The sequence below is a fragment of the Heterodontus francisci genome, chromosome 18, assembly GCF_036365525.1.
Source record: "Heterodontus francisci isolate sHetFra1 chromosome 18, sHetFra1.hap1, whole genome shotgun sequence".
Taxonomy (NCBI): domain Eukaryota; kingdom Metazoa; phylum Chordata; class Chondrichthyes; order Heterodontiformes; family Heterodontidae; genus Heterodontus; species Heterodontus francisci.
Genome location: NC_090388.1, coordinates 94,372,235 through 94,444,323, shown reverse-complemented (window position 1 = coordinate 94,444,323; position 72,089 = coordinate 94,372,235).

The following is a 72,089-nucleotide window of genomic DNA, read 5'->3' as shown; positions in this document are numbered from 1 at the left end:
ACACACTCAGACACTCTGTGACTCTCTCTGACACTCTCTATCACTCTATGACACTCTCTGATGCTCTATATCACTCTTTGACACTCTCCATCACCCTCTGACAGTCTCTATCACTCTCTATCGCTCTCTGACACTCTCAAACACTCTGACACTCACTGACACTCGTAGACACTCTATATCACTCTCTATCACTCTCTGACACTCTCTGACACTCTCAGAAACTCTCTGTCACTCTCTGACACTCTCAGAAACTCCCTATAGCACTCTGACACTCTCTATCACTCTCTGACATTCTGAGACACTCACTATCAATCTCTGACACTCTCTGTCACTCTCTGTCACTCTCTGACACTCACTGACACTCTCAGACACTCTCTGTCACTCTCAGACCCTCACAATCACTCTCGATCACACTTGAACGCTCTTTGACACTCTCTGACACTCTCTGATGCTCTCAGACACTCTCTGACACTCTCTGACGCTCTCAGACACTCTCAGACACTCTTTGACGCTCTCAGACAATCTCAGACACTCTCCATCACTCTCAGAAACTCTCTATCACTCTCTGACACTCTCTGAAAATCTCTATCACTCTTTATCACTCTCAGACACACTCAATCACTCTCTATCACTCTCTGACACTCTCTGACACTCTCTAACACTCTCTATCACTCTCTGACACACTCTGACACTCTCTGACCTCTCAGACAATCTCGATCACTCTCTATCACTCTCTGACACTCTCTATCACTCAATGACACACTCTGAAAATCTCTATCACTCGTTATCACTCTCTGACACTCTCTGACACTCTCTATCACTCAATGACACTCTCTGAAAATCTCTATCACTCTTTATCACTCTCTGACAATCTCTGACTCTCTCTGACACTCTCTATCACTCTCTGACACTCTCTGACACTCTCTATCACTCTCTGACACTCTCTGACACTCTCTATCACTCTCTATCACTCTCTGACACTCTCTGAAACTCTCTATCACTCTCTATCACTCTCTGATACTCTCTGACACACTCAGACACTCTGTGACTCACTCTGACACTCTCTATCACTCTATGACACTCTCTGATGCTCTCCGTCACTCTCTGACACTCTCTGTCACCCTCTGACAGTCTCTATCACTCTCTATAACTCTCTATCACTCTCTGACAATATCTGAAACTCTCTATCACTCTCTATCACTCTCTTACACTCTCTGACACTCTCTATCACTCTTTATCACTCCCTGACACTCTCTGACACTCTCAGACATTCTGTGACACACTCTGACACTCTCTATCACTCTATGACACTCTCTGATGCTCTCGATCACTCTCGATCACTCTCTCACAAACTCTGACACTCTCTATCACTCTCTATCACTCTCTGACACTCTCTGACACTCTCAGACACTCTCTATCACTCGCTGAAACTCTCTGACACTCTCTGACACGCAATGACACTCTCTGACACTCCCTATCACTCTCTACCATTCTCTGACACTCTCTGACACTCTCTGACACTTTCAGACACTCTCTATCACTCTCTATCACTTTCTGACACTCTCGATCACTCTCTGACACTCTCTGACACTCAATCACTCTCCATCACTCTCTGATACTCTCTGACACTCTCTGACACTCTCTGACACTCTCAGACACTCTCAGACACTCTCTATCAGTCGCTATCACTCTCTGACACTCTCTGACACTCTTAATCACTCTCTGACACTCTGTATCACTCCCTATCACTCTCTGACACTCTCTATCATTCTCTGACACTCTCTATCACTCTCTGACACTCTCGATCACTCTCTGACGCTCTCTGACACTCTCTATCACTCAATGACACTCTATGACACTCTCTATCACTCTCTATCACTCTCTGATACTCTCTGACACACTCTGACACTCTCAGACGTTCTGTGACACACTCTGACACTCTCTGTCACTCTATGACACTCTGTGACGCCCTCTATCACTCTCTATCCCTCTCTGACACTCTCTGACACACTCTGACACTCTCTATCACACTCTATCACTCTCTGACATTCTCTGGAACTCTCTGACACTCGCTATCACTCTATGACTCTCTCTGACAATCTCTATTACTCTCTGACACTCTCTGACACTCTCTGGCACTCTCTGACACAATCTATCACTCTCTATCACTCTTTGACACTCTCAGAAACTCTCTAACACTCTCTATCACTCTCTGACACTCTCTGGCACTCTCTGACACAATCTATCACTCTCTATCACTCTTTGACACTCTCAGAAACTCTCTAACACTCTCTATCACTCTCTGACACTCTCAGACATTCTCTATCACTCACTGACACTCACTGACACTCTCAGACACTTTCTGTCACTCTCAGACACTCTCAGACACTCTCCATCACTCTCTGACACTCTCTATCACTCTCTGACATTCTCTATCGCTCTCTGACACTCTCACACACTCTGACACTCACTGAAACTGTCAGACACTCTATATCACTCTCTATCACTCTCTGACACTCTCTGACACTCTCAGAAACTCTCTATCACACTCGAATGCTCTTTGACGCTCTCTGACACTCTCTGACGCTCTCAGACACTCTCTATCACTCTCTGACACTCTCTGACACTCTCTGAAACTCTCTATCACTCTCTATCACTCTCTGATACTCTCTGACACACTCAGACACTCTGTGACTCACTCTGACACTCTCTATCACTCTATGACACTCTCTGATGCTCTATATCACTCTTTGACACTCTCCATCAGCCTCTGACAGTCTCTATCACTCTCTATCGCTCTCTGACACTCTCAAACACTCTGACACTCACTGACACTCGTAGACACTCTATATCACTCTCTATCACTCTCTGACACTCTCTGACACTCTCAGAAACTCTCTGTCACTCTCTGACACTCTCAGAAACTCCCTATAGCACTCTGACACTCTCTATCACTCTCTGACATTCTGAGACACTCACTATCAATCTCTGACACTCTCTGTCACTCTCTGACACTCACTGACACTCTCAGACACTCTCAGACACTCTCTGTCACTCTCAGACCCTCACAATCACTCTCGATCACACTCGAACGCTCTTTGACACTCTCTGACACTCTCTGATGCTCTCAGACACTCTCTGACACTCTCTGACGCTCTCAGACACTCTCTGACACTCTTTGACGCTCTCAGACAATCTCAGACACTCTCCATCACTCTCAGAAACTCTCTATCACTCTCTGACACTCTCTGAAAATCTCTATCACTCTTTATCACTCTCAGACACACTCAATCACTCTCTATCACTCTCTGACACTCTCTGACACTCTCTAACACTCTCTATCACTCTCTGACACACTCTGACACTCTCTGACCTCTCAGACAATCTCTATCACTCTCTATCACTCTCTGACACTCTCTATCACTCAATGACACACTCTGAAAATCTCTATCACTCTTTATCACTCTCTGACACTCTCTGACTCTCTCTGACACTCTCTATCACTCTCCATCACTCTCTGACACTCTCTATCACTCTCTGACACTCTCTGACACTCTCTATCACTCTCTATCACTCTCTGACACTCTCTGAAACTCTCTATCACTCTCTATCACTCTCTGATACTCTCTGACACACTCAGACACTCTGTGACTCACTCTGACACTCTCTATCACTCTATGACACTCTCTGATACTCTCCGTCACTCTCTGACACTCTCTGTCACCCTCTGACAGTCTCTATCACTCTCTATAACTCTCTATCACTCTCTGACAATATCTGAAACTCTATATCACTCTCTATCACTCTCTTACACTCTCTGACACTCTCTATCACTCTTTATCACTCCCTGACACTCTCTGACACTCTCAGACATTCTGTGACACACTCTGACACTCTCTATCACTCTATGACACTCTCTGATGCTCTCGATCACTCTCGATCACTCTCTCACAAACTCTGACACTCTCTATCACTCTCTATCACTCTCTGACACTCTCTGACACTCTCAGACACTCTCTATCACTCTCTGAAACTCTCTATCACTCGCTGAAACTCTCTGACACTCTCTGACACTCAATGACACTCTCTGACACTCCCTATCACTCTCTACCATTCTCTGACACTCTCTGACACTCTCTGACACTTTCAGACACTCTCTATCACTCTCTATCACTCTCTATCACTTTCTGAGACTCTCGATCACTCTCTGACACTCTCTGACACTCAATCACTCTCCATCACTCTCTGACACTCTCTGACACTCTCTGACACTCTCTGACACTCTCAGACACTCTCAGACACTCTCTATCAGTCGCTATCACTCTCTGACACTCTCTGACACTCTTAATCACTCTCTGACACTCTGTATCACTCCCTATCACTCTCTGACACTCTCTATCATTCTCTGACACTCTCTATCACTCTCTGACACTCTCGATCACTCTCTGACGCTCTCTGACACTCTCTATCACTCAATGACACTCTATGACACTCTCTATCACTCTCTGATACTCTCTGACACACTCTGACACTCTCAGACGTTCTGTGACACACTCTGACACTCTCTGTCACTCTATGACACTCTGTGACGCCCTCTATCACTCTCTATCCCTCTCTGACACTCTCTGACACACTCTGACACTCTCTATCACACTCTATCACTCTCTGACATTCTCTGGAACTCTCTGACACTCGCTATCACTCTATGACTCTCTCTGACACTCTCTGACACTCTCTGGCACTCTCTGACACAATCTATCACTCTCTATCACTCTTTGACACTCTCAGAAACTCTCTAACACTCTCTATAACTCTCTGACACTCTCAGACACTCTCTATCACTCACTGACACTCACTGACACTCTCAGACACTCTCTGTCACTCTCAGACACTCTCAGACACTCTCCATCACTCTCTGACACTCTCTATCACTCTCTGACATTCTCTATCGCTCTCTGACACTCTCACACACTCTGACACTCACTGAAACTGTCAGACACTCTATATCACTCTCTACCACTCTCTGACACTCTCTGACACTCTCAGAAACTCTCTATCACACTCGAATGCTCTTTGACGCTCTCTGACACTCTCTGACGCTCTCAGACACTCTCTATCACTCTCTGACACTCTCTGACACTCTCTGAAACTCTCTATCACTCTCTATCACTCTCTGATACTCTCTGACACACTCAGACACTCTGTGACTCACTCTGACACTCTCTATCACTCTATGACACTCTCTGATGCTCTATATCACTCTTTGACACTCTCCATCACCCTCTGACAGTCTCTATCACTCTCTATCGCTCTCTGACACTCTCAAACACACTGACACTCACTGACACTCGTAGACACTCTATATCACTCTCTATCACTCTCCGACACTCTCTGACACTCTCAGAAACTCTCTGTCACTCTCTGACACTCTCAGAAACTCCCTATAGCACTCTGACACTCTCTATCACTCTCTGACATTCTGAGACACTCACTATCAATCTCTGACACTCTCTGTCACTCTCTGACACTCACTGACACTCTCAGACACTCTCAGACACTCTCTGTCACTCTCAGACCCTCACAATAACTCTCGATCACACTCGAACGCTCTTTGACTCTCTGTGACACTCTCTGATGCTCTCAGACACTCTCGGACACTCTCTGACGCTCTCAGACACTCTCTGACTCTCTTTGACGCTCTCAGACAATCTCAGACACTCTCCATCACTCTCAGAAACTCTCTATCACTCTCTGACACTCTCTGAAAATCTCTATCACTCTTTATCACTCTCAGACACACTCAATCACTCTCTATCACTCTCTGACACACTCTGACACTCTCTGACCTCTCAGACAATCTCTATCACTCTCTATCACTCTCTGACACTCTCTATCACTCAATGACACACTCTGAAAATCTCTATCACTCTTTATCACTCTCTGACACTCTCTGACTCTCTCTGACACTCTCTATCACTCTCCATCACTCTCTGACACTCTCTATCACTCTCTGACACTCTCTGACACTCTCTATCACTCTCTATCACTCTCTGACACTCTCTGAAACTCTCTATCACTCTCTATCACTCTCTGATACTCTCTGACACACTCAGACACTCTGTGACTCACTCTGACACTCTCTATCACTCTATGACACTCTCTGATACTCTCCGTCACTCTCTGACACTCTCTGTCACCCTTTGACAGTCTCTATCACTCTCTATAACTCTCTATCACTCTCTGACTATATCTGAAACTCTATATCACTCTCTATCACTCTCTTACACTCTCTGACACTCTCTATCACTCTTTATCACTCCCTGACACTCTCTGACACTCTCAGACATTCTGTGACACACTCTGACACTCTCTATCACTCTATGACACTCTCTGATGCTCTCGATCACTCTCGATCACTCTCTCACAAACTCTGACACTCTCTATCACTCTCTATCACTCTCTGACACTCTCTGACACTCTCAGACACTCTCTATCACTCTCTGAAACTCTCTATCACTCGCTGAAACTCTCTGACACTCTCTGACACGCAATGACACTCTCTGACACTCCCTATCACTCTCTACCATTCTCTGACACTCTCTGACACTCTCTGACACTTTCAGACACTCTCTATCACTCTCTATCACTCTCTATCACTTTCTGAGACTCTCGATCACTCTCTGACACTCTCTGACACTCAATCACTCTCCATCACTCTCTGACACTCTCTGACACTCTCTGACACTCTCAGACACTCTCAGACACTCTCTATCAGTCGCTATCACTCTCTGACACTCTCTGACACTCTTAATCACTCTCTGACACTCTGTATCACTCCCTATCACTCTCTGACACTCTCTATCATTCTCTGACACTCTCTATCACTCTGTGACACTCTCGATCACTCTCTGACGCTCTCTGACACTCTCTATCACTCAATGACACTCTATGACACTCTCTATCACTCTCTATCACTCTCTGATACTCTCTGACACACTCTGACACTCTCAGACGTTCTGTGACACACTCTGACACTCTCTGTCACTCTATGACACTCTGTGACGCCCTCTATCACTCTCTATCCCTCTCTGACACTCTCTGACACACTCTGACACTCTCTATCACACTCTATCACTCTCTGACATTCTCTGGAACTCTCTGACACTCGCTATCACTCTATGACTCTCTCTGACAATCTCTATCACTCTCTGACACTCTCTGACACTCTCTGACACTCTCTGGCACTCTCTGACACAATCTATCACTCTCTATCACTCTTTGACACTCTCAGAAACTCTCTAACACTCTCTATCACTCTCTGACACTCTCAGACACTCTCTATCACTCACTGACACTCACTGACACTCTCAGACACTCTCTGTCACTCTCAGACACTCTCAGACACTCTGACACTCACTGAAACTGTCAGACACTCTATATCACTCTCTATCACTCTCTGACACTCTCTGACACTCTCAGAAACTCTCTATCACACTCGAATGCTCTTTGACGCTCTCTGACACTCTCCGACGCTCTCAGACACTCTCTGACAATCTTTGACGCTCTCAGACAATCTCAGACATTCTCCATCACTCTCACACACTCTCTATCACTCTCTGACACTCTCTGACACACTCAGACACACTCAATCACTCTCTATCACTCTCTGACACTCTCTGACACTCTCTAACACTCTATATCACTCTCTGACACACTCTGACACTCTCTGACACTCTCTGACACTCTCTATCACTCTCTGACACTCTCTGACACTCTCTATCACTCTCTATCACTCTCTGACACTCTCTGACACTCTCTGAAACTCTCTATCACTCTCTATCACTCTCTGATACTCTCTGACACACTCAGACACTCTGTGACTCACTCTGACACTCTCTATCACTCTATGCCACTCTCTGATGCTCTACATCACTCTCTGACTCTCTCTGTCACCCTCTGACAGTCTCTATCACTCTCTGACACTCTCTGAAACTCTCTATCACTCTCTATCACTCTCTATCACTCTCTATCACTCTCTTACACTCTCAGACACTCTCCATCACTCTCAGAAACTCTCTATCACTCTCTGAAAATCTCTATCACTCTTTATCACTCTCAGACACACTCAATCACTCTCTATCACTCTCTGACACTCTCTGACACTCTCTAACACTCTCTAACACTCTCTATCACTCTCTGACACACTCTGACACTCTCTGACCTCTCAGACAATCTCTATCACTCTCTATCACTCTCTGACACTCTCTATCACTCAATGACACACTCTGAAAATCTCTATCACTCTTTATCACTCTCTGACACTCTCTTCCACTCTCTATCACTCAATGACACTCTCTGAAAATCTCTATCACTCTTTATCACTCTCTGACAATCTCTGACTCTCTCTGAGACTCTCTATCAATCTCCATCACTCTCTGACACTCTCTATCACTCTCTGACACTCTCTGACACTCTCTATCACTCTCTATCACTCTCTGACACTCTCTGAAACTCTCTATCACTCTCTATCACTCTCTGATACTCTCTGACACACTCAGACACTCTGTGACTCACTCTGACACTCTCTATCACTCTATGACACTCTCTGATGCTCTCCGTCACTCTCTGACACTCTCTGTCACCCTCTGACAGTCTCTATCACTCTCTATCACCCTCTATCACTCTCTTACACTCTCTGACACTCTCTATCACTCTTTATCACTCCCTGACACTCTCTGACACTCTCAGACATTCTGTGACACACTCTGACACTCTCTATCACTCTATGACACTCTCTGATGCTCTCGATCACTCTCGATCACTCTCTCACAAACTCTGACACTCTCTATCACTCTCGATCACTCTCTGACACTCTCTGACACTCTCAGACACTCTCTATCACTCTCTGACACTCTCTATCACTCGCTGAAACTCTCTGACACTCTCTGACACGCAATGACACTCTCTGACACTCCCTATCACTCTCTACCATTCTCTGACACTCTCTGACACTCTCTGACACTTTCAGACACTCTCTATCACTCTCTATCACTCTCTATCACTTTCTGACACTCTCGATCACTCTCTGACACTCTCTGACACTCAATCACTCTCCATCACTCTCTGACACTCTCTGACACTCTCTGACACTCTCAGATATTCTCTATCACTCTTTATCAATCTTTGTCACTCTCTGACACACTCTGACATTCTCTGACACTCTCTGACACTCTCAGACACTCTCAGACACTCTTAATCACTCTCTGACACTCTGTATCACTCCCTATCACTCTCTGACACTCTCTATCATTCTCTGACACTCTCTATCACTCTCTGACACTCTCGATCACTCTCTGACGCTCTCTGACACTCTCTATCACTCAATGACACTCTATGACACTCTCTATCACTCTCTATCACTCTGTGATACTCTCTGACACACTCTGACACTCTCAGACCTTCTGTGACACACTCTGACACTCTCTGTCACTCTATGACACTCTCTGACGCCCTCTATCACACTCTATCACTCTCTGACATTCTCTGGAACTCTCTGACACTCGCTATCACTCTATGACTCTCTCTGACAATCTCTATCACTCTCTATCACTCTCTGACACTCTCTGACACTCTCTGGCACTCTCTGACACAATCTATCACTCTCTATCACTCTTTGACACTCTCAGAAACTCTCTAACACTCTCTATCACTCTCTGACACTCTCAGGCACTCTCTATCACTCACTGACACTCACTGACACTCTCAGACACTCTCTGTCACTCTCAGACACTCTCAGACACTCTCCATCACTCTCTGACACTCTCTATCACTCTCTGACATTATCTATCGCTCTCTGACACTCTCACACACTCTGACACTCTCAGGCACTCTCTATCACTCACTGACACTCACTGACACTCTCAGACACTCTCTGTCACTCTCAGACACTCTCAGACACTCTCCATCACTCTCAGACACTCTATATCACTCTCTGACACTCTCTGACACACTCTGACACTCTCAGAAACTCTCTATCACACTCTGACACTCTCTATCACTCTTTGACACTCTCTGACACTCTCTATCACACTCGAATGCTCTTTGACGCTCTCTGACACTCTCTGACGCTCTCAGACACTCTCTGACACTCTCCGACGCTCTCAGACACTCTCTGACAATCTTTGACGCTCTCAGACAATCTCAGACATTCTCCATCACTCTCACACACTCTCTATCACTCTCTGACACTCTCTGACACACTCAGACACACTCAATCACTCTCTATCACTCTCTGACACTCTCTGACACTCTCTAACACTCTCTATCACTCTCTGACACACTCTGACACTCTCTGACACTCTCTGACACTCTCTGACACTCTCTATCACTCTCTGACACTCTCTGACACTCATTATCACTCTCTATCACTCTCTGACACTCTCTGACACTCTCTGAAACTCTCTATCACTCTCTATCACTCTCTGATACTCTCTGACACACTCAGACACTCTGTGACTCACTCTGACACTCTCTATCACTCTATGCCACTTTCTGATGCTCTACATCACTCTCTGACACTCTCTGTCACCCTCTGACAGTCTCTATCACTCTCTATCACTCTCTGACACTCTCTGAAACTCTCTATCACTCTCTATCACTCTCTTACACTCTCTGACACTCTCTATCACTCTTTATCACTCTCTGACTCTCTCTGACACTCTCAGACATTCTGTGACACGCTCTGACACTCTCTATCACTCTATGACACTCTCTGACACTCTCTATCACTCTCGATCACTCTCTCACACACTCTGACACTCTCTATCACTCTCTATCACTCTCTGACACGCTCTGACACTCTCAGACACTCTCTATCACTCTCTGACACTCTCTATCACTCTCTGAAACTCTCTGACACTCTCTGACACGCAATGACACTCTCTGACACTCACTATCACTCTCTACCATTCTCTGACACTCTCTGACACTCTCTGTCACTTTCAGACACTCTCTATCACTCTCCAACACTCTCTGACACTCTCTATCACTCTCTGACACTCTCTGACACTCTCTATCACTCTCTATCACTCTCTGACACTCTCTGAAACTCTCTATCACTCTCTATCACTCTCTGATACTCTCTGACACACTCAGACACTCTGTGACTAACTCTGACACTCTCTATCACTCTATGACACTCTCTGATGCTCTCCGTCGCTCTCTGACACTCTCTGTCACCCTCTGACAGTCTCTATCACTCTCTATCACTCTCTATCACTCTCTGACAATATCTGAAACTCTCTATCACTCTCTATCACTCTCTATCACTCTCTGACACTCTCTATCACTCGCTGAAACTCTCTGACACTCTCTGACACGCAATGACACTCTCTGACACTCCCTATCACTCTCTACCATTCTCTGACACTCTCTGACACTCTCTGACACTTTCAGACACTCTATCACTCTCTATCACTCTCTATCACTTTCTGACACTCTCGATCACTCTCTGACACTCTCTGACACTCAATCACTCTCTATCACTCTCTGACACTCTCTGACACTCTCTGACACTCTCAGATATTCTCTATCACTCTTTATCAATCTTTATCACTCTCTGACACATTCTGACACTCTCTGACACTCTCTGACACTCTCAGACACTCTCAGACACTCTCTATCAGTCGCTATCACTCTCTGACACTCTCTGACACTCTCTGACACTCTTAATCACCCTCTGACACTCTGTATCACTCCCTATCACTCTCTGACACTCTCTATCATTCTCTGACACTCTTGATCACTCTCTGACGCTCTCTGACACTCTCTATCACTCTCTGACACTCTCTGACACTCTCTATCACACTCTATCACTCTCTGACATTCTCTGGAACTCTCTGACACTCGCTATCACTCTATGACTCTCTCTGACAATCTCTATCACTCTCTATCACTCTCTGACACTCTCTGACACTCTCTGGCACTCTCTGACACAATCTATCACTCTCTATCACTCTTTGACACTCTCAGAAACTCTCTAACACTCTCTATCACTCTCTGACACTCTCAGACACTCTCTATCACTCACTGACACTCACTGACACTCTCAGACACTCTCTGTCACTCTCAGACACTCTCAAACACTCTCCATCACTCTCTGACACTCTCTATCACTCTCTGACATTCTCTATCGCTCTCTGACACTCTCACACACTCTGACACTCACTGAAACTGTCAGACACTCTATATCACTCTCTATCACTCTCTGACACTCTCTGACACTCTCAGAAACTCTCTATCACACTCTGACACTCTCTATCACTCTTTGACACTCTCTGACACTCTCTATCACACTCGAATGCTCTTTGACGCTCTCTGACACTCTCTGACGCTCTCAGACACTCTCTGACACTCTCTGACGCTCTCTATCACTCTCTGACACTCTCTATCACTCGCTGAAACTCTCTGACACTCTCTGACACGCAATGACACTCTCTGACACTCCCTATCACTCTCTACCATTCTCTGACACTCTCTGACACTCTCTGACACTATCAGACACTCTCTATCACTCTCTATCACTCTCTATCACTTTCTGACACTCTCGATCACTCTCGATCACTCTCTGACACTCTCTGACACTCAATCACTCTCTATCACTCTCTGACACTCTCTGACTCTCTCTGACACTCTCAGATATTCTCTATCACTCTTTATCAATCTTTATCACTCTCTGACACATTCTGACACTCTCTGACACTCTCAGACACTCTCAGACACTCTCTATCAGTCGCTATCACTCTCTGACACTCTCTGACACTCTCTGACACTCTTAATCACCCTCTGACACTCTGTATCACTCCCTATCACTCTCTGACACTCCCTATCACTCTCTGACACTCTCGATCACTCTCTGACGCTCTCTGACACACTCTATCACTCTCTGACACTCAGTGACATTCTCAGACACTCTCTGTCACTCTCAGACACTCTCTATCACTCGCTATTACTCTCTGACACTCTCTGACACTCTCTGACACTCTTAATCACTCTCTGACACTCTGTATCACTCCCTATCACTCTCTGACACTCTCTATCATTCTCTGACACTCTCTATCACTCTCTGACACTCTCGATCACTCTCTGACGCTCTCTGACACTCTCTATCACTCAATGACACTCTATGACACTCTCTATCACTCTCTATCACTCTCTGATACTCTCTGACACACTCTGACACTCTCAGACGTTCTGTGACACACTCTGACACTCTCTGTCACTCTATGACACTCTCTGACGCCCTCTATCACTCTCTATCACTCTCTGACACTCTCTGACACACTCTGACACTCTCTATCACACTCTATCACTCTCTGACATTCTCTGGAACTCTCTGACACTCGCTATCACTCTATGACTCTCTCTGACAATCTCTATCACTCTCTATCACTCTCTGACACTCTCTGACACTCTCTGGCACTCTCTGACACAATCTATCACTCTCTATCACTCTTTGACACTCTCAGAAACTCTCTAACACTCTCTATCACTCTCTGACACTCTCAGACACTCTCTATCACTCACTGACACTCACTGACACTCTCAGACACTCTCTGTCACTCTCTGTCACTCTCTGTCACTCTCTGTCACTCTCAGACACTCTCAGACACTCTCTATCACTCTCTATCACTCTCTGACACTCTCTATCACTCTCTGACATTCTCTATCGCTCTCTGACACTCTCACACACTCTGACACTCACTGAAACTGTGAGACACTCTATATCACTCTCTATCACTCTCTGACACTCTCTGACACTCTCAGAAACTCTCTATCACACTCTGACACTCTCTATCACTCTTTGACACTCTCTGACACTCTCTATCACACTCGAATGCTCTTTGACGCTATCTGACACTCTCTGACTCTCTCAGACACTCTCTGACACTCTCCGACGCTCTCAGACACTCTCTGACAATCTTTGACGCTCTCAGACAATCTCAGACATTCTCCATCACTCTCACACACTCTCTATCACTCTCTGACACTCTCTGACACACTCAGACACACTCAATCACTCTCTATCACTCTCTGACACTCTCTGACACTCTCTAACACTCTCTATCACTCTCTGACACACTCTGACACTCTCTGACACTCTCTATCACTCTCTGACACTCTCTATCACTCTCTATCACTCTCTGACATTCTCTGACACACTCAGACACTCTGTGACTCACTCTGACACTCTCTATCACTCTATGCCACTCTCTGATGCTCTACATCACTCTCTGACACTCTCTGTCACCCTCTGACAGTCTCTATCACTCTCTATCACTCTCTGACACTCTCTGAAACTCTCTACCACTCTCTATCACTCTCTTACACTCTCTGACACTCTCTCTCACTCTTTATCACTCTCTGACACACTCTGACACTCTCTATCACTCTATGACACTCTCTGACGCTCTCTATCACTCTCGATCACTCTCTCAAACACTCAGACACTCTCCACCACTCTCTTTCACACTCGAGCGCTCTTTGACGCTCTCTGACACTCTCTGACACTCTCAGACACTCTCTATCACTCTCTGACACTCTCTATCACTCTCTGAAACTCTCTGACACTCTCTGACACGCAATGATACTCTCTGACACTCACTATCACTCTCTACCATTCTCTGACACTCTCTGACACTCTCTGACACTTTCAGACAATCTCTATCACTCTCTATCACTTTGCGACACTCTCGATCACTCTCTGACACACTCTGACACTCTCTGACTCTCTCTGACACTCTCAGACACTCTCAGACACTCTCTATCACTCGCTATCACTCTCTGACACTCTCTGACACTCTCTGACACTCTTAATCACTCTCTGACACTCTTAATCACTCTCTATCACTCTCTGACACTCTCTATCATTCTCTGACACTCTCTATCACTCTCTGACACTCTCGAACACTCTATGACACTCTCTATCACTCTCTATCACTCTCTATCACTCTCTGATACTCTCTGACACACTCTGACACTCTCAGACGTTCTGTGACACACTCTGACACTCTCTGTCACTCTATGACACTCTCTGACGCCCTCTATCACTCTCTATCACTCTCTGACACACTCTGACACTCTCTATCACACGCTATCACTCTCTGACACTCTCTGGCACTCTCTGACACTCGCTATCACTCTGTGATTCTCTCTGACAATCTCTATCACTCTCTATCACTCTCTGACACTCTCTGACACACTCTGACACTCTCTGACACAATCTATCACTCTCTATCACTCTTTGACACTCTCAGAAACTCTCTAACACTCTCTATCACTCTCTGACACTCTCAGACACTCTCCATCACTCACTGACACTCACTGACACTCTCAGACACTCTCTGTCACTCTCTGTCACTCTCAGACACTCTCAGACACTCTCTATCACTCTCTGACACTCTCTATCACTCTCTGACACTCTCTATCGCTCTCTGACACTCTCAGATGCACTCTATCACTCTCTGACTCTCTCAGACACTCTCAATCACTCTCTGACGCTCTCTGACACTCTCAGAAACTCTCTATAACACTCTGACACTCTCTATCACTCTCTGACATTCTGAGACACTCTCTATCACTCTCTGACACTCACTATCACTCTTTGACACTCTCTGTCACTCTCTATCACTCTCTGACACTCACTGACACTCTCAGACACTCTCTGTCACTCTCAGCCACTCTCTACCACTCTCTTTCACACTCGAGCGCTCTTTGACGCTCTCTGACACTCTCTTATGCTCTCAGACACACTCAATCACTCTCTAACACTCTCTGACACGCTCTGACACTCTCTAACACTCTCTATCACTCTCTGACACACTCTGACACTCTCTGACACTCTCTGACACTCTCAGACACTCTCTATCACTCTCTATCACTCTCTGACACTCTCTATCACTCAATGACACTCTCTGAAAATCTCTATCACTCTTTATCACTCTCTGACACTCTCTGACTCTCTCTGACACTCTCTATCACTCTCTATCACTCTCTGACACTCTCTATCACTCTCTGACACTCTCTGACACTCTCTGACACTCTCTATCACTCTCCATCACTCTCCATCACACTCTGACACTCTCTGAAACTCTCTATCACTCTCTATCACTCTCTGACACACTCAGACACTCTGTGACTCACTCTGACACTCTCTATCACTCTCTGACACCCAATGACACTCTCTATTACTCTCTGACACTCTACATCTCTCTCTATTACTCTCTGACACTCTCTATCACTCTCTGACACTCTCTGACACTCTCTATCACTCTCGATCACTCTCTGACACTCTCTGACACTCTCTATCACTCAATGACACTCTGTGACACTCTCTATCACTCTCTGACACTCTCTATCACTCAATGACACTCTGTGACACTCTCTATCACTCTCTGACACTCTCTGACACACCATGACATTCCCTATCACTCTCTATCACTCTCTATCACTCTCTGACACTCTCTGACACTCTCCATCACTCTATGACACTCTCTGACACTCTCAATCACTCTCTATCACTCTCTGACACTCTCAGAGGCACTCCATCACTCTATCACTCTCTGACTCTCTCAGACACTCTCTATCACTCTCTGACACTCACTGACACTCTCAGACACTCTCTGTCACTCTCTGTCACTCTCAGACACTCCCAGACACTCTCTGACACTCTCTGACACACTCAGACACTCTGTGACTCAGTCTGACACTCTCTATCACTCTCTGACACTCTCTGACACTCTCTGACAAACTCAGACACTCTGTGACTCAGTCTGACACTCTCTATCACTCTCTGACACTCTCTGTCACTCTCTGACATACTGAGACACTCTCTATCACTCTCTGACACTCACTATCAGTCTTTGACACTCTCTGACACTCTCTATCACTCTCTGACACTCACTGACACTCTCAGACACTATCTGTCACTCTCAGACACTCTCTACCACTCTCTTTCACACTCGAGCGCTCTTTGACGCTCTCTGAAACTCTCTGACGCTCTCAGACACACTCAATCACTCTCTGACACTCTCTGACACTCTCTGACACTCTCTAACACTCTCTATCACTCTCTGACACACTCTGACACTCTCTGACACTCTCAGACACTCTCTATCACTCTCTATCACTCTCTGACACTCTCTAACACTCAATGACACTCTCTGAAAATCTCTATCACTCTTTATCACTCTCTGACACTCTCTGACTCTCTCTGACACTCTCTATCACTCTCTATCACTCTCTGACACTCTCTATCACTCTCTGACACTCTCTGACACTCTCTGAAACTCTCTATCACTCTCTATCACTCTCAGATACTCTCTGACACACTCAGACACTCTGTGACTCACTCTGACACTCTCTATCACTCTATGACACTCTCTGATGCTCTCTATATCTCTCTGACGCTCTCTATCACCCTCTGACAGTCTCTAGCACTCTCTATCACTCTCTGACACTCTCTGAAACTCTCTATCACTCTCTAACACTCTCTTACACTCTCTGACACTCTCTCTCACTCAATGACACTCTGTGCCACTCTCTATCAATCTCCATCACACTCTGACACTCTCTGACACACTCTGACACTCTCAGACATTCACTTTCACACTCCGTATCACTCTCTGACACCCAATGACACTCTCTATTATTCTCTGACACTCTACATCTCTCTCTATTACTCTCTGACACTCTCTATCACTCTCTGAAACTCTCTGACACTCTCTGACACTCTCTATCACACTCGATCACTCTCTGACACTCTCTGACACTCTCTATCACTCAATGACACTCTGTGACACTCTCTATCACTCTCTGACACTCTCTATCACTCTCTGACACTCTCTGACACTCTCTATCATTCTCGATCACTCTCTGACACTCTCTATCACTCAATGACACTCTGTGACACTCTCTATCACTCTCTGACACTCTCTGACACACCATGACATTCTCTATCACTCTCTATCACTCTCTGACACTCTCTGACTCTCTCCATCACTCTATGACACTCTCTGACTCTCTCAATCACTCTCTATCACTCTCTGACACTCTCAGACGCACTCCATCAATCTATCACTCTCTGACTCTCTCAGACACTCTCTATCACATCTCTGACACTCACTGACACTCTCAGACACTCTCTGTCACTCTCAGACACTCCCAGACACTCTCTGACACTCTCTGACACACTCAGACACTCTGTGACTCAGTCTGACACTCTCTATCACTCTCCATTACTCTCTGACACTCTCTGACACACTCTGAAACTCTCAGACACTCTCTATCACACTCCGTATCACTCTCTGACACCCAATGACACTCTATATCACTCTCTGACACTGAATATCACTTTCTATCACTTTCTGTCACTCTCTGACACTCTCTGACACTCTCTATCACTCTCTATCACTCTCTGACTCTCTCTGACACTCTCTATCACTCTCTATCAATCTCTGACACTCTCTGACACTCTCTATCACTCAATGACACTCTCTGACACTCTCTATCACTGTCTGACACAATCTATCACTCTCTATCACTCTTTGACACTCTCAGAAACTCTCTAACACTCTCTATCACTCTCTGACACTCTCAGACACTCTCTATCACTCACTGACTCTCACTGACACTCTCAGACACTCTCTGTCACTCTCTGTCACTCTCTGTCACTCTCAGACACTCTCAGACACTCTCTGACACTCTCCATCACTCTATGACACTCTCTGACTCTCTCAATCACTCTCTATCACTCTCTGACACTCTCAGACGCACTCCATCAATCTATCACTCTCTGACTCTCTCAGACACTCTCTATCACATCTCTGACACTCACTGACACTCTCAGACACTCTCTGTCACTCTCAGACACTCCCAGACACTCTCTGACACTCTCTGACACACTCAGACACTCTGTGACTCAGTCTGACACTCTCTATCACTCTCCATTACTCTCTGACACTCTCTGACACACTCTGAAACTCTCAGACACTCTCTATCACACTCCGTATCACTCTCTGACACCCAATGACACTCTATATCACTCTCTGACACTGAATATCACTTTCTATCACTTTCTGTCACTCTCTGACACTCTCTGACACTCTCTATCACTCTCTATCACTCTCTGACTCTCTCTGACACTCTCTATCACTCTCTATCAATCTCTGACACTCTCTGACACTCTCTATCACTCAATGACACTCTCTGACACTCTCTATCACTGTCTGACACAATCTATCACTCTCTATCACTCTTTGACACTCTCAGAAACTCTCTAACACTCTCTATCACTCTCTGACACTCTCAGACACTCTCTATCACTCACTGACTCTCACTGACACTCTCAGACACTCTCTGTCACTCTCTGTCACTCTCTGTCACTCTCAGACACTCTCAGACACTCTCTATCACTCGCTGACACTCTCTATCACTCTCTGACACTCTCTATCGCTCTCTGACACTCTCACACACTCTGACACTCACTGAAACTGTCAGACACTCTATATCACTCTCTATCACTCTCTGACACTCTCTGACACTCTCAGAAACTCTCTATCACTCTCTGACACTCTCTATCACTCTCTGACACTCATTGAAACTCTCAGACACTCTCTGTCACTCTCAGACACTCTCAGACACACTATATCACTCTTTATCACACTCGAACGCTCTTTGACTCTCTCTGACACTCTCCGACGCTCTCAGACACTCTCTGACAATCTTTGACGCTCTCAGACAATCTCAGACATTCTCCATCACTCTCAGAAACTCTCTATCACTCTCTGACACTCTCTATCACTCTCTGACACTCATTGAAACTCTCAGACACTCTCTGTCACTCTCAGACACTCTCAGACACACTCTATCACTCTCTATCACACTCGAACGCTCTTTGACGCTCTCTGACACTCTCCGACGCTCTCAGACACTCTCTGACAATCTTTGACGCTCTCAGACTATCTCAGACATTCTCCATCACTCTCAGAAACTCTCTATCACTCTCTGACACTCTCTGACACACTCAGACACACTCAATCACTCTCTATCACTCTCTGACACTCTCAGACACTCTCTAACACTCTCTATCACTCTCTGACACACTCTGACACTCTCTGACACGCTCAGACACTCTCTATCACTCTCTATCACTCTCTGACACACTCTGACACTCTGACACTCTCAGACACTCTCTATCACTCTCTATCACTCTCTGACACTCTCTATCACTCTCTGAAACTCTCTGACACTCTCTATCTCTCTCTATCACTCTCTGACACTCTCTGAAACTCTCTATCACTCTCTGATACTCTCTGACACACTCAGACACTCTGTGACTCACTCTGACACTCTCTATCACTCTATGCCACTCTCTGATGCTCTCCATCACTCTCTGACACTCTCTGTCACCCTCTGACAGTCTCTATCACTCTCTATCACTCTCTGACACTCTCTGAAACTCTCTATCACTCTCTATCACTCTCTTACACTCTCTGACACTCTCTGACACTCTCTATCACTCTTTATCGCTCTCTGACACTCTCTGACACTCTCAGACATTCTGTGACACACTCTGACACTCTCTATCACTCTATGACACTCTCTGACGCTCTCTATCACTCTCGATCACTCTCTCACACACTCTGACACTCTCTATCACTCTCTATCACTCTCTGACACTCTCTGACGCTCTCTATCACTCTCGATCACTCTCTCATACACTCTGACACTCTCTATCACTCTCTATCACTCTCTGACACTCTCTATCACTCTCTGAAACTCTCTGACACTCTCTAACACGCAATGACACTCTCTGACACTCCCTATCACTCTCTACCATTCTCTGACACTCTCTGACACTCTCTGACACTTTCAGACACTCTCTATCACTCTCTATCACTCTCTATCACTTTCTGACATTCTCGATCACTCTCTGTCACTCTCTATCACTCTCTGACACTCTCTGACACTCTCAGACATTCTCTATCACTCTTTATCACTCTCTGACACACTCTGACACTCTCTGACACTCTCTGACACTCTCTGACACTCTCAGACACTCTCTATCACTCGCTATCACTCTCTGACACTCTCTGACACTCTCTGACACTCTCTGACACTCTTAATCACTCTCTGACAATCTGTATCACTCTATATCACTCTCTGACACTCTCTATCATTCTCTGACACTCTCGATCACTCTCTGACGCTCTCTTACACTCTCTATCACTCAATGACACTCTATGCCACTCTCTATCACTCTCTATCATTCTCTATCACTCTCTATCACTCTCTGATACTCTCTGACACACTCTGACACTCTCAGACGTTCTGTGACACACTCTGACACTCTCTGTCACTCTATGACACTCTCTGACGCCCTCTATCACTCTCTATCACTCTCTGACACACTCTGACACTCTCTATCACACGCTATCACTCTCTGACACTCTCTGGCACTCTCTGACAATCGCTATCACTCTGTGATTCTCTCTGACAATCTCTATAACTCTCTATCACTCTCTGACACTCTCTGACACTCTCAGACACAATCTATCACTCTCTATCACTCTTTGACACTCTCAGAAACTCTCTAACACTCTCTATCACTCTCTGACACTCTCAGACACTCTCCATCACTCACTGACACTCACTGACACTCTCAGACACTCTCTGTCACTCTCTGTCACTCTCTGTCACTCTCAGACACTCTCAGACACTCTCTATCACTCTCTGACACTCTCAGACACTCTCCATCACTCACTGACACTCACTGACACTCTCAGACACTCTCTGTCACTCTCTGTCACTCTCTGTCACTCTCTGTCACTCTCTGTCACTCTCAGACACTCTCAGACACTCTCTTTCACTCTCTGACACTCTCTATCACTCTCTGAAACTCTCTATCGCTCTCTGAAACTCTCACACACTCTGAAACTCAATGACACTCTCAGACACTCTATATCGCTCTCAATCACTCTCTGACACTCTCTGACACTCTCAGAAACTCTCTATAACACTCTGACACTCTCTATTACTCTCTGACATTCTGAGACACTCTCTATCACTCTCTGACACTCACTGTCACTCTTTGACACTCTCTGACACTCTCTATCACTCTCTGACACTCACTGACACTCTCAGACACTCTCTGTCACTCTCATACACTCTCTACCACTCTCTTTCACACTCGAGCGCTCTTTGACGCTCTCTGACACTCTCTGACGCTCTCAGACACACTCAATCACTCTCCAACACTCTCTGACACTCTCTGACACTCTCTAACACTCTCTATCACTCTCTGACACACCCTGACACTCTCTGACACTCTCAGACACTCTCTATCACTCTCTATCACTCTCTGACACTCTCTATCACTCAATGACACTCTCTGAAAATCTCTATCACTCTTTATCACTCTCTGACACTCTCTGACTTTCTCTGACACTCTCTATCACTCTCTATCACTCTCTATCACTCTCTATCACTCTCTATCACTCTCTATCACTCTCCGTCACTCTCCGACACTCTCTATCACTCTCTGACACTCTCTGACACTCTCTATCACTCTCCATCACTCTCCATCACTCTCTGACACTCTCTGACACTCTCTGAAACTCTCTATCACTCTCTATCACTCTCAGATACTCTCTGACACACTCAGACACTCTGTGACTCACTCTGACACTCTCTATCACTCTATGACACTATCTGATGCTCTCTATCACTCTCTGACACTCTCTATCACCCTCTGACAGTCTCTATCACTCTCGATCACTCTCTGACACTCTCTGAAACTCTCTATCTCTCTCTATCACTCTCTTACACTCTCTGACACTCTCTTTCACTCAATGACACTCTGTGCCACTCTCTATCACTCTCCATCACTCTCTGACACTCTCTGACACACTCTGACACTCTCAGACACTCACTTTCACAATCCGTATCACACTCTGACAACCAACGACACTCTCTATCACTCTCTGACACTCTACATCTCTCTCTATCACTCTCTGACACTCTCTATCACTCTCTGACACTCTCTGACACTCTCTATCACTCTCGATCACTCTCTGACACTCTCTGACACTCCCTATCACTCAATGACGCTCTGTGACACTCTCTATCACTCTCTGACACTCTCTGACACTCTCTGACACTCTCTATCACTCTCGATCACTCTCGATCACTCTCTGACACTCTCTATCACTCAATGACACTCTGTGACACTCTCTATCACTCTCTGACACTCTCTGACATTCTCTATCACTCTCTATCACTCTCTGACACTCTCTGACACTCTCCATCAGTCTATGACACTCTCTGACACTCTCAATCACTCTCTATCACTCTCTGACACTCTCAGAGGCACTCCATCACTCTATCACTCTGTGACTCTCTCAGACACTCTCTATCACTCTCTGACACTCACTGACACTCTCAGACACTCTCTGACACACTCAGACACTCTGTGACTCAGTCTGACACTCTTTATCACTCTCTGACACTCTCTGACACTTTCCATCACTCAATGACACTCTGTGACACACTCTATCACTCTCCATTACTCTCTGACACTCTCTGACACACTCTGAAACTCTCAGACACTCTCTATCACACTCCGTATCACTCTCTGTCACCCAATGACACTCTATATCACTCTCTGACACTCTATATCACTCTCTATCACTTTCTGTCACTCTCTGACACTCTCTATCACTCTCTATCACTCTCTGACACTCTCTGACACTCTCTATCACTCAATGACACTCTGTGACACTCTGTGACACTCTCTATCACTCTCTATCACTCTCTGACACTCTCTGACACACTCTGACACTCTGTATCACTCTCCATCAATCTCTGACACTCGCTATCACTCTCTGACTCTCTCTGACACACTCTACCCCTCTTTATCAATCTCTGACACTCTCTGACACTCACTATCACTCTATGACTCTCTCTGACACTCTCTATCACTCTCTATCACTCTCTGACAATCTCTGACACTCTCTGACACAATATATCACTCTCTATCACTCTCTGACACTCTCTGACATTCTCAGACACTCTCTATCACTCTCTATCTCGCTCTGACACTCTCAGACACTCTCTGTCACTCTCTGACACTCTCTGTTACTCTCACACACTCTCAGACACTCTCTATTACTCTCTGAAACTCTCTGTCACTCTCACACACTCTCAGACACTCTCTATCACTCTCTGACACTCTCTATCACTCTCTGACACTCTCTATCACTCTCTGACACTCTCTGAAACTCTCAGAAACTCTCTATCACTCTCTGACACTCTCTATCACTCTCTGACATTCTCAGACACTCTCTATCACTCTCTGACACTCTCTATCACTCAATGACACTCTCTGAAAATCTCTATCACTCTTTATCACTCTCTGACACTCTCTGACTCTCTCTGACACTCTCTATCACTCTCTATCACTCTCTGACACTCTCTATCACTCTCTGACACTCTCTATCACTCTCTGACACTGTCTGACACTCTCTGACACTCTCTGACACTCTCTATCACTCTCTATCACTCTCTGACACTCTCTAACGCTCAATGACACTCTCTGAAAATCTCTATCACTCTTTATCACTCTCTGACACTCTCTGACTCTCTCTGACACTCTCTATCACTCTCTATCACTCTCTGACACTCTCTGACACTCTCTATCACTCGCCATCACTCTCTGACACTCTCTGACACTCTCTGACACTCTTAATCACTCTCTGACAATCTGTATCACTCTATATCACTCTCTGACACTCTCTATCATTCTCTGACACTCTCGATCACTCTCTGACGCTCTCTTACACTCTCTATCACTCAATGACACTCTATGCCACTCTCTATCACTCTCTATCACTCTCTATCTCTCTCTATCACTCTCTGATACTCTCTGACACACTCTGACACTCTCAGACGTTCTGTGACACACTCTGACACTCTCTGTCACTCTATGACACTCTCTGACGCCCTCTATCACTCTCTATCACTCTCTGACACACTCTGACACTCTCTATCACACGCTATCACTCTCTGACACTCTCTGGCACTCTCTGACACTCGCTATCACTCTGTGATTCTCTCTGACAATCTCTATAACTCTCTATCACTCTCTGACACTCTCTGACACTCTCAGACACAATCTATCACTCTCTATCACTCTTTGACACTCTCAGAAACTCTCTAACACTCTCTATCACTCTCTGACACTCTCAGACACTCTCCATCACTCACTGACACTCACTGACACTCTCAGACACTCTCTGTCACTCTCTGTCACTCTCTGTCACTCTCTGTCACTCTCTGTCACTCTCAGACACTCTCAGACACTCTCTTTCACTCTCTGACACTCTCTATCACTCTCTGAAACTCTCTATCGCTCTCTGAAACTCTCACACACTCTGAAACTCAATGACACTCTCAGACACTCTATATCACTCTCAATCACTCTCTGACACTCTCTGACACTCTCAGAAACTCTCTATAACACTCTGACACTCTCTATTACTCTCTGACATTCTGAGACACTCTCTATCACTCTCTGACACTCACTGTCACTCTTTGACACTCTCTGACACTCTCTATCACTCTCTGACACTCACTGACACTCTCAGACACTATCTGTCACTCTCATACACTCTCTACCACTCTCTTTCACACTCGAGCGCTCTTTGACGCTCTCTGACACTCTCTGACGCTCTCAGACACACTCAATCACTCTCCAACACTCTCTGACACTCTCTGACACTCTCTAACACTCTCTATCACTCTCTGACACACCCTGACACTCTCTGACACTCTCAGACACTCTCTATCACTCTCTATCACTCTCTGACACTCTCTATCACTCAATGACACTCTCTGAAAATCTCTATCACTCTTTATCACTCTCTGACACTCTCTGACTTTCTCTGACACTCTCTATCACTCTCTATCACTCTCTATCACTCTCTATCACTCTCTATCACTCTCCGACACTCTCTATCACTCTCTGACACTCTCTGACACTCTCTATCACTCTCCATCACTCTCCATCACTCTCTGACACTCTCTGAAACTCTCTATCACTCTCTATCACTCTCAGATACTCTCTGACACACTCAGACACTCTGTGACTCACTCTGACACTCTCTATCACTCTATGACACTATCTGATGCTCTCTATCACTCTCTGACACTCTCTATCACCCTCTGACAGTCTCTATCACTCTCGATCACTCTCTGACACTCTCTGAAACTCTCTATCTCTCTCTATCACTCTCTTACACTCTCTGACACTCTCTTTCACTCAATGACCCTCTGTGCCACTCTCTATCACTCTCCATCACTCTCTGACACTCTCTGACACACTCTGACACTCTCAGACACTCACTTTCACACTCCGTATCACACTCTGACAACCAACGACACTCTCTATCACTCTCTGACACTCTACATCTCTCTCTATCACTCTCTGACACTCTCTATCACACTCTGACACTCTCTGACACTCTATCACTCTCGATCACTCTCTGACACTCTCTGACACTCCCTATCACTCAATGACGCTCTGTGACACTCTCTATCACTCTCTGACACTCTCTATCACTCTCTGACACTCTCTGACACTCTCTATCACTCTCGATCACTCTCGATGACTCTCTGACACTCTCTATCACTCAATGACACTCTGTGACACTCTCTATCACTCTCTGACACTCTCTGACATTCTCTATCACTCTCTATCACTCTCTGACACTCTCTGACACTCTCCATCAGTCTATGACACTCTCTGACAGTCTCAATCACTCTCTATCACTCTCTGACACTCTCAGAGGCACTCCATCACTCTATCACTCTGTGACTCTCTCAGACACTCTCTATCACTCTCTGACACTCACTGACACTCTCAGACACTCTCTGACACACTCAGACACTCTGTGACTCAGTCTGACACTCTTTATCACTCTCTGACACTTTCCATCACTCAATGACACTCTGTGACACACTCTATCACTCTCCATTACTCTCTGACACTCTCTGACACACTCTGAAACTCTCAGACACTCTCTATCACACTCCGTATCACTCTCTGTCACCCAATGACACTCTATATCACTCTCTGACACTCTATATCACTCTCTATCACTTTCTGTCACTCTCTGACACTCTCTATCACTCTCTATCACTCTCTGACACTCTCTGACACTCTCTATCACTCAATGACACTCTGTGACACTCTGTGACACTCTCTATCACTCTCTATCACTCTCTATCACTCTCTGACACTCTCTGACACACTCTGACACTCTGTATCACTCTCCATCAATCTCTGACACTCGCTATCACTCTCTGACTCTCTCTGACACACTCTACCCCTCTTTATCAATCTCTGACACTCTCTGACACTCACTATCACTCTATGACTCTCTCTGACACTCTCTATCACTCTCTATCACTCTCTGACAATCTCTGACACTCTCTGACACAATATATCACTCTCTATGACTCTCTGACACTCTCTGACATTCTCAGACACTCTCTATCACTCTCTATCTCGCTCTGACACTCTCGGACACTCTCTGTCACTCTCTGTCACTCTCTGTCACTCTCACACACTCTCAGACACTCTCTATCACTCTCTGTCACTCTCTGTCACTCTCACACACTCTCAGACACTCTCTATCACTCTCTGACACTCTCTATCACTCTTTGACACTCTCTATCACTCTCTGACACTCTCTGAAACTCTCAGAAACTCTCTATCACTCTCTGACACTCTCTATCACTCTCTGACATTCTCAGACACTCTCTATCACTCTCTGACAATCTCTATCACTCAATGACACTCTCTGAAAATCTCTATCACTCTTTATCACTCTCTGACACTCTCTGACTCTCTCTGACACTCTCTATCACTCTCTATCACTCTCTGACACTCTCTATCACTCTCTGACACTCTCTGACACTCTCTGAAACTCTCTATCACTCTCTATCACTCTCAGATACTCTCTGACACACTCAGACACTCTGTGACTCACTCTGACACTCTCTATCACTCTATGACACTCTCTGATGCTCTCTATATCTCTCTGACACTCTCTATCACCCTCTGACAGTCTCTATCACTCTCTATCACTCTCTGACACTCTCTGAAACTCTCTATCACTCTCTATCACTCTCTTACACTCTCTGACGCTCTCTATCACTCAATGACACTCTGTGCCACTCTCTATCACTCTCCATCACACTCTGACACTCTCTGACACACTCTGACACTCTCAGACACTCACTTTCACACTCCGTATCACTCTCTGACACCCAATGACACTCTCTATTATTCTCTGACACTCTACATCTCTCTCTATTACTCTCTGACACTCTCTATCACTCTCTGACACTCTCTGATACTCTCTATCACTCTCGATCACTCTCTGACACTCTCTGACACTCTCTATCACTCAATGACACTCTGTGACACTCTCTATCACTCTCTGACACTCTCTATCACTCTCTGACACTCTCTGACACTCTCTATCATTCTCGATCACTCTCTGACACTCTCTATCACTCAATGACACACTGTGACACTCTCTATCACTCTCTGACACTCTCTGACACACCATGACATTCTCTATCACTCTCTATCACTCTCTGACACTCTCTGACACTCTCCATCACTCTATGACACTCTCTGACACTCTCAATCACTCTCTATCACTCTCTGACACTCTCAGAGGCACTCCATCACTCTATCACTCTCTGACTCTCTCAGACACTCTCAGACACTCTCTGTCACTCTCAGACACTCCCAGACACTCTCTGACACTCTCTGACACACTCAGACACTGTGTGACTCAGTCTGACACTCTCTATCGCTCTCTGACACTCTCTGACACTCTCTGACAAACTCAGACACTCTGTGACTCAGTCTGACACTCTCTATCACTCTCCATTACTCTCTGACACTCTCTGACACACTCTGAAACTCTCAGACACTCTCTATCACACTCCGTATCACTCTCTGACACCCAATGACACTCTATATCACTCTCTGACACTCTATATCACTTTCTATCACTTTCTGTCACTCTCTGACACTCTCTGACACTCTCTATCACTCTCTATCACTCTCTGACTCTCTCTGACACTCTCTATCACTCTCTATCAATCTCTGACACTCTCTGACACTCTCTATCACTCAATGACACTCTCTGACACTCTCTATCACTCTCTGACACAGTCTATCACTCTCTATCACTCTTTGACACTCTCAGAAACTCTCTAACACTCTCTATCACTCTCTGACACTCTCAGACACTCTCTATCACTCACTGACACTCACTGACACTCTCAGACACTCTCTGTCACTCTCAGACACTCTCAGACACTCTCCATCACTCTCTGACACTCTCTGTCACTCTCAGACACTCTCTATCACTCTCTGACACTCTCTATCACTCTCTGACACTCATTGAAACTCTCAGACACTCTCTGTCACTCTCAGACACTCTCAGACACACTCTATCACTCTCTATCACACTCGAACGCTCTTTGACGCTCTCTGACACTCTCCGACGCTCTCAGACACTCTCTGACAATCTTTGACGCTCTCAGACAATCTCAGACATTCTCCATCACTCTCAGAAACTCTCTATCACTCTCTGACACTCTCTATCACTCTCTGACACTCATTGAAACTCTCAGACACTCTCTGTCACTCTCAGACACTCTCTACCACTCTCTATTACACTCTGACACACTCTGACACACTCTGACACTCTCTGACACGCTCAGACACTCTCTATCACTCTCTATCACTCTCTGACACTCTCTATCACTCTCTGAAACTCTCTGACACTCTCTATCTCTCTCTATCACTCTCTGACACTCTCTGAAACTCTCTATCACTCTCTGATACTCTCTGACACACTCAGACACTCTGTGACTCACTCTGACACTCTCTATCACTCTATGCCACTCTCTGATGCTCTCCATCACTCTCTGACACTCTCTGTCACCCTCTGACAGTCTCTATCACTCTCTATCACTCTCTGACACTCTCTGAAACTCTCTATCACTCTGTATCACTCTCTTACACTCTCTGACACTCTCTATCACTCTTTATCGCTCTCTGACACTCTCTGACACTCTCAGACATTCTGTGACACACTCTGACACTCTCTATCACTCTATGACACTCTCTGACGCTCTCTATCACTCTCGATCACTCTCTCACACACTCTGACACTCTCTATCACTCTCTATCACTCTCTGACACTCTCTGACACTCTCTGACGCTCTCTATCACTCTCGATCACTCTCTCACACACTCTGACACTCTCTATCACTCTCTATCACTCTCTGACACTCTCTATCACTCTCTGAAACTCTCTGACACTCTCTGACACGCAATGACACTCTCTGACACTCCCTATCACTCTCTACCATTCTCTGACACTCTCTGACACTCTCTGACACTTTCAGACACACTCTATCACTCTCTATCACTCTCTATCACTTTCTGACATTCTCGATCACTCTCTGTCACTCTCTATCACTCTCTGACACTCTCTGACACTCTCAGACATTCTCTATCACTCTTTATCACTCTCTGACACACTCTGACACTCTCTGACACTCTCTGACACTCTCTGACACTCTCTGACACTCTCAGACACTCTCTATCACTCGCTATCACTCTCTGACACTCTCTGACACTCTCTGACACTCTTAATCACTCTCTGACAATCTGTATCACTCTATATCACTCTCTGACACTCTCTATCATTCTCTGACACTCTCTATCACTCTCTGACACTCTCGATCACTCTCTGACGCTCTCTTACACTCTCTATCACTCAATGACACTCTATGCCACTCTCTATCACTCTCTATCACTCTCTATCACTCTCTATCACTCTCTGATACTCTCTGATACTCTCTGACACACTCTGACACTCTCAGACGTTCTGTGACACACTCTGACACTCTCTGTCACTCTATGACACTCTCTGACGCCCTCTATCACTCTCTATCACTCTCTGACACACTCTGACACTCTCTATCACACGCTATCACTCTCTGACACTCTCTGGCACTCTCTGACACTCGCTATCACTCTGTGATTCTCTCTGACAATCTCTATAACTCTCTATCACTCTCTGACACTCTCTGACACTCTCAGACACAATCTATGACTCTCTATCACTCTTTGACACTCTCAGAAACTCTCTAACACTCTCTATCACTCTCTGACACTCTCAGACACTCTCCATCACTCACTGACACTCACTGACACTCTCAGACACTCTCTGTCACTCTCTGTCACTCTCTGTCACTCTCTGTCACTCTCAGACACTCTCATACACTCTCTTTCACTCTCTGACACTCTCTATCACTCTCTGAAACTCTCTATCGCTCTCTGAAACTCTCACACACTCTGAAACTCAATGACACTCTCAGACACTCTATATCACTCTCAATCACTCTCTGACACTCTCTGACACTCTCAGAAACTCTCTATAACACTCTGACACTCTCTATTACTCTCTGACATTCTGAGACACTCTCTATCACTCTCTGACACTCACTGTCACTCTTTGACACTCTCTGACACTCTCTATCACTCTCTGACACTCACTGACACTCTCATTCACTCTCTGTCACTCTCATACACTCTCTACCACTCTCTTTCACACTCGAGCGCTCTATGACGCTCTCTGACACTCTCTGACGCTCTCAGACACACTCAATCACTCTCTAACACTCTCTGACACTCTCTGACACTCTCTGACACTCTCTAACACTCTCTATCACTCTCTGACACACCCTGACACTCTCTGACACTCTCAGACACTCTCTATCACTCTCTATCACTCTCTGACACTCTCTATCACTCAATGACACTCTCTGACACTCTCTATCACTCTCGATCACTCTCTGACACTCTCTGACTTTCTCTGACACTCTCTATCACTCTCTATCACTCTCTATCACTCTCTATCACTCTCTATCACTCTCCGACACTCTCTATCACTCTCTGACACTCTCTGACACTCTCTATCCTCTCCATCACTCTCCATCACTCTCTGACACTCTCTGACACTCTCTGAAACTCTCTATCACTCTCTATCACTCTCAGATACTCTCTGACACACTCAGACACTCTGTGACTCACTCTGACACTCTCTATCACTCTATGACACTATCTGATGCTCTCTATCACTCTCTGACACTCTCTATCACCCTCTGACAGTCTCTATCACTCTCGATCACTCTCTGACACTCTCTGAAACTCTCTATCTCTCTCTATCAATCTCTTACACTCTCTGACACTCTCTTTCACTCAATGACACTCTGTGCCACTCTCTATCACTCTCCATCACTCTCCATCACTCTCTGACACTCTCTGACACACTCTGACACTCTCAGACACTCACTTTCACACTCCGTATCACACTCTGACAACCAACGACACTCTCTATCACTCTCTGACACTCTACATCTCTCTCTATCACTCTCTGACACTCTCTATCACTCTCTGACACTCTCTGACACTCTCTATCACTCTCGATCACTCTCTGACACTCTCTGACACTCCCTATCACTCAATGACGCTCTGTGACACTCTCTATCACTCTCTGACACTCTCTATCACTCTCTGACACTCTCTGACACTCTCTATCACTCTCGATCACTCTCTGACACTCTCTGTCACTCAATGACACTCTGTGACACTTTCTATCACTCTTTGACAGTCTCTGACATTCTCTATCACTCTCTATCACTCTCTGACACTCTCTGACACTCTCCATCAGTCTATGACACTCTCTGACACTCTCAATCACTCTCTATCACTCTCTGACACTCTCAGAGGCACTCCATCACTCTATCACTCTGTGACTCTCTCAGACACTCTCTATCACTCTCTGACACTCACTGACACTCTCAGACACTCTCTGACACACTCAGACACTCTGTGACTCAGTCTGACACTCTTTATCACTCTCTGACACTCTCTGACACTTTCCATCACTCAATGACACTCTGTGACACACTCTATCATTCTCCATTACTCTCTGACACTCTCTGACACACTCTGAAACTCTCAGACACTCTCTATCACACTCCGTATCACTCTCTGTCACCCAATGACACTCTATATCACTCTCTGACACTCTATATCACTCTCTATCACTTTCTGTCACTCTCTGACACTCTCTATCACTCTCTATCACTCTCTGACACTCTCTGACACTCTCTATCACTCAATGACACTCTGTGACACTCTGTGACACTCTCTATCACTCTCTATCACTCGCTATCACTCTCTGACACTCTCTGACACACTCTGACACTCTGTATCACTCTCCATCAATCTCTGACACTCGCTATCACTCTCTGACTCTCTCTGACACACTCTACCCCTCTTTATCAATCTCTGACACTCTCTGACACTCACTATCACTCTATGACTCTCTCTGACACTCTCTATCACTCTCTATCACTCTCTGACAATCTCTGACACTCTCTGACACAATATATCACTCTCTATCACTCTCTGACACTCTCTGACATTCTCAGACACTCTCTATCACTCTCTATCTCGCTCTGACACTCTCAGACACTCTCTGTCACTCTCTGTCACTCTCTGTTACTCTCACAAACTCTCAGACACTCTCTATCACTCTCTGTCACTCTCTGTCACTCTCACACACTCTCAGACACTCTCTATCACTCTCTGACACTCTCTATCACTCTCTGACACTCTCTATCACACTCTGACACTCTCTGACACTTTCAGACACACTCTATCACTCTCTATCACTCTCTATCACTTTCTGACATTCTCGATCACTCTCTGTCACTCTCTATCACTCTCTGACACTCTCTGACACTCTCAGACATTCTCTATCACTCTTTATCACTCTCTGACACACTCTGACACTCTCTGACACTCTCTGACACTCTCTGACACTCTCTGACACTCTCAGACACTCTCTATCACTCGCTATCACTCTCTGACACTCTCTGACACTCTCTGACACTCTTAATCACTCTCTGACAATCTGTATCACTCTATATCACTCTCTGACACTCTCTATCATTCTCTGACACTCTCTATCACTCTCTGACACTCTCGATCACTCTCTGACGCTCTCTTACACTCTCTATCACTCAATGACACTCTATGCCACTCTCTATCACTCTCTATCACTCTCTATCACTCTCTATCACTCTCTGATACTCTCTGATACTCTCTGACACACTCTGACACTCTCAGACGTTCTGTGACACACTCTGACACTCTCTGTCACTCTATGACACTCTCTGACGCCCTCTATCACTCTCTATCACTCTCTGACACACTCTGACACTCTCTATCACACGCTATCACTCTCTGACACTCTCTGGCACTCTCTGACACTCGCTATCACTCTGTGATTCTCTCTGACAATCTCTATAACTCTCTATCACTCTCTGAAACTCTCTGACACTCTCAGACACAATCTATGACTCTCTATCACTCTTTGACACTCTCAGAAACTCTCTAACACTCTCTATCACTCTCTGACACTCTCAGACACTCTCCATCACTCACTGACACTCACTGACACTCTCAGACACTCTCTGTCACTCTCTGTCACTCTCTGTCACTCTCTGTCACTCTCAGACACTCTCATACACTCTCTTTCACTCTCTGACACTCTCTATCACTCTCTGAAACTCTCTATCGCTCTCTGAAACTCTCACACACTCTGAAACTCAATGACACTCTCAGACACTCTATATCACTCTCAATCACTCTCTGACACTCTCTGACACTCTCAGAAACTCTCTATAACACTCTGACACTCTCTATTACTCTCTGACATTCTGAGACACTCTCTATCACTCTCTGACACTCACTGTCACTCTTTGACACTCTCTGACACTCTCTATCACTCTCTGACACTCACTGACACTCTCATTCACTCTCTGTCACTCTCATACACTCTCTACCACTCTCTTTCACACTCGAGCGCTCTATGACGCTCTCTGACACTCTCTGACGCTCTCAGACACACTCAATCACTCTCTAACACTCTCTGACACTCTCTGACACTCTCTGACACTCTCTAACACTCTCTATCACTCTCTGACACACCCTGACACTCTCTGACACTCTCAGACACTCTCTATCACTCTCTATCACTCTCTGACACTCTCTATCACTCAATGACACTCTCTGACACTCTCTATCACTCTCGATCACTCTCTGACACTCTCTGACTTTCTCTGACACTCTCTATCACTCTCTATCACTCTCTATCACTCTCTATCACTCTCTATCACTCTCTATCACTCTCCGACACTCTCTATCACTCTCTGACACTCTCTGACACTCTCTATCCTCTCCATCACTCTCCATCACTCTCTGACACTCTCTGACACTCTCTGAAACTCTCTATCACTCTCTATCACTCTCAGATACTCTCTGACACACTCAGACACTCTGTGACTCACTCTGACACTCTCTATCACTCTATGACACTATCTGATGCTCTCTATCACTCTCTGACACTCTCTATCACCCTCTGACAGTCTCTATCACTCTCGATCACTCTCTGACACTCTCTGAAACTCTCTATCTCTCTCTATCAATCTCTTACACTCTCTGACACTCTCTTTCACTCAATGACACTCTGTGCCACTCTCTATCACTCTCCATCACTCTCCATCACTCTCTGACACTCTCTGACACACTCTGACACTCTCAGACACTCACTTTCACACTCCGTATCACACTCTGACAACCAACGACACTCTCTATCACTCTCTGACACTCTACATCTCTCTCTATCACTCTCTGACACTCTCTATCACTCTCTGACACTCTCTGACACTCTCTATCACTCTCGATCACTCTCTGACACTCTCTGACACTCCCTATCACTCAATGACGCTCTGTGACACTCTCTATCACTCTCTGACACTCTCTATCACTCTCTGACACTCTCTGACACTCTCTATCACTCTCGATCACTCTCTGACACTCTCTGTCACTCAATGACACTCTGTGACACTTTCTATCACTCTTTGACAGTCTCTGACATTCTCTATCACTCTCTATCACTCTCTGACACTCTCTGACACTCTCCATCAGTCTATGACACTCTCTGACACTCTCAATCACTCTCTATCACTCTCTGACACTCTCAGAGGCACTCCATCACTCTATCACTCTGTGACTCTCTCAGACACTCTCTATCACTCTCTGACACTCACTGACACTCTCAGACACTCTCTGACACACTCAGACACTCTGTGACTCAGTCTGACACTCTTTATCACTCTCTGACACTCTCTGACACTTTCCATCACTCAATGACACTCTGTGACACACTCTATCATTCTCCATTACTCTCTGACACTCTCTGACACACTCTGAAACTCTCAGACACTCTCTATCACACTCCGTATCACTCTCTGTCACCCAATGACACTCTATATCACTCTCTGACACTCTATATCACTCTCTATCACTTTCTGTCACTCTCTGACACTCTCTATCACTCTCTATCACTCTCTGACACTCTCTGACACTCTCTATCACTCAATGACACTCTGTGACACTCTGTGACACTCTCTATCACTCTCTATCACTCGCTATCACTCTCTGACACTCTCTGACACACTCTGACACTCTGTATCACTCTCCATCAATCTCTGACACTCGCTATCACTCTCTGACTCTCTCTGACACACTCTACCCCTCTTTATCAATCTCTGACACTCTCTGACACTCACTATCACTCTATGACTCTCTCTGACACTCTCTATCACTCTCTATCACTCTCTGACAATCTCTGACACTCTCTGACACAATATATCACTCTCTATCACTCTCTGACACTCTCTGACATTCTCAGACACTCTCTATCACTCTCTATCTCGCTCTGACACTCTCAGACACTCTCTGTCACTCTCTGTCACTCTCTGTTACTCTCACAAACTCTCAGACACTCTCTATCACTCTCTGTCACTCTCTGTCACTCTCACACACTCTCAGACACTCTCTATCACTCTCTGACACTCTCTATCACTCTCTGACACTCTCTATCACACTCTGACACTCTCTGAAACGCTCAGAAACTCTCTATCACTCTCTGACACTCTCTATCACTCTCTGACATTCTCAGACACTCTCTATCACTCTCTGACACTCTCTATCACTCTCTGACATTCTCTGACACTCTCTATCACTCTCTGACACTCACTGACACTCTCAGACACTCTTTGTCACTCTCAGACCCTCTCAGACACTCTCTATCACACTCTAACGCTCTGTGACGCTCTCAGACACTCTCAGACACTCTCTGACGCTCTCAGACACTCTCTGACACTCTCTGACAAACTCTGACACTCTCTGACACTCTCAGACACACTCAATCACTCTCTATCACTCTCTGACACTCTCTAACACTCTCTATCACTCTCTGAACACTCTGACACTCTCTGACACTCTCAGACCCTCTCTATCACTCTCTATCACTCTCTGACACTCTCTATCCATCAATAACACTCTCTGAAAATCTCTATCACTCCATCACTCTCTGACACTCTCTGACACACTCTGACACTCTCTGACACACTCTGACACTCTCAGACACTCTCTATCACACTTTATCACTCTCTGAAACTCTCTGACATTCTCTGACACTCTCTATCACTCTCTGACACTCTCTATCACTCTCTATCACTCCTTGACACTCTCTATCTCTCTCTGACACTCTCGATCACTCTCTGACACTCTCGATCACTCTCTGACACTCTCAGATACTCTCAGACAATCTCTGACACTCTCAGACACTCTCAGACACTGTCTATCACTCTCTATCACTCTCTATCACTCTCTGACACTCTCTGACAAACTTAATCACTCTCTGACACTCTCTATCACTCTCTATCAATCTCTGAAACTCTCTATCACTCTCTGACACTCTCGATCACTCTCTGACACTCTCTGACACTCTCTGTCACTCAATGACACTCTATGACATTTTCTATCAATCTCTATCACTCTCTGATACTCTCTGACACACTCTGACACTCTCAGACACTCTCTATCACTCTTTATCACTCTCTGACACTCTCTGAAACTCTCAGACATTCTGTTACACACTCTGATACTCTCTAGCACTCTATGACACTCTCTGACGCTCTCTATCACTCTTGATCACTCCTTCACACACTCTGACACTCTCTATCACTCTCTCTCACTCTCTGACACTCTCTGACACTCTCTGACACTCTATATCACTCTCTATCACTCTGTGACACTCTCTGACACACTCTGACACTCTCTGACATTCTCAGACATACTCTATCACACTTTATCACTCTCTGACACACTCTGACACTCTCTGACACTCTCAGACACTCTCTGACACTCTCAGACACTCTCAGGCACTCTCTATCACTCGCTATCACTCACTGACACTCTTAATCACTCTCTGACACTCTGTATCACTCGCTATCACTCTCTGACACACTCTGTCATTCTCTGACACTCTCTATCACTCTCTGACACTCTCGATCACTCTCTGACGCTCTCTGACTCTCTCTATCACACAATGACTCTCTATGACACTCTATATCACTCTCTATCACTCTCTGACTCTCTCTGACACACTCTGAAACTCTCAGACACTCTCTATCACACTCCGTATCACTCTCTCACACCCAGTGACACTCTATATCACTCTCTGACACTCTATATCACTCTCTATCACTCTCTGACTCTCTCTGACAATCTCTATCACTCTCTATCACTCTCCTACACTCTCTGACACTCTCTATCACTCAATGACACTCTGTATCACTCTCTATCACTCTCTGACACTCTCTGTCATTCTCTGACACTCACTATCACTCTCTGACACTCTCGATCACTCTCTGACGCTCTCTGACACTCTCTATCACTCAATGACACTCTATGACACTCTATATCACTCCCTATCACTCTCTGACGCTCTCTGACACTCTCTATCACTCAATGACACTCTATGACACTGTATATCTCTCTCTATCACTCTCTGACACTCTCTGTCATTCTCTGACACTCACTATCACTCTCTGACACTCTCGATCACTCTCTGACGCTCTCTGACACTCTCTATCACTCAATGACACCCTATGACACTCTATATCACTCTCTATCACTCTCTGAAACTCTCAGACACTCTCTATCACACTCCGTATCACTCTCTGATACCCAATGACACTCTATATCACTCTCTGACACTCTATATCACTCTCTATCACTTTCTGACACTCTGACACTCTCTGACACTTTCAGACACTCTCTATCACTCTCTATCACTCTCAATCACGTTCTGACACTCTCTATCACTCTCTGACACTCTCTGACACTCAATCACTCTCTATCACTCTCTGACACTCTCTGACACTCTCAGACATTCTCTATCACTCTTTATCACACTTTATCACTCTCTGACACACTCTGACACACTCTGACACTCTCTGACACTCTCAGACACTCTCAGACACACTCGATCACTCGCTATCACTCTCTGACACTCAATCACTCTCTATCACTCTCTGACACTCTCTGACACTCTCTGACACTCTCAGACATTCTTTATCACTCTTTATCACTCTTTATCACTCTCTGACACACTCTGACACTCTCTGACACTCTCTGACACTCTCTGACACTCTTAATCACTCTCTGACACTCGTAATCACTCTCCATCACTCTATGACACTCTCTGACACTCTCAATCACTCTCTATCACTCTCTGACACTCTCAGAGGCACTCCATCACTCGATCACTCTCTGACTCTCTCAGACACTCTCTATCACTCTCTGACACTCACTGACACTCACTCTCTGTCACTCTCAGACACTCCCAGACACTCTCTGACACTCTCTGACACACTCAGACACTCTGTGACTCAGTCTGACACTCTCTATCACTCTCTGACACTCTCTGACACTCTCTGACAAACTCAGACACTCTGTGACTCAGTCTGACACTCTCTATCACTCTCTGACACTTTCCATCACTCAATGACACTCTGTGACACACTCTATCACTCTCCATTACTCTCTGACACTCTCTGACACACTCTGAAACTCTCAGACACTCTCAGACCCTCTCTATCACTCTCTATCACTCTCTGACACTCTCTATCAATCAATAACACTCTCTGAAAATCTCTATCACTCTATCACTCTCTGACACTCTCTGACACACTCTGACACTCTCTGACACACTCTGACACTCTCAGACACTCTCTATCACACTTTATCACTCTCTGAAACTCTCTGACATTCTCTGACACTCTCTATCACTCTCTGACACTCTCTATCACTCGCTATCACTCCTTGACACTCTCTATCTCTCTCTGACACTCTCGATCACTCTCTGACACTCTCAGATACTCTCAGACAATCTCTGACACTCTCAGACACTCTCAGACACTGTCTATCACTCTCTATCACTCTCTGACATTCTCTGACAAACTTAATCACTCTCTGACACTCTCTATCACTCTCTATCAATCTCTGAAACTCTCTATCACTCTCTGACACTCTCGATCACTCTCTGACACTCTCTGACACTCTCTGTCACTCAATGACACTCTATGACACTTTCTATCACTCTCTATCACTCTCTGATACTCTCTGACACACTCTGACACTCTCAGACACTCTCTATCACTCTTTATCACTCTCTGACACTCTCTGAAACTCTCAGACATTCTGTTACACACTCTGATACTCTCTAGCACTCTATGACACTCTCTGACGCTCTCTATCACTCTTGATCACTCCTTCACACACTCTGACACTCTCTATCACTCTCTCTCACTCTCTGACACTCTCTGACACTCTCTGACACTCGCTATCACTCTCGATCACTCTCTGACACTCTCAGATACTCTCAGATACTCTCAGACAATCTCTGACACTCTCAGACACTCTCAGACACTGTCTATCACTCTCTATCACTCTCTGACACTCTCTGACAAACTTAATCACTCTCTGACACTCTCTATCACTCTCTATCAATCTCTGAAACTCTCTATCACTCTCTGAAACTCTCGATCACTCTCTGACACTCTCGATCACTCTCTGACACTCTCTGACACTCTCTGTCACTCAATGACACTCTATGACACTTTCTATCACTCTCTATCACTCTCTGATACTCTCTGACACACTCTGACACTCTCAGACACTCTCTATCACTCTTTATCACTCTCTGACACTCTCTGAAACTCTCAGACATTCTGTTACACACTCTGATACTCTCTAGCACTCTATGACACTCTCTGACGCTCTCTATCACTCTTGATCACTCCTTCACACACTCTGACACTCTCTATCACTCTCTCTCACTCTCTGACACTCTCTGACACTCTCTGACACTCTATATCACTCTCTATCACTCTGTGACACTCTCTGACACACTCTGACACTCTCTGACATTCTCAGACATACTCTATCACACTTTATCACTCTCTGACACACTCTGACACTCTCTGACACTCTCAGACACTCTCTGACACTCTCAGACACTCTCAGGCACTCTCTATCACTCGCTATCACTCACTGACACTCTTAATCACTCTCTGACACTCTGTATCACTCGCTATCACTCTCTGACACACTCTGTCATTCTCTGACACTCTCTATCACTCTCTGACACTCTCGATCACTCTCTGACGCTCTCTGACTCTCTCTATCACACAATGACTCTCTATGACACTCTATATCACTCTCTATCACTCTCTGACTCTCTCTGACATACTCTGAAACTCTCAGACACTCTCTATCACTCTCTGACACTCTCTGTCATTCTCTGACACTCACTATCACTCTCTGACACTCTCGATCACTCTCTGACGCTCTCTGACACTCTCTATCACTCAATGACACTCTATGACACTCTATATCACTCCCTATCACTCTCTGACGCTCTCTGACACTCTCTATCACTCAATGACACTCTATGACACTGTATATCTCTCTCTATCACTCTCTGACACTCTCTGTCATTCTCTGACACTCACTATCACTCTCTGACACTCTCGATCACTCTCTGACGCTCTCTGACACTCTCTATCACTCAATGACACTCTATGACACTCTATATCACTCTCTGAAACTCTCAGACACTCTCTATCACACTCCGTATCACTCTCTGATACCCAATGACACTCTATATCACTCTCTGACACTCTCTGACACTCAATCACTCTCTATCACTCTCTGACACTCTCTGACACTCTCTGACACTCTCAGACATTCTTTATCACTCTTTATCACTCTTTATCACTCTCTGACACACTCTGACACTCTCTGACACTCTCTGACACTCTTAATCACTCTCTGACGCTCGTAATCACTCTCTATCACTCTCTGACACTCTCTGACACACCATGACATTCTCTATCACTCTCTATCACTCTCTGACACTCTCCATCACTCTATGACACTCTCTGACACTCTCAATCACTCTCTATCACTCTCTGACACTCTCAGAGGCACTCCATCACTCGATCACTCTCTGACTCTCTCAGACACTCTCTATCACTCTCTATCACTCTCTGACACTCACTGACACTCTCAGACACTCTCTGTCACTCTCAGACACTCCCAGACACTCTCTGACACTCTCTGACACACTCAGACACTCTGTGACTCAGTCTGACACTCTCTATCACTCTCTGACACTCTCTGACACTCTCTGACAAACTCAGACACTCTGTGACTCAGTCTGACACTCTCTATCACTCTCTGACACTCTCTGACACTTTCCATCACTCAATGACACTCTGTGACACACTCTATCACTCTCCATTACTCTCTGACACTCTCTGACACACTCTGAAACTCTCAGACACTCTCTGACACTCTCTATCACTCTCTATCACTCTCTGACTCTCTCTGACACTCTCTATCACTCTCTATCAATCTCTGACACTCTCTGACACTCTCTATCACTCAATGACACTCACTGACACTCTCTATCACTCTCTGACACAATCTATCACTCTCTGTCACTCTCAGACACTCTCTGACACTCTCTATCGCTCTCTGACACTCTCACACACTCTGAGACTCACTGAAACTGTCAGAAACTCTCTATCACTCTCTGACACTCTCTATCACTCTCTGACACTCACTGAAACTCTCAGACACTCTCTGTCACTCTCAGACACTCTCAGACACACTCTATCACTCTCTATCACACTCGAACGCTCTTTGACGCTCTCTGACACTCTCCGACGCTCTCAGACACTCTCTGACAATCTTTGACGCTCTCAGACAATCTCAGACATTCTCCATCACTCTCACAAACTCTCTATCACTCTCTGACACTCTCTGACACTCTCTGACACACTCAGACATACTCAATCACTCTCTATCACTCTCTGACACTCTCTGACACTCTCTAACACGCTCTATCACTCTCTGACACACTCTGACACACTCTGACACTCTCTGACACGCTCAGACACTCTCTATCACTCTCTATCACTCTCTGACACACTCTGACACTCTGACACTCTCAGACACTCTCTACCACTCTCTATCACTCTCTGACACTCTCTATCACTCTCTATCACTCTCTGACACTCTCTGACACTCTCTATCTCTCTCTATCACTCTCTGACACTCTCTGAAACTCTCTATCACTCTCTGATACTCTCTGACACACTCAGACACTCTGTGACACACTCTGACACTCTCTATCACTCTATGCCTCTCTCTGATGCTCTCCATCACTCTCTGACACTCTCTGTCACCCTCTGACAGTCTCTATCACTCTCTATCACTCTCTGACACTCTCTGACACTCTCTATCACTCTTTATCGCTCTCTGACACTCTCTGACACTCTCAGACATTCTGTGACACACTCTGACACTCTCTATCACTCTATGACACTCTCTGACGCTCTCTATCACTCTCGATCACTCTCTCACACACTCTGACACTCTCTATCACTCTCTATCACTCTCTGACACTCTCTGACGCTCTCTATCACTCTCGATCACTCTCTCACACACTCTGACACTCTTTATCACTCTCTATCACTCTCTGACATTCTCTATCACTCTCTGAAACTCTCTGACACTCTCTGACACGCAATGACACTCTCTGACACTCCCTATCACTCTCTACCATTCTCTGACACTCTCTGACACTCTCTGACACTTTCAGACACTCTCTATCACTCTCTATCACTCTCTATCACTTTCTGACATTCTCGATCACTCTCTGTCACTCTCTATCACTCTCTGACACTCTCTGACACTCTCTGACACTCTCTGACACTCTTTATCACTCTCTGACACACTCTGACACTCTCTGACACTCTCTGACACTCTCAGACACTCTCTGACACTCTATATCACTCTCTATCACTCTGTGACACTCTCTGACACACTCTGACACTCTCTGACATTCTCAGACATACTCTATCACACTTTATCACTCTCTGACACACTCTGACACTCTCTGACACTCTCAGACACTCTCTGACACTCTCAGACACTCTCAGGCACTCTCTATCACTCGCTATCACTCACTGACACTCTTAATCACTCTCTGACACTCTGTATCACTCGCTATCACTCTCTGACACACTCTGTCACTCTCTGACACTCTCTATCACTCTCTGACACTCTCGATCACTCTCTGACGCTCTCTGACTCTCTCTATCACACAATGACTCTCTATGACACTCTATATCACTCTCTATCACTCTCTGACTCTCTCTGACATACTCTGAAACTCTCAGACACTCTCTATCACACTCCGTATCACTCTCTCACACCCAGTGACACTCTATATCACTCTCTGACACTCTATATCACTCTCTATCACTCTCTGACTCTCTCTGACAATCTATATCACTCTCTATCACTCTCCTACACTCTCTGACATTCTCTATCACTCAATGACACTCTGTATCACTCTCTATCACTCTCTGACACTCTCTGTCATTCTCTGACACTCACTATCACTCTCTGACACTCTCGATCACTCTCTGACGCTCTCTGACACTCTCTATCACTCAATGACACTCTATGACACTCTATATCACTCCCTATCACTCTCTGACGCTCTCTGACACTCTCTATCACTCAATGACACTCTATGACGCTGTATATCTCTCTCTATCACTCTCTGACACTCTCTGTCATTCTCTGACACTCACTAGCACTCTCTGACACTCTCGATCACTCTCTGACGCTCTCTGACACTCTCTATCACTCAATGACACTCTATGACACTCTATATCACTCTCTGAAACTCTCAGACACTCTCTATCACACTCCGTATCACTCTCTGATACCCAATGACACTCTATATCACTCTCTGACACTCTATATCACTCTCTATCACTTTCTGACACTCTCTGACACTCTCTGACACTTTCAGACTCTCTCTATCCCTCTCTATCACTCTCAATCAGGTTCTGACACTCTCTATCACTCTCTGACACTCTCTGACACTCAATCACTCTCTATCACTCTCTGACACTCTCTGACACTCTCAGACATTCTTTATCACTCTTTATCACTCTCTGACACACTCTGACACTCTCTGACACTCTCTGACACTCTTAATCACTCTCTGACACTCGTAATCACTCTCTATCACTCTCTGACACACCATGACATTCTCTATCACTCTCTATCACTCTCTGACACTCTCCATCACTCTATGACACTCTCTGACACTCTCAATCACTCTCTATCACTCTCTGACACTCTCAGAGGCACTCCATCACTCGATCACTCTCTGACTCTCTCAGACACTCTCTATCACTCTCTGACACTCACTGACACTCTCAGACACTCTCTGTCACTCTCAGACACTCCCAGACACTCTCTGACACTCTCTGACACACTCAGACACTCTGTGACTCAGTCTGACACTCTCTATCACTCTCTGACACTCTCTGACACTCTCTGACAAACTCAGACACTCTGTGACTCAGTCTGACACTCTCTATCACTCTCTGACACTCTCTGACACTTTCCATCACTCAATGACACTCTGTGACACACTCTATCACTCTCCATTACTCTCTGACACTCTCTGACACTCTCTGAAACACTCAGACACTCTCTATCACACTCCGTATCACTCTCTGACACCCAATGACACTCTATATCACTCTCTGACACTCTATATCACTTTCTATCACTTTCTGTCACTCTCTGACACTCTCTGACACTCTCTATCACTCTCTATCACTCTCTGACTCTCTCTGACACTCTCTATCACTCTCTATCAATCTCTGACACTCTCTGACACTCTCTATCACTCAATGACACTCACTGACACTCTCTATCACTCTCTGACACAATCTATCACTCTCTGTCACTCTCAGACACACTCAGACACTCTCTATCACTCTCTGACACTCTCTATCACTCTCTGACACTCTCTATCGCTCTCTGACACTCTCACACACTCTGAGACTCACTGAAACTGTCAGACACTCTATATCACTCTCTATCACTCTCTGACACTCTCTATCACTCTCTGACACTCACTGAAACTCTCAGACACTCTCTGTCACTCTCAGACACTCTCAGACACACTCTATCACTCTCTATCACACTCGAACGCTCTTTGACGCTTTCTGACACTCTCCGACGCTCTCAGACACTCTCTGACAATCTTTGACGCTCTCAGACAATCTCAGACATTCTCCATCACTCTCAGAAACTCTCTATCACTCTCTGACACTCTCTGACACACTCAGACACACTCAATCACTCTCTATCACTCTCTGACACTCTCTGACACTCTCCAACACTCTCTATCACTCTCTGACACACTCTGACACACTCTGACACTCTCTGACACGCTCAGACACTCTCTATCACTCTCTATCACTCTCTGACACACTCTGACACTCTGACACTCTCAGACACTCTCTACCACTCTCTATCACTCTCTGACACTCTCTATCACTCTCTATCACTCTCTGACACTCTCTGACACTCTCTATCTCTCTCTATCACTCTCTGACACTCTCTGAAACTCTCTATCACTCTCTGATACTCTCTGACACACTCAGACACTCTGTGACACACTCTGACACTCTCTATCACTCTATGCCCCTCTCTGATGCTCTCCATCACTCTCTGACACTCTCTGTCACCCTCTGACAGTCTCTATCACTCTCTATCACTCTCTGACACTCTCTGACACTCTCTATCACTCTTTATCGCTCTCTGACACTCTCTGACACTCTCAGACATTCTGTGACACACTCTGACACTCTCTATCACTCTATGACACTCTCTGACGCTCTCTATCACTCTCGATCACTCTCTCACACACTCTGACACTCTCTATCACTCTCTATCACTCTCTGACACTCTCTGACACTCTCTGACGCTCTCTATCACTCTCGATCACTCTCTCACACACTCTGACACTCTTTATCATTCTCTATCACTCTCTGACATTCTCTATCACTCTCTGAAACTCTCTGACACTCTCTGACACGCAATGACACTCTCTGACACTCCCTATCACTCTCTACCATTCTCTGACACTCTCTGACACTCTCTGACACTTTCAGACACTCTCTATCACTCTCTATCACTCTCTATCACTTTCTGACATTCTCGATCACTCTCTGTCACTCTCTATCACTCTCTGACACTCTCTGACACTCTCAGACATTCTCTATCACTCTTTATCACTCTCTGACACACTCTGACACTCTCTGACACTCTCTGACACTCTCAGACACTCTCTGACACTCTATATCACTCTCTATCACTCTGTGACACTCTCTGACACACTCTGACACTCTCTGACATTCTCAGACATACTCTATCACACTTTATCACTCTCTGACACACTCTGACACTCTCTGACACTCTCAGACACTCTCTGACACTCTCAGAAACTCTCAGGCACTCTCTATCACTCGCTATCACTCCCTGACACTCTTAATCACTCTCTGACACTCTGTATCACTCGCTATCACTCTCTGACACACTCTGTCATTCTCTGACACTCTCTGTCACTCTCTGACACTCTCGATCACTCTCTGACGCTCTCTGACTCTCTCTATCACACAATGACTCTCTATGACACTCTATATCACTCTCTATCACTCTCTGACTCTCTCTGACATACTCTGAAACTCTCAGACACTCTCTATCACACTCCGTATCACTCTCTCACACCCAGTGACACTCTATATCACTCTCTGACACTCTATATAACTCTCTATCACTCTCTGACTCTCTCTGACAATCTCTATCACTCTCTATCACTCTCCTACACTCTCTGACACTCTCTATCACTCAATGACACTCTGTATCACTCTCTATCACTCTCTGACACTCTCTGTCATTCTCTGACACTCACTATCACTCTCTGACACTCTCGATCACTCTCTGACGCTCTCTGACACTCTCTATCACTCAATGACACTCTATGACACTCTATATCACTCCCTATCACTCTCTGACGCTCTCTGACACTCTCTATCACTCAATGACACTCTATGACACTGTATATCTCTCTCTATCACTCTCTGACACTCTCTGTCATTCTCTGACACTCACTATCACTCTCTGACACTCTCGATCACTCTCTGACGCTCTCTGACACTCTCTATCACTCAATGACACTCTATGACACTCTATATCACTCTCTGAAACTCTCAGACACTCTCTATCACACTCCGTATCACTCTCTGATACCCAATGACACTCTATATCACTCTCTGACACTCTATATCACTCTCTATCACTTTCTGACACTCTCTGACACTCTCTGACACTTTCAGACTCTCTCTATCACTCTCTATCACTCTCAATCACGTTCTGACACTCTCTATCACTCTCTGACACTCTCTGACACTCAATCACTCTCTATCACTCTCTGACACTCTCTGACACTCTCTGACACTCTCAGACATTCTTTATCACTCTTTATCACTCTTTATCACTCTCTGACACACTCTGACACTCTCTGACACTCTCTGACACTCTCTGACACTCTTAATCACTCTCTGACACTCGTAATCACTCTCTATCACTCTCTGACACTCTCTGACACACCATGACATTCTCTATCACTCTCTATCACTCTCTGACACTCTCCATCACTCTATGACACTCTCTGACACTCTCAATCACTCTCTATCACTCTCTGACACTCTCAGAGGCACTCCATCACTCGATCACTCTCTGACTCTCTCAGACACTCTCTATCACTCTCTGACACTCACTGACACTCTCAGACACTCTCTGTCACTCTCAGACACTCCCAGACACTCTCTGACACTCTCTGACACACTCAGACACTCTGTGACTCAGTCTGACACTCTCTATCACTCTCTGACACTCTCTGACACTCTCTGACAAACTCAGACACTCTGTGACTCAGTCTGACACTCTCTATCACTCTCTGACACTCTCTGACACTTTCCATCACTCACTGACACTCTGTGACACACTCTATCACTCTCCATTACTCTCTGACACTCTCTGACACACTCTGAAACTCTCAGACACTCTCTATCACACTCCGTATCACTCTCTGACACCCAATGACACTCTATATCACTCTCTGACACTCTATATCACTTTCTATCACTTTCTGTCACTCTCTGACACTCTCTGACACTCTCTATCACTCTCTATCACTCTCTGACTCTCTCTGACACTCTCTATCACTCTCTATCAATCTCTGACACTCTCTGACACTCTCTATCACTCAATGACACTCACTGACACTCTCTATCACTCTCTGACACAATCTATCACTCTCTGTCACTCTCAGACACTCTCAGACACTCTCTATCACTCTCTGACACTCTCTATCACTCTCTGACACTCTCTATCGCTCTCTGACACTCTCACACACTCTGAGACTCACTGAAACTGTCAGACACTCTATATCACTCTCTATCACTCTCTGACACTCTCTGACACTCTCAGAAACTCTCTATCACTCTCTGACACTCTCTATCACTCTCTGACACTCACTGAAACTCTCAGACACTCTCTGTCACTCTCAGACACTCTCAGACACACTCTATCACTCTCTATCACACTCGAACGCTCTTTGACGCTCTCTGACACTCTCCGACGCTCTCAGACACTCTCTGACAATCTTTGACGCTCTCAGACAATCTCAGACATTCTCCATCACTCTCAGAAACTCTCTATCACTCTCTGACACTCTCTGACACACTCAGACACTCACTATCACTCTCTGACACTCTCTATCAATCTCTGTCACTCTCTGACACACTCTGACACTCTCTGACACTCTCTGACACTCACTATCACTCTCTGACACTCTCTATCACTCTCTATCTCTCTCTGACACTCTCTGACAGTCTTTATCACACTCTATCACTCTCTGACACTCTCTATCTCTCTCTGACACTCTCTGACAGTCTCTATCACACTCTGACACTCTCTATCACTCTCTATCACTCTCTGACACTCTCTGACACTCTCTATCTCTCTCTATCACTCTCTGACACTCTCTGAAACTCTCTATCACTCTCTGATACTCTCTGACACACTCAGACACTCTGTGACTCACTCTGACACTCTCTATCACTCTATGCCACTCTCTGATGCTCTCCATCACTCTCTGACACTCTCTGTCACCCTCTGACAGTCTCTATCACTCTCTATCACTCTCTGACACTCTCTGACACTCTCTATCACTCTTTATCGCTCTCTGACACTCTCTGACACTCTCAGACATTCTGTGACACACTCTGACACTCTCTATCACTCTATGACACTCTCTGACGCTCTCTATCACTCTCGATCACTCTCTCACACACTCTGACACTCTCTATCACTCTCTATCACTCTCTGACACTCTCTGACACTCTCTGACGCTCTCTATCACTCTCGATCACTCTCTCACACACTCTGACACTCTTTATCACTCTCTATCACTCTCTGACATTCTCTATCACTCTCTGAAACTCTCTGACACTCTCTGACACGCAATGACACTCTCTGACACTCCCTATCACACTCCACCATTCTCTGACACTCTCTGACACTCTCTGACACTTTCAGACACTCTCTATCACTCTCTATCACTCTCTATCACTTTCTGACATTCTCGATCACTCTCTGTCACTCTCTATCACTCTCTGACACTCTCTGACACTCTCAGACATTCTCTATCACTCTTTATCACTCTCTGACACACTCTGACACTCTCTGACACTCTCTGACACTCTCAGACACTCTCAGACACTCTCTATCACTCGCTATCAATCTCTGACACTCTCTGACACTCTCTGACACTCTCTGACACTCTTAATCACTCTCTGACAATCTGTATCACTCTCTATCACTCTCTGACACTCTCTATCATTCTCTGACACTCTCGATCACTCTCTGACGCTCTCTTACACTCTCTATCACTCAATGACACTCTATGCCACTCTCTATCACTCTCTATCACTCTCTATCACTCTCTGATACTCTCTGACACACTCTGACACTCTCAGACGTTCTGTGACACACTCTGACACACTCTGTCACTCTATGACACTCTCTGACGCCCTCTATCAATCTCTATCACTCTCTGACACACTCTGACACTCTCTATCACACGCTATCACTCTCTGACACTCTCTGGCAATCTCCGACACTCGCTATCACTCTGTGATTCTCTCTGACAATCTCTATAACTCTCTATCACTCTCTGACACTCTCTGACACTCTCTGACACTCTCAGACACAATCTATCACTCTCTATCACTCTTTGACACTCTCAGAAACTCTCTAACACTCTCTATCACTCTCTGACACTCTCAGACACTCTCCATCACTCACTGACACTCACTGACACTCTCAGACACTCTCTGTCACTCTCTGTCACTCTCTGTCACTCTCTGTCACTCTCTGTCACTCTCAGACACTCTCAGACACTCTCTATCACTCTCTGACACTCTCTATCACTCTCTGAAACTCTCTATCGCTCTCTGAAACTCTCACACACTCTGAAACTCACTGAAAGTCTCAGACACTCTATATCACTCTCAATCACTCTCTGACACTCTCTGACACTCTCAGAAAATCTCTATAACACTCTGACACTCTCTATTACTCTCTGACATTCTGAGACACTCTCTATCACTCTCTGACACTCACTGTCACTCTTTGACACTCTCTGACACTCTCTATCACTCTCTGACACTCACTGACACTCTCAGACACTCTCTGTCATTCTCATACACTCTCTACCTCTCTCTTTCACACTCGAGCGCTCTTTGACGCTCTCTGACACTCTCTGACGCTCTCAGACACACTCAATCACTCTCTAACACTCTCTGACACTCTCTGACACTCTCTAACACTCTCTATCACTCTCTGACACACCCTGACACTCTCTGACACTCTCAGACACTCTCTATCACTCAATGACACTCTCTGAAAATCTCTATCACTCTTTATCACTCTCTGACACTCTCTGACTTTCTCTGACACTCTCTATCACTCTCTATCACTCTCTGACACTCTCTATCACTCTCTGACACTCTCTGACACTCTCTATCACTCTCCATCACTCTCCATCACTCTCCATCACTCTCTGACACTCTCTGACACTCTCTGAAACTCTCTATCACTCTCTATCACTCTCAGATACTCTCTGACACACTCAGACACTCTGTGACTCACTCTGACACTCTCTATCACTCTATGACACTCTCTGATGCTCTCTATCACTCTCTGACACTCTCTATCACCCTCTGACAGTCTCTATCACTCTCGATCACTCTCTGACACTCTCTGAAACTCTCTATCTCTCTCTATCACTCTCTTACACTCTCTGACACTCTCTTTCACTCAATGACAATCTGTGCCACTCTCTATCACTCTCCATCACTCTCTGACACTCTCTGACACACTCTGACACTCTCAGACACTCACGTTCACACTCCGTATCACACTCTGACAACCAACGACACTCTCTATCACTCTCTGACACTCTACATCTCTCTCTATCACTCTCTGACACTCTCTATCACTCTCTGACACTCTCTGACACTCTCTATCACTCTCGATCACTCTCTGACACTCTCTGACACTCTCTATCACTCAATGACGCTCTGTGACACTCTCTATCACTCTCTGACACTCTCTATCACTCTCTGACACTCTCTATCACTCTCTGACACTCTCTATCGCTCTCTGAAACTCTCTGACACTCTCTATCACTCTCGATCACTCTCTGACACTCTCTATCACTCAATGACACTCTGTCACACTCTCTATCACTCTCTGACACTCTCTGACATTCTCTATCACTCTCTATCACTCTCTGACACTCTCTGACACTCTCCATCAGTCTATGACACTCTCTGACACTCTCAATCACTCTCTATCACTCTCTGACACTCTCAGAGGCACTCCATCACTCTATCACTCTGTGACTCTCTCAGACACTCTCTATCACTCTCAGACACTCACTGACACTCTCAGACACTCTCTGTCACTCTCAGACACTCCCAGACACTCTCTGACACTCTCTGACACACTCAGACACTCTGTGACTCAGTCTGACACTCTTTATCACTCTCTGACACTCTCTGACACTTTCCATCACTCAATGACACTCTGTGACACACTCTATCACTCTCCATTACTCTCTGACACTCTCTGACACACTCTGAAACTCTCAGACACTCTCTATCACACTCCGTATCACTCTCTGTCACCCAATGACACTCTATATCACTCTCTGACACTCTATATCACTCTCTATCACTTTCTGTCACTCTCTGACACTCTCTATCACTCTCTGACACTCTCTGACACTCTCTGACACTCTCTATCACTCAATGACACTCTGTGACACTCTCTATCACTCTCTATCACTCTCTATCACTCTCTGACACTCTCTGACACACTCTGACACTCTGTATCACTCTCCATCAATCTCTGACACTCGCTATCACTCTCTGACTCTCTCTGACACACTCTACCCCTCTTTATCAATCTCTGACACTCTCTGACACTCACTATCACTCTATGACTCTCTCTGACACTCTCTATCACTCTCTATCACTCTCTATCACTCTCTGACAATCTCTGACACTCTCTGACACAATATATCACTCTCTATCACTCTCTGACACTCTCTGACATTCTCAGACACTCTCTATCACTCTCTATCTCGCTCTGACACTCTCAGACACTCTCTGTCACTCTCTGTCACTCTCTGTTACTCTCACACACTCTCAGACACTCTCAGACACTCTCTATCACTCTCTGTCACTCTCTGTCACTCTCACACACTCTCAGACACTCTCTATCACTCTCTGACACTCTCTATCACTCTCTGACACTCTCTATCTCTCTCTGTCACTCTCACACACTCTGACAATCTCTGACACTCTCAGACACTCTCTCTCACTATCTATCACTCTCTGACACTCTCTGACACTCTCAGAAACTCTCTGTCACTCTCTGAAACTCTCAGAAACTCTCTATCACTCTCTGACACTCTCTATCACTCTCTGACATTCTCAGACACTCTCTATCACTCTCTGACACTCTCTATCACTCTCTGACACTCTCTGACACTCTCTATCACTCTCTGACACTCACTGACACTCTCAGACACTCTCTGTCACTCTCAGACCCTCTCAGACACTCTCTATCACACTCTAACGCTCTGTGACGCTCTCAGACAATCTCAGACACTCTTTGACGCTCTCTGACACTCTCAGACACTCACTATCACTCTCAGGCACTCTCGATCACTCTCAGGCACTCTCGATCACTCTCTGACACTCTCTGACACTCTCAGACACACTCAATCACTCTCTATCACTCTCTGACACTCTCTAACACTCTCTATCACTCTCTGAACACTCTGACACTCTCTGACACTCTCAGACCCTCTCTATCACTCTCTATCACTCTCTGACACTCTCTATCAATCAATAACACTCTCTGAAAATCTCTATCACTCTATCACTCTCTGACACTCTCTGACACACTCTGACACTCTCTGACACACTCTGACACTCTCAGACACTCTCTATCACACTTTATCACTCTCTGAAACTCTCTGACATTCTCTGACACTCTCTATCACTCTCTGACACTCTCTATCACTCTCTATCACTCCTTGACACTCTCTATCTCTCTCTGACACACTCGATCACTCTCTGACACTCTCAGACACTCTCAGACAATCTCTGACACTCTCAGACACTCTCAGACACTGTCTATCACTCTCTATCACTCTCTGACACTCTCTGACACACTTAATCACTCTCTGACACTCTCTATCACTCTCTATCAATCTCTGAAACTCTCTATCACTCTCTGACACTCTCGATCACTCTCTGACACTCTCTGACACTCTCTGTCACTCAATGACACTCTATGACACTTTCTATCACTCTCTATCACTCTCTGATACTCTCTGACACACTCTGACACTCTCAGACACTCTCTATCACTCTTTATCACTCTCTGACACTCTCTGAAACTCTCAGACATTCTGTTACACACTCTGATACTCACTAGCACTCTATGACACTCTCTGACGCTCTCTATCACTCTTGATCACTCCTTCACACACTCTGACACTCTCTATCACTCTCTCTCACTCTCTGACACTCTCTGACACTCTCTGACACTCTATATCACTCTCTATCACTCTGTGACACTCTCTGACACACACTGACACTCTCTGACATTCTCAGACATACTCTATCACACTTTATCACTCTCTGACACACTCTGACACTCTCTGACACTCTCTGACACTCTCTGACACTCTCAGACACTCTCAGGCACTCTCTATCACTCGCTATCACTCACTGACACTCTTAATCACTCTCTGACACTCTGTATCACTCGCTATCACTCTCTGACACACTCTGTCATTCTCTGACACTCTCTATCACTCTCTGACGCTCGCTGACTCTCTCTATCACACAATGACTCTCTATGACACTCTATATCACTCTCTATCACTCTCTGACTCTCTCTGACACACTCTGAAACTCTCAGACACTCTCTATCACACTCCGTATCACTCTCTCACACCCAGTGACACTCTATATCACTCTCTGACACTCTATATCACTCTCTATCACTCTCTGACTCTCTCTGACAATCTCTATCACTCTCTATCACTCTCCTACACTCTCTGACACTCTCTATCACTCAATGACACTCTGTATCACTCTCTATCACTCTCTGACACTCTCTGTCATTCTCTGACACTCACTATCACTCTCTGACACTCTCGATCACTCTCTGACGCTCTCTGACACTCTCTATCACTCAGTGACACTCTATGACACTCTATATCACTCTCTATCACTCTCTGACGCTCTCTGACACTCTCTACCACTCAATGACACTCTATGACACTGTATATCTCTCTCTATCACTCTCTGACACTCTCTGTCATTCTCTGACACTCACTATCACTCTCTGACACTCTCGATCACTCTCTGACGCTCTCTGACACTCTCCATCACTCAATGACACTCTATGACACTCTATATCACTCTCTATCACTCTCTGAAACTCTCAGACACTCTCTATCACACTCCGTATCACTCTCTGATACCCAATGACACTCTATATCACTCTCTGACACTCTATATCACTCTCTATCACTTTCTGACACTCTCTGACACTCTCTGACACTTTCAGACACTCTCTATCACTCTCTATCACTCTCAATCACTTTCTGACACTCTCTATCACTCTCTGACACTCTCTGACACTCAATCACTCTCTATCACTCTCTATCACTCTCTGACACTCTCTGACACTCTCTGACACTCTCAGACATTCTTTATCACTCTTTATCACTCTTTATCACTCTCTGACACACTCTGACACTCTCTGACACTCTCTGACTCTCTCAGACTCTCTCAGACACTCTCTATCACTCGCTATCACTCTCTGACACTCTCTGACACTCTCTGACACTCTTAATCACTCACTGACACTCGTAATCACTTTCTATCACTCTCTGACACTCTCGATCAATCTCTGACGCTCTCTGACACTCTCTATCACTCAATGACACTCTATGACACTCTCTATCACTCTCTATCACTCTCTATCACTCTCTGATACTCTCTGACACACTCTGACACTCTCAGACGTTCTGTGACACACTCTGACACTCTCTGTCAATCGATGATTCTCTCTGATGCCCTCTATCACTCTCTATCTCTCTCCGACACTCTCTGACATTCTCTGACACTCTCTATCACACTCGATCACTCTCTGACACTCTCTGGCACTCTCTGACACTCGCTATCACTCTCAGGCACTCTCGATCACTCTCTGACACTCTCTGACACTCTCAGACACACTCAATCACTCTCTATCACTCTCTGACACTCTCTAACACTCTCTATCACTCTCTGAACACTCTGACACTCTCTGACACTCTCAGACCCTCTCTATCACTCTCTATCACTCTCTGACACTCTCTATCAATCAATAACACTCTCTGAAAATCTCTATCACTCTATCACTCTCTGACACTCTCTGACACACTCTGACACTCTCTGACACACTCTGACACTCTCAGACACTCTCTATCACACTTTATCACTCTCTGAAACTCTCTGACATTCTCTGACACTCTCTATCACTCTCTGACACTCTCTATCACTCTCTATCACTCCTTGACACTCTCTATCTCTCTCTGACACACTCGATCACTCTCTGACACTCTCAGACACTCTCAGACAATCTCTGACACTCTCAGACACTCTCAGACACTGTCTATCACTCTCTATCACTCTCTGACACTCTCTGACACACTTAATCACTCTCTGACACTCTCTATCACTCTCTATCAATCTCTGAAACTCTCTATCACTCTCTGACACTCTCGATCACTCTCTGACACTCTCTGACACTCTCTGTCACTCAATGACACTCTATGACACTTTCTATCACTCTCTATCACTCTCTGATACTCTCTGACACACTCTGACACTCTCAGACACTCTCTATCACTCTTTATCACTCTCTGACACTCTCTGAAACTCTCAGACATTCTGTTACACACTCTGATACTCACTAGCACTCTATGACACTCTCTGACGCTCTCTATCACTCTTGATCACTCCTTCACACACTCTGACACTCTCTATCACTCTCTCTCACTCTCTGACACTCTCTGACACTCTCTGACACTCTATATCACTCTCTATCACTCTGTGACACTCTCTGACACACACTGACACTCTCTGACATTCTCAGACATACTCTATCACACTTTATCACTCTCTGACACACTCTGACACTCTCTGACACTCTCTGACACTCTCTGACACTCTCTGACACTCTCAGACACTCTCAGGCACTCTCTATCACTCGCTATCACTCACTGACACTCTTAATCACTCTCTGACACTCTGTATCACTCGCTATCACTCTCTGACACACTCTGTCATTCTCTGACACTCTCTATCACTCTCTGACGCTCGCTGACTCTCTCTATCACACAATGACTCTCTATGACACTCTATATCACTCTCTATCACTCTCTGACTCTCTCTGACACACTCTGAAACTCTCAGACACTCTCTATCACACTCCGTATCACTCTCTCACACCCAGTGACACTCTATATCACTCTCTGACACTCTATATCACTCTCTATCACTCTCTGACTCTCTCTGACAATCTCTATCACTCTCTATCACTCTCCTACACTCTCTGACACTCTCTATCACTCAATGACACTCTGTATCACTCTCTATCACTCTCTGACACTCTCTGTCATTCTCTGACACTCACTATCACTCTCTGACACTCTCGATCACTCTCTGACGCTCTCTGACACTCTCTATCACTCAGTGACACTCTATGACACTCTATATCACTCTCTATCACTCTCTGACGCTCTCTGACACTCTCTACCACTCAATGACACTCTATGACACTGTATATCTCTCTCTATCACTCTCTGACACTCTCTGTCATTCTCTGACACTCACTATCACTCTCTGACACTCTCGATCACTCTCTGACGCTCTCTGACACTCTCCATCACTCAATGACACTCTATGACACTCTATATCACTCTCTATCACTCTCTGAAACTCTCAGACACTCTCTATCACACTCCGTATCACTCTCTGATACCCAATGACACTCTATATCACTCTCTGACACTCTATATCACTCTCTATCACTTTCTGACACTCTCTGACACTCTCTGACACTTTCAGACACTCTCTATCACTCTCTATCACTCTCAATCACTTTCTGACACTCTCTATCACTCTCTGACACTCTCTGACACTCAATCACTCTCTATCACTCTCTATCACTCTCTGACACTCTCTGACACGCTCTGACACTCTCAGACATTCTTTATCACTCTTTATCACTCTTTATCACTCTCTGACACACTCTGACACTCTCTGACACTCTCTGACTCTCTCAGACTCTCTCAGACACTCTCTATCACTCGCTATCACTCTCTGACACTCTCTGACACTCTCTGACACTCTTAATCACTCACTGACACTCGTAATCACTTTCTATCACTCTCTGACACTCTCGATCAATCTCTGACGCTCTCTGACACTCTCTATCACTCAATGACACTCTATGACACTCTCTATCACTCTCTATCACTCTCTATCACTCTCTGATACTCTCTGACACACTCTGACACTCTCAGACGTTCTGTGACACACTCTGACACTCTCTGTCAATCGATGATTCTCTCTGATGCCCTCTATCACTCTCTATCTCTCTCCGACACTCTCTGACATTCTCTGACACTCTCTATCACACTCGATCACTCTCTGACACTCTCTGGCACTCTCTGACACTCGCTATCACTCCATGACTCTCTCTGACAATCTCTATCACTCTCTATCACTCTCAGAAACTCTCTAACACTCTCTATCACTCTCTGACACTCTCAGACACTCGCTATCACTCACTGACACTCACTGACACTCTCAGACACTCTCAGACACTCTCTATCACTCTCTGACACTTTCTATCGCTCTCTGACACTCTCTATCGCTCTCTGACACTCTCACACACTCTGACACTCACTGAAACTCTCTATAACACTCTGACACTCTCTATCACTCTCTGACATTCTGAGACACTCTCTATCACTCTCTGACACTCTCTATCACTCTTTGACACTCTCTGACACTCTCTATCACTCTCTGACACTCACTGACACTCTCAGACACTCTCTGTCACTCTCAGACACTCTCAGACACTCTCTATCACTCTCTATCACACTCGAACGCTCTTTGACGCTCTCTGACACTCTCTGACGCTCTCAGACACTCTCTGACACTCTCAGACACTCTCAGACACTCTTTGACACTCTCAGACAATCTCAGACATTCTCCATCACTCTCAGAAACTCTCTATCACTCTCTGACACTCTCTGACACACTCAGACACACTCAAACACTCTCTATCACTCTCTGACACACTCTGACACACTCTGACACTCTCTGACACTCTCAGACACTCTCTATCACTCTCTATCACTCTCTGACACTCTCTATCACTCAATGACACTCTCTGAAATTCTCTATCACTCTTTATCACTCTTTGACACGCTCTGACTCTCTCTGACACTCTCTATCACTCTCTATCACTCTCTGACACTCTCTGACACACTCTGAGACTCTCTATCACTCTCTGATACTCTCTGACACACTCAGACACTCTGTGACTCACTCTGACACTCTCTATCACTCTATGACACTCTCTGATGCTCTCCATCACTCTCTGACTCTCTCTGTCACCCTCTGACAGTCTCTATCACTCTCTATCACTCTCTGACACTCTCTGAAACTCTCTATCACTCTCTATCACTCTCTTACACTCTCTGACACTCTCTATCACTCTTTATCACTCTCTGTAACTCTCTGACACTCTCAGACATTCTGTGACACGCTCTGACACTCTTTATCAAACTATGACACACTCTGACGCTCTCTATCAATCTCGACCAATCTCTCACACACTCTGACACTCTCTATCACTCTCTATCACTCTCTGACACTCTCTGACACTCTCTGACACTCTCAGACACTCTCTATCACTCTCTGACACTCTCTATCACTCTCTGAAACTCTCTGACACTCTCTGACACGCAATGACACTCTCTGACACTCCCTATCACTCTCTACCATTCTCTGACACTCTCTGACACTCTCTGACACTTTCAGAGACTCTCTATCACTCTCTATCACTCTCTATCACTTTCAGACACTCTCGATCACTCTCGATCACTCTCTATCACTCTCTATCACTTTCTGACACTCTCGATCACTCTCTATCACTTTCTGACACTCAATCACTCTCTATCACTCTCTGACACTCTCTGACATTCTCTGACACTCTCAGACATTCTCTATCACTCTTTATCACTCTTTATCACTCTCTGACACACTCTGACACTCTCTGACACACTCTGACACTCTCTGACACTCTCACACTCTCAGACACTCTCTATCACTCGCTTTCACTCTCTGACACTCTCTGACACTCTTAATCACTCTCTGACACTCTGTATCACTCTCTATCACTCTCTGACACTCTCTATCATTCTCTGACACTCTCTATCACTCTCTGACACTCTTGATCACTCTCTGACGCTCTCTGACACTCTCTATCACTCAATGACACTCTATGACACTCTCTATCACTCTCTATCTCTCTCTATCACTCTCTGATACTCTCTGACACACTCTGACACTCTCAGACGTTCTGTGACACACTCTGACACTCTCTGTCACACTATGACACTCTCTGACGCCCTCTATCACTCTCTATCACTCTCTGACACACTCTGACACTCTCTATCACACTCTATCACTCTCTGACACTCTCTGACACTCGCTATCACTCTCTGACTCTCTCTGACAATCTCTATCACTTTCTATCACTCTCTGACACTCTCTGACACAAACTATCACTCTCTATCACTCTTTGAAACTCTCAGAAGCTCTCTAACACTCTCCATCACTCTCTATCACTCTGTGACACTCTCAGACACTCTCTATCACTCACTGACACTAACTGACACTCTCTATCACTCTCTATCACACTCGAACGCTCTTTGACGCTCTCTGACACTCTCTGACGCTCTCAGACACTCTCAGACATTCTCCTTCACTCCCAGAAACTCTCTATCACTCTCTGACACTCTCTGACACACTCAGACACACTCAATCACTCTCTATCACTCTCTCACACTATCTATCACTCTCTATCACTCTCTGACACTCTCTAACACTCAATGACACTCTCTGAAAATCTCTATCAATCTTTATCACTCTCTGACACTCTCTGACTCTCGCTGACACTCTCTATCACTCTCTGACACTCTCTGACACGCTCTATCACTCTCTATCACTCTCTGACACTCTCTAACACTCAATGACACTCTCTGAAAATCTCTATCACTCTCTATCACTCTCTATCACTCTCTGACACTCTCTGACACTCTCTATCACTCTCCATCACTCTCTGACACTCTCTGACACTCTCTGAAACTCTCTATCACTCTCTATCACTCTCTGATACTCTCTGACAAACTCAGACACTCTGTGACTCACTCTGACACTCTCTATCACTCTATGAAACTCTCTGATGCTCTCTATCACTCTCTGACACTCTCTATCACCCTCTGACAGTCTCTATCACTCTCTGACACTCTCTGAAACTCTCTATCACTCTCTATCACTCTTTGACACTCTCTGACACTCTCTGTCAATCTCTGTCACTCTCTGTCACTCTCTGTCACGCTCAGACACTCTCTGTCACTCTCAGACACTCTCAGACACTCTCTATCACTCTCTATCACACTCGAACGCTCTTTGACGCTCTCTGACACTCTCTGACGCTCTCAGACACTCTCAGACATTCTCCTTCACTCCCAGAAACTCTCTATCACTCTCTGACACTCTCTGACACACTCAGACACACTCAATCACTCTCTATCACTCTCTCACACTCTCTATCACTCTCTATCACTCTCTGACACTCTCTAACACTCAATGACACTCTCTGAAAATCTCTATCAATCTTTATCACTCTCTGACACTCTCTGACTCTCGCTGACACTCTCTATCACTCTCTATCACTCTCTGACACTCTCTATCACTCTCTGACACTCTCTGACACGCTCTATCACTCTCTATCACTCTCTGACACTCTCTAACACTCAATGACACTCTCTGAAAATCTCTATCACTCTCTATCACTCTCTATCACTCTCTGACACTCTCTGACACTCTCTATCACTCTCCATCACTCTCTGACACTCTCTGACACTCTCTGAAACTCTCTATCACTCTCTATCACTCTCTGATACTCTCTGACAAACTCAGACACTCTGTGACTCACTCTGACACTCTCTATCACTCTATGAAACTCTCTGATGCTCTCTATCACTCTCTGACACTCTCTATCACCCTCTGACAGTCTCTATCACTCTCTGACACTCTCTGAAACTCTCTATCACTCTCTATCGCTCTCTTACACTCTCTGACACTCTCCATCACTCTCTGACACTCTCTGACACACTCTGACACTCTCAGACACTCACTTTCACACTCTCTATCACTCTCTGACACCCAATGACACTCTCTATCACTCTCTGACACTCTACATCTCTCTCTATCACTCTCTGACACTCTCTATCACTCTCTGACACTCTCTGACACTCTATCACTCTCGATCACTCTCTGACACTCTCTGTCACTCAATGACACTCTGTGACACTCTCTATCACTCTCTGACACTCTCTGACACACTCCATCACTCTATGACACTCTCTGACACTCTCAATCACTCTCTATCACTCTCTGACACTCACTGACACTCTCAGACACTCTCTGTCACTCTCAGACACTCCCAGACACTCCCAGACACTCCCTGACACTCTCTGACACACTCAGACGCTCTGTGACTCAGTCTGACACTCTCTATCACTCTCTGACGCTCTCTGACACTCTCTGACAAACTCAGACACTCTGTGACTCAGTCTGACACTCTCTATCACTCTCTGACACTCTCTGACACTTTCCATCACTCAATGACACTCTGTGACACTCTCTATCACTCTCCATTACTCTCTGACACTCTCTGACACACTCTGAAACTCTCAGACACACTCTATCACATTCCGTATCACTCTCTGACACCCAATGACACTCTATATCAGTCTCTGACACTCTGTATCACTCTCTATCACTTTCTGACACTCTCTGACACTCTCTGACACGCTCTATCACACTCTATCACTCTCTGACTCTCTCTGACACTCTCTATCACTCTCTATCACTCTCTATCACTCTCTGACACTCTCTGACACTCTCTATCACTCAATAACACTCTGTGACACTCTGTGACACTCTCAGACACTCCCAGACACTCCCTGACACACTCAGACTCTCTGTGACTCAGTCTGACACTCTCTATCACTCTCTGACACTCTCTGACACTCTCTGACACTCTCTGACAAACTCAGACACTCTGTGACTCAGTCTGACACTCTCTATCACTCTCTGACACTCTCTGACACTTTCCATCACTCAATGACACTCTGTGACACTCTCTATCACTCTCCATTACTCTCTGACACTCTCTGACACACTCTGAAACTCTCAGACACACTCTATCACATTCCGTATCACTCTCTGACACCCAATGACACTCTATATCAGTCTCTGACACTCTGTATCACTCTCTATCACTTTCTGACACTCTCTGACACTCTCTGACACGCTCTATCACTCTCTATCACTCTCTGACTCTCTCTGACACTCTCTATCACTCTCTATCACTCTCTGACACTCTCTGACACTCTCTATCACTCAATAACACTCTGTGACACTCTGTGACACTCTCTATCACTCTCTATCACTCTCTATCACTCTCTATCACTCTCTATCACTCTCTGACACTCTCTGACACACTCTGACACTCTCTATCACTCTCTATCAATCTCTGACACTCTCTGACATTCTCTGACACTCGCTATCACTCTCTGACTCTCTCTGACACTCTCTACCACTCCTAATCAATCTCTGACACTCTCTGACACTCGCTATCACTCTATGACTCTCTCTGACACTCTCTATCACTCTCTATCACTCTCTGACAATCTCTGACACTCTCTGACACAATATAATCACTCTCTATCACACTCTGACACTCACTGACACTCTCAGACACTCTCTGTCACTCTCTGTCACTCTCTGTCACTCTCACACACTCTCAGACACTCTCTATCACTCTCTGACACTCTCTATCACTCTCTGACACTCTCTATTACTCTCTGACACTCTCTATCTCTCTCTGTCACTCTCACACACTCTGACACTCTCTGAAGCTCTCAGACACTCTCTCTCACTCTCTATCACTCTCTGACACTCTCTGACACTCTCAGAATCTCTCTGTCACTCTCTGAAATTCTCAGAAACTCTCTATCACTCTCTGACACTCTCTATCACTCTCTGACATTCTCAGGCACTCTCTATCACTCTCTGACACTCTCTGACACTCTCTATCACTCTCTGACACTCACTGACACTCTCAGACACTCTCAGACACTCTCAGACACTCTCTGTCACTCTCAGACCCTCTCAGACACTCTCTATCACACTCTAACGCTCTTTGACGCTCTCAGACACTCTCTGACGCTCTCACACACTCTCTGACGCTCTCACACACTCTCTGTCACTCTCTGACGCTCTCAGACACTCTCTGACACTCTTTGACGCTCTCTGACACTCTGAGACACTCTCTATCACTCTCAGACATTCTCTATCACTCTCTGACACTCTCTGACACTCTCAGACATACTCAATCACTCTCTATCACTCTCTGACACTCTCTAACACTCTCTATCACTCTCTGAACACTCTGACACTCTCTGACACGCTCAGACCCTCTCTATCACTCTCTATCACTCTCTGACACTCTCTATCAATCAATAACACTCTCTGAAAATCTCTATCACTCTATCACTCTCTGACACTCTTTGACACACTCTGATACTCTGACACACGCTGACACTCTCAGACACTCTCTGTCACTCTTTATCACTCTCTGACACTCTCTGACACTCTCTATCACTCTGTGACACTCTCTGTCACTCTCCATCAATCCTTGACACTCTCTATCTCTCTCTGACACTCTCGATCACTCTCTGACACTCTCAGACACTCTCTGACACTCTCAGACACTCTCAGACACTGTCTATCACTCTCTATCACTCTCTGACACGCTCTATCACTCTCTATCACTCTCTGACACTCTCTAACACTCAATGACACTCTCTGAAAATCTCTATCACTCTCTATCACTCTCTATCACTCTCTGACACTCTCTGACACTCTCTATCACTCTCCATCACTCTCTGACACTCTCTGACACTCTCTGAAACTCTCTATCACTCTCTATCACTCTCTGATACTCTCTGACAAACTCAGACACTCTGTGACTCACTCTGACACTCTCTATCACTCTATGAAACTCTCTGATGCTCTCTATCACTCTCTGACACTCTCTATCACCCTCTGACAGTCTCTATCACTCTCTGACACTCTCTGAAACTCTCTATCACTCTCTATCACTCTTTGACACTCTCTGACACTCTCTGTCAATCTCTGTCACTCTCTGTCACTCTCTGTCACGCTCAGACACTCTCTGTCACTCTCAGACACTCTCAGACACTCTCTATCACTCTCTATCACACTCGAACGCTCTTTGACGCTCTCTGACACTCTCTGACGCTCTCAGACACTCTCAGACATTCTCCTTCACTCCCAGAAACTCTCTATCACTCTCTGACACTCTCTGACACACTCAGACACACTCAATCACTCTCTATCACTCTCTCACACTCTCTATCACTCTCTATCACTCTCTGACACTCTCTAACACTCAATGACACTCTCTGAAAATCTCTATCAATCTTTAACACTCTCTGACACTCTCTGACTCTCGCTGACACTCTCTATCACTCTCTATCACTCTCTGACACTCTCTATCACTCTCTGACACTCTCTGACACGCTCTATCACTCTCTATCACTCTCTGACACTCTCTAACACTCAATGACACTCTCTGAAAATCTCTATCACTCTCTATAACTCTCTATCACTCTCTGACACTCTCTGACACTCTCTATCACTCTCCATCACTCTCTGACACTCTCTGACACTCTCTGAAACTCTCTATCACTCTCTATCACTCTCTGATACTCTCTGACAAACTCAGACACTCTGTGACTCACTCTGACACTCTCTATCACTCTATGAAACTCTCTGATGCTCTCTATCACTCTCTGACACTCTCTATCACCCTCTGACAGTCTCTATCACTCTCTGACACTCTCTGAAACTCTCTATCACTCTCTATCGCTCTCTTACACTCTCTGACACTCTCCATCACTCTCTGACACTCTCTGACACACTCTGACACTCTCAGACACTCACTTTCACACTCTCTATCACTCTCTGACACCCAATGACACTCTCTATCACTCTCTGACACTCTACATCTCTCTCTATCACTCTCTGACACTCTCTATCACTCTCTGACACTCTCTGACACTCTATCACTCTCGATCACTCTCTGACACTCTCTGTCACTCAATGACACTCTGTGACACTCTCTATCACTCTCTGACACTCTCTGACACACTCCATCACTCTATGACACTCTCTGACACTCTCAATCACTCTCTATCACTCTCTGACACTCACTGACACTCTCAGACACTCTCTGTCACTCTCAGACACTCCCAGACACTCCCAGACACTCCCTGACACTCTCTGACACACTCAGACGCTCTGTGACTCAGTCTGACACTCTCTATCACTCTCTGACGCTCTCTGACACTCTCTGACAAACTCAGACACTCTGTGACTCAGTCTGACACTCTCTATCACTCTCTGACACTCTCTGACACTTTCCATCACTCAATGACACTCTGTGACACTCTCTATCACTCTCCATTACTCTCTGACACTCTCTGACACACTCTGAAACTCTCAGACACACTCTATCACATTCCGTATCACTCTCTGACACCCAATGACACTCTATATCAGTCTCTGACACTCTGTATCACTCTCTATCACTTTCTGACACTCTCTGACACTCTCTGACACGCTCTATCACTCTCTATCACTCTCTGACTCTCTCTGACACTCTCTATCACTCTCTATCACTCTCTATCACTCTCTGACACTCTCTGACACTCTCTATCACTCAATAACACTCTGTGACACTCTGTGACACTCTCAGACACTCCCAGACACTCCCTGACACTCTCTGACACACTCAGACGCTCTGTGACTCAGTCTGACACTCTCTATCACTCTCTGACACTCTCTGACACTCTCTGACACTCTCTGACAAACTCAGACACTCTGTGACTCAGTCTGACACTCTCTATCACTCTCTGACACTCTCTGACACTTTCCATCACTCAATGACACTCTGTGACACTCTCTATCACTCTCCATTACTCTCTGACACTCTCTGACACACTCTGAAACTCTCAGACACACTCTATCACATTCCGTATCACTCTCTGACACCCAATGACACTCTATATCAGTCTCTGACACTCTGTATCACTCTCTATCACTTTCTGACACTCTCTGACACTCTCTGACACGCTCTATCACTCTCTATCACTCTCTGACTCTCTCTGACACTCTCTATCACTCTCTATCACTCTCTGACACTCTCTGACACTCTCTATCACTCAATAACACTCTGTGACACTCTGTGACACTCTCTATCACTCTCTATCACTCTCTATCACTCTCTATCACTCTCTATCACTCTCTGACACTCTCTGACACACTCTGACACTCTCTATCACTCTCTATCAATCTCTGACACTCTCTGACATTCTCTGACACTCGCTATCACTCTCTGACTCTCTCTGACACTCTCTACCACTCCTAATCAATCTCTGACACTCTCTGACACTCGCTATCACTCTATGACTCTCTCTGACACTCTCTATCACTCTCTATCACTCTCTGACAATCTCTGACACTCTCTGACACAATATAATCACTCTCTATCACACTCTGACACTCACTGACACTCTCAGACACTCTCTGTCACTCTCTGTCACTCTCTGTCACTCTCACACACTCTCAGACACTCTCTATCACTCTCTGACACTCTCTATCACTCTCTGACACTCTCTATTACTCTCTGACACTCTCTATCTCTCTCTGTCACTCTCACACACTCTGACACTCTCTGAAGCTCTCAGACACTCTCTCTCACTCTCTATCACTCTCTGACACTCTCTGACACTCTCAGAATCTCTCTGTCACTCTCTGAAATTCTCAGAAACTCTCTATCACTCTCTGACACTCTCTATCACTCTCTGACATTCTCAGGCACTCTCTATCACTCTCTGACACTCTCTGACACTCTCTATCACTCTCTGACACTCACTGACACTCTCAGACACTCTCAGACACTCTCTGTCACTCTCAGACCCTCTCAGACACTCTCTATCACACTCTAACGCTCTTTGACGCTCTCAGACACTCTCTGACGCTCTCACACACTCTCTGACGCTCTCACACACTCTCTGTCACTCTCTGACGCTCTCAGACACTCTCTGACACTCTTTGACGCTCTCTGACACTCTGAGACACTCTCTATCACTCTCAGACATTCTCTATCACTCTCTGACACTCTCTGACACTCTCAGACATACTCAATCACTCTCTGACACTCTCTAACACTCTCTATCACTCTCTGAACACTCTGACACTCTCTGACACGCTCAGACCCTCTCTATCACTCTCTATCACTCTCTGACACTCTCTATCAATCAATAACACTCTCTGAAAATCTCTATCACTCTATCACTCTCTGACACTCTTTGACACACTCTGATACTCTGACACACGCTGACACTCTCAGACACTCTCTGTCACTCTTTATCACTCTCTGACACTCTCTGACACTCTCTATCACTCTGTGACACTCTCTGTCACTCTCCATCAATCCTTGACACTCTCTATCTCTCTCTGACACTCTCGATCACTCTCTGACACTCTCAGACACTCTCTGACACTCTCAGACACTCTCAGACACTGTCTATCACTCTCTATCACTCTCTGACACTCTCTGACACACTTAATCACTCTCTGACAATCTCTATCACTCTCTATCAATCTCTGACACTCTCTATCACTCTCTGACACTCTCGATCACTCTCTGACACGCTCTGACACTCTCTGTCACTCAATGACACTCTGTGACACTTTCTATCACTCTCTATCACTCTCTGTCACTCTCTGATACTCTCTGACACACTCTGACACTCTCAGACACTCTCTATCACTCTTTATCACTCTCTGACACTCTCTGAAACTCTCAGACATTCTGTGACACACTCTGATACTCTCTATCACTCTATGACACTCTCTGACGCTCTCTATCACTCTCGATCACTCTCTCACACACTCTGACACTCTCTATCACTCTCTCTCACTCTCTGACACTCTCTGACACTCTCATACACTCTCTATCACTCTCTGAAACTCTCTGACACACTCTGACACTCTCTGACACTCTCAGACATACTTTATCGCACTTTATCACTCTCTGACACACTCTGACACTCTCTGACACTCTCAGAGACTCTCTGACACTCTCAGACACTCTCAGACAGTCTCTATCACTCGCTATCACTCTCTGACACTCTTAATCACTCTCTGACACTCTGTATCACTCTCTATCACTCTCTAACACTCTCTGTCATTCTCTGACACTCTCTATCACTCTCTGACACTCTCGATCACTCTCTGACGCTCTCTGACACTCTATCACTCAATGACAATCTATGACACTCTATATCACTCTCTATCACTCTCTGACACTCTCTGACACACTCTGAAACTCTCAGACACTCTCTATCACACTCCGTATCACTCTCTGACACCCAATGACACTCTATATCACTCTCTGACACTCTATATCACTCTCTATCACTTTCTGACACTCTCTGACACTCTCTATCACTCTCTATCACTCTCTGACTCTCTCTGACTATCTCTATCACTCTCTATCACTCTCCGACACTCTCTGACACTCTCTATCACTCAATGACACTCTGTGACACTCTCTAACACTCTCTAACACTCTCTATCACTCTATATCACTCTCTGACACTCTCTGACACACTCTGACACTCTCTATCACTCTCTATCAATCTCTGACACTTTCTGACATTCTCTGACGCTCGCTATCACTCTCTGACTCTCTCTGACACTCTCTACCACTCTTTATGAATCTCTGACACTCTCTGACACTCTCAGACATTCTGTGACACACTCTGAGACTCTCTATCACTCTCTATCACTCTCTGATACTCTCTGACGCTCTCTATCACTCTCTCACACGCTCTGACACTCTCTATCACTCTCTATCACTCTCTATCACTCTCTATCACTCTCTGACACTCTCTGACACTCTCTGACACTCTCTGACACTCTCTGACACTCTCTGACACTCTCAGACACTCTCTATCACTCTCTATCACTTTCTGACACTCTCTATCACTCTATGACACTCTCTATCACTTTCTGAAACACTCTGACACTCTCTGACACGCAATGACAATCTCTGACACTCCCTATCACTCTCTCCCATTCTCTGACACTCTCTGACACTCTCTGACACTTTTAGACACTCTCTGACACTCTCTATAACTCTCTATCACTTTCTGACAATCTCGATCACTCTCTATCACTCTCTGACACTCTCTGACACACTCTGACACTCTCTGACACTCTCAGACATACTCTATCACTCTTTATCACTCTCTGACACACTCTGACACTCTCAGACACTCTCTGACACTCTCTGACACTCTCAGACACTCTCAGACACTCTCTATCACTCGCTGTCACTT